This window comes from Ipomoea nil, unplaced genomic scaffold, assembly GCF_001879475.1.
Source record: "Ipomoea nil cultivar Tokyo-kokei standard unplaced genomic scaffold, Asagao_1.1 scaffold2928, whole genome shotgun sequence".
Lineage (NCBI taxonomy): Eukaryota > Viridiplantae > Streptophyta > Magnoliopsida > Solanales > Convolvulaceae > Ipomoea > Ipomoea nil.
The window spans coordinates 1,881,880-1,953,968 of NW_017619356.1; the positions used below are offsets into that span (position 1 = coordinate 1,881,880).

The 72,089-nt window shown below is 39.4% G+C and overlaps 3 protein-coding genes across 7 annotated transcripts; 1 reads left to right on the plus strand and 2 right to left on the minus strand.

Moving 5' to 3' along the window:
* Positions 1–2,710: 2,710 nt before the first annotated feature.
* LOC109162237 (vegetative cell wall protein gp1-like) lies at positions 2,711–3,813 on the plus strand. Of its 2 annotated transcripts, none has more exons than XM_019310959.1 (2): positions 2,711–2,903; positions 2,986–3,813. In XM_019310959.1, the coding sequence occupies exon 2, from the start codon at positions 3,038–3,040 to the stop codon at positions 3,497–3,499; it is 462 nt and encodes a 153-aa protein (XP_019166504.1). In that variant the 5' UTR covers positions 2,711–2,903; positions 2,986–3,037; the 3' UTR covers positions 3,500–3,813. The 2 variants fall into 2 exon arrangements, with proteins under 2 accessions (XP_019166504.1, XP_019166503.1); XM_019310958.1 differs by having other exon boundaries at positions 2,711–2,876.
* A 12,944-nt stretch (positions 3,814–16,757) lies between these two features.
* On the minus strand, positions 16,758–25,984 carry LOC109162300 (yrdC domain-containing protein, mitochondrial-like). 4 transcript variants are annotated; one of them, XM_019311012.1, is made up of 7 exons: positions 25,727–25,981; positions 21,125–21,324; positions 19,921–20,015; positions 19,581–19,806; positions 18,153–18,328; positions 17,775–18,066; positions 16,758–17,036 (listed from the first exon to the last, which is right to left on the minus strand). In XM_019311012.1, exons 3-7 carry the CDS (start codon positions 19,994–19,996, stop codon positions 16,967–16,969), a joined length of 840 nt encoding a protein of 279 aa, XP_019166557.1. In that variant the 5' UTR covers positions 19,997–20,015; positions 21,125–21,324; positions 25,727–25,981; the 3' UTR covers positions 16,758–16,966. The 4 variants fall into 4 exon arrangements, with proteins under 4 accessions (XP_019166557.1, XP_019166559.1, XP_019166561.1 ...); XM_019311015.1 differs by lacking the exon at positions 16,758–17,036 and adding an exon at positions 17,358–17,453 and having other exon boundaries at positions 25,727–25,984; XM_019311014.1 differs by lacking the exon at positions 21,125–21,324.
* Positions 25,985–40,777: 14,793 nt separating this feature from the next.
* On the minus strand, positions 40,778–45,885 carry LOC109162299 (zinc finger CCCH domain-containing protein 24). Its single transcript, XM_019311011.1, has 14 exons — positions 45,284–45,885; positions 44,753–44,842; positions 44,361–44,645; positions 44,189–44,261; positions 43,828–43,960; positions 43,582–43,735; positions 43,337–43,420; positions 43,087–43,209; positions 42,782–42,955; positions 42,540–42,674; positions 42,157–42,252; positions 41,700–42,032; positions 41,466–41,509; positions 40,778–41,316 (listed from the first exon to the last, which is right to left on the minus strand). Exons 1-14 carry the CDS (start codon positions 45,794–45,796, stop codon positions 41,067–41,069), a joined length of 2,487 nt encoding a protein of 828 aa, XP_019166556.1. The 5' UTR covers positions 45,797–45,885; the 3' UTR covers positions 40,778–41,066.
* Between the last annotated feature and the right edge of the window lie 26,204 nt (positions 45,886–72,089).

Genomic DNA, 72,089 nt, shown 5'->3' on the forward strand with positions numbered 1-72,089 from the left:
TATCATCTACGAAGAGTACAAAGTAACGTGAGCCATCCGCAGAAATAACAGGTGCGAGACCCCAAATGTCAGTATAGATAAGGTTTAAAATATTATTGCTAGATTTAGCTACCCTATCTAACGGGAATCGAGAGGATTTCCCGAGTTGACAAGATGAACATAAACTACGAGTTACATTTTTATTTGATTCAACCGGACATTTTTGTAAAACTCGTTTTAGGGCTTGTTCGTGGGGATGACCGAGACGCTGATGCCAGATTGTGGAAGAGGCACGAGCAGAAACAAACGCATGGTGCGGACTTGGAACTGACAACGTGTATAGTCCCCCCGAGCTCGGACCTTTAAGCAGAACTGCCTGTGTGATGGAATCCGTCACAACAAAGAAATCAGGGTGAAATTCGAAGTAACAATTATTATCTTTTGTAAAACGATTTACAGATAATAATGAGACCGACAACTCAGGAACATGTAAGACACGAGACAATTTTAATGGTTTAATGACCGTAGGAATTACTGCACGACCCACACTCGAGATTGTCAAACCTGTGCCATTACCCACTCTCAGAACGTCATCACCGTGATATTCTTCGGCCTGCGATATGACTCCGGGATCCGGCGACGCATGAGTGGATGCGCCCGTATCCGGCAGCCAGGAGGTGACTGCCGACGTCGCGCCTGCACTGCCTCCGTCTCCAGCGACCGCAACATGCGCCGAAGGTGGTGGCTCCGAATAGCGCTTGTAGCAGAAGGCCGCCGAGTGCCCTTGGACTCTGCAAATCTGGCACCGCAAGCCACCATTCCGGCCACGTCCTCCGCGGCCTCCACCTCCGCGATTGCCTCCGCGGTTGCCGCCGCCGCGAGACTGGCCACCACGGCCTCCACTGTTTTGGTGCCGTCCACCGCGACCGGCATAGTACGCCGAGGGAGCTCCATTCGGCGTTGCAGGTTGATAGGCCGGGAAGTCATCCGCATGGATGAACTGCTGCGCCTGCAAGTAATCCGCCAATTGCGGGATCGTCACCGGCGTTCCGGTGACCGCCAGGGAGGCCGCCATAGACCGGAACTCCGGTCGCAGCCCCTGGAAGACATACAAGTTCTGCTCCGTCAACGTTAGCGGTCGCCCGGCAAGTGCGAGATCCTCCACTAAATGCTGAGCACGGCCGAGGTACTCTGGTGTGGAGCTATCTCCCTGCCGGAGTGCTTGAAACTGCCCCATGAGATTGAGACAGCAGACTTGGGAGGAGGAGCCGAGCGCCGTTTCCGCCGCAAGCCACACCGCACGAGATGTTGTCTGGCCGAGAGTGAGGAACATAACCTCTTCAGAAATTGAGGATATGAGCAACGACAAAATAGAGGCGTCCTGCTCAATCCAAGCTTCATGCTCCGGATTCGCGACGACTGACGCCGCATCTGCCGGGCTACCGGCCGGCAGTTCAACGACCGGAGAGGGGCACGGCCGTGTGCCATCAATGAAGCCGAGGAGTCGTTGTCCTCGTAAGAATGGAATTATTTGGGTTCTCCAATACAGGTAGTTCCGATGAGTTAATTTAAGCGACACAAAATGGTGCGCACTAGGGAGGGAGTTTGGGTGGGTGTTTGGGGAGGAGATGGTGGCGGTTGTGAGTGTGCGCTCGGAACTGGACGACATTGTCGATCGGAGAAGAAGAGAGAGAAAAAAAGAGAGATCCCTACTGGCTAACTGATACCGGATGAATTTGGGAAAAGATTATCGATTGAATAACAGAATCATAGTTACATTAATACTCTCACAGAGAGAGAACTATCTTCTAGGCTAGAGACTAGATCATTAACAGATTATTACATAACTAATTATATATATTAAAACATAGTATATAATAATAACACAGTCTAACAATATGTACCCACCCAAATGTACAGAACACTCTTGTTCAACATTCCCAACCAACTAACAGTGTCTACAGTAGGCTTCCATGGAGCAACACGAATGGATGTATTCAAATAAATCCAAATTGGACATACGCCCAGGTATATAAGGAAAATTTTTAATGTTGCCTGGGTTTTCGCCGCTTGCCATCGTTCTGTAGCAGCCACCGATGAACGGTGGCATGCGTTTCTCTCCGAGGTCGTACGGACGCCGAAAGTATGTGCTTCTTCCCCTGTCGTAAACAAATGGAATGCAGATCCAACCATGAGTCCTTCCTTATCTTGTCATCCTAAAATCAAGGAAATAATCCAAATATAATATTTGATTTTAATTGGTAGTTGAATTAAATTACACTAATATCCTTTTTATTTAATTATGTGTAAGAAGTAAATAAAATTGTTAAATTATCTAGACCATTGATTAAGCAAATTTATATGGCTAGGATTAGTTCCTAGGTTCCTATCTAACAAAGGTTCCTACTTGAAGCTTCCCCTATATATATATATATATATATATATATATATATATATATATATATATATATAACTCTTAACCAAATAAGGTAATATTATATTACACAATTCAAATCAAATATATAAGATAATCTTACTTTATTAAAATCTCACATTAACTTCCTGAATGTAATTATTAATTGGATTAATCTAAAATTCTGTGAACGAAACGTCCCTAAATAGTTATATTAGCAGTTAACTCCACTATTGACTTCTAAATGGCACCATTTTCAAATGATTATAAATTCTCCATAATTTTCAAAGATATTTTGGCAGAAATTAAATGCAGTTTCCAGAACAAGAATCCATCAGTACAAGTGTTCACTTAAGCCCAATTATTTAACTTCTTTCATTTCCCCACTCAAACGCGGCTTCCCCTGTCTCTTTCGCCTTTTTCCCCCCTTTTAAGACTGCTCTCTCCCGTCCCCACTCTCCGGCGATTTTCTGTTCAATTCCTGGTGATTTTCTTTCTGCTACTACTCTTCGTTAGTTAATATCGTGTTTGGAACTTGATTATGTATCCTATTGTCTTCGATTTCGTGTGAATTGTATTTTTGCATTTTGCAGAAACTAGGAACAAAGAGAAACGGTTGAAATCGAAACGAACCTTCAATCGGCAATGATGATGACTCGGACGATCTCTGTTGTTCTTTTCTTCGCAATGCTGGCGCTACATCGGTCCCTGGCCGAAGATTCTCCGACGGCTTCACCAGCGCCGGCACCGGTAACCGGAACCGACGATTTCTCCCCGCCGGCTCCTGCGCCTACTCCAGATAGTCCCTCTAGGGCTCCTCCACAGGATGCTAGTTCTCCTCCGCCCTTAGATCTCGGCTCACCATCGCCGTCACCGGCGGATGCAAAGGCATACTCTCCGGCTTCGGATTCTCAAGTTGCGAAAGATGTGAGGCAGGTCAGTACGAGCGAGGAGAAGTCATCAGGCAGGGGAAAGAAGGTGGGAATAGCTGTCGGAGTCGTGGCCGGCGCGTGCGTCGCTGGACTGGGAGCGCTGGTTTACAAGAAGCGTCGGGATAATATCCGGCGATCTCAGTACGGACAAGACGCCCGCGGTTCATTGCTCTAAAATGCGTGCAGCTTTTGATCGTGTAGCCGTTCTGTAAGTCATCTATACACAAATCCTTTGCATTGATAGTTTGGTAGATTTGCCATTTCTATAGATATATGGTTGTGTGATTGTTCAGCGGGAGGAGGTAAAGATTGGTTCGATTCTTATCACTGTTAATTCTTGTTACCATAGTAATAATGTTGCCACGTAGAGGCCTCATGATTTTTCTTTTTTAAATATACATAGTATTTTTTTTCAAAGTTATCGAATTTATACAAGGAACTCTCTCAACAGTTATTAATTCAGTAGCACAATGCACATTTGATTGTGAATGTGAACTCTTTCATAAATGGCCAGATAGTGAATGTAGACTTTCTCATGAATAGCTATTAGTTTGAACTAAGTCATTCATTGTAAAAAAAAATCAAATTTTTTGTCTTTGCTTTTACTTTTCAGCTTAGATTGGCAGGCAAACTAAACAATGAATTAAATGTGATAAAAATTGAATAGTCATGCACTAAAATTAAAAATCTTGATAGTTAATGACCTAATTTGGGAGGGGTATTATAGTCTAGGAACAAGTGGAGAAAACTTTTTTATTTTTTAGAAGAAAAAAAAAAGTATCAAATTAGTCTACCTTTAGATCTCCTAATTGAAAATAACTTTACCTATCCAACATGTCATTGCTGATGAGACGTTGAGTATGTTAAGAGCAACTCTAATTGTGTTTTTTTGGAGGGCTTTTATGGTTTGTTAGAGGAGAGAGAATGCGAGTTGGAGAGGGATAGAATGGAGGAAAGAGAAATTTTTAGTTTTGTCGTATTTAAAAGTTTTTGAAGGATCTATGTGAAGAAAAAGAAAAACACAATAAAAAAAAACGGAGTCATTACCTCGAGGGTGAAGGAAATTCATATTGGATTCCAATTAGAAACAGATTTTGAATTGAGGCAAAAAAAGAAATAACTCCTTTCAGTTTGCCTTGTTATCTAAAAGCATAAAACTACTTTTTGTTTGCCTTGTTATTGTTTACAAAAAGTCAAACTCAGCTTTGCGTGTTGATATTTGTGTTGTGATTAATAATGATTTTGTGTTGATTTACAAATGATTAATGAATAATGTAAAAAAGATTACTAATTATTGGTTCATGAAAAATTACAGCTGAAGAATTTTTTTTTATTCATTATTCATACATCGAAATTATCTCATTAACTAAGTTAAGCGGTGGATTTCGCCGTACTCATTGTCAAAAATACGATATGTAAATGACCACTGATAAATCTTCTCAACGTTACACAATATAGCAATAGGTAGGATGAGTATGACGTTTTGCTCGACATTGAAGCATACAACACGGTCACATCCTTGTAAATGAAAATGAGCATATATTTGCTCCCACTGTTCGTCGTAGGATATTAATGTGTAGTCGAAGTAGAGTTCTAGGTACTTATCTCCAACTATGAATTTCAGTGGCCCATCCACTTTGACGGAGTCGCGGAGGAATTCACTCAATCGTTCACACTAGAATTCAGTAAGAGGATGTTAGCAAGTAATGGCATTGATTGAAAGATGCATTGATGTATATTCTTTTCTTACTGCAAAAAATGTACCGAAATGTTGGTCGTACTGCAGATCGGGCGTTGACATTGATAAACACTAATATATAAACCAATTAGTATTACTGTACGTAGAAAGAAAAATATAATATATAATTTATGCAGTATAAGTGTATTGTTACCTTGATCAAAACAAAGAGTATTTCTCCCCATGCCATATTGATTAAATTCCCTCTTCGGAGTGTAAGAGTCATAGGTATAGAAGTAAGTTTCGAAAATGAAGAAACTTGTATGTCGAAATAACATAATGTCTTCAGGAAATAAATTATTTTCCACGATGAAATTAGTAATTCTCGTGGTAAAGTGCATATCTTCGACGTAAACTTCTATCAATTTGCTATAATGCATGCCACAGAATTGCTTTTTTCATCAAATGTTGCATTAGATGGCGATGCATACAATTGGGAATTCTCTATTAACAAAAATATAGTAAATGTAAGAATGGTGAATGTATTATAACATTTAAATATATAAGATAAAAAAAAATAAATTACCATATGTAGATCAGATGTAACTTGAATAGTGAACCACGTAATAGCGCATGTGAACAAAGAAAATTGAATAAAATATATTGAATTTAAAATTCCGGTTACATATCAAGTATCAATGCGGTGTGGGTACAAGATCTCTGGATGGTCCTCTGATTCTTCAAATGATGCCTTAAACACTCCACCATTGAAGGGTCTCCGGGTTTCAAGTGGCTTGATCTCCAAAGAAGAACTTATATATTTGTTCTTCGTTGAAGGGCCTCCGGGTTCAAATGACTTGATCTTCAATGGAGGTTTAGATCAACAAGCATGATTGGATTGGAGGAGGGGCTTTTACTTTCAGAATCACATTTTTTTTATTGTGATCCCTGAATAAGCTTCAAAGCTTAAGATGTTTTTATTAATTTTTCCTAGGATGTGTGATTACATAGAAATGATAGCTCCTATTTATAGCTGTAGGATAGAAGAGTTTTGATAAGCTCAAACTCTTTTGATATTATCTAATTAAACAAATTAGATAATATTAATATTATCCAAATATATTCAAATAACTAGTATTAAAAATAATCAATATTTATGAAACTTTCAGTGTCAACAAATTCCCCCTCGAGACTTGCTTGTACACCACTTGAGAGCATATATCACTCGAAAGTATGTAGTGCAAGAAAGTCTCGACACTACAGTTAAAGATATAAGGTCGTTTCAACTCGTGCCAAGGATCCTTGAAAGATATGAGACCGTTTAAACTCGTGCGAAGGAGCCTTGAGAATAAGAAGCCATTTAAACTCGTGCCAAGGAGTATCATTTAGCTTTCTCCATTTCAAATTTCACACAGGGTTTGCCCTCATATCGGTTGAAAGTGCCTATGAAGAGATGAGGGGCAGAGTTGTCCCACTGGGCGTGCCAATTTGTGAACAAAGAAAATTGAATAAAATATAGAAATTCAAAATTTTGGTTACATATCAAGTATCAATGCGGTATGGGTACAAGATCTTTGGATGGTCCTCTGATTCTTCAATCGATGCCTTAAACACTCTACCATTGAAGGGCTTCCGGGTTTCAAGTGGCTTGATTTTCAAAGAAGGGCTTGTATATATAGCTTGTTCTTCTTGAAGGGCCTCAGGGTTCAAATGGCTTGATCTTCAATGGAGGTTTGGATCAACAGGCATGATTGGATTGGAGGAGGGGCTTTTACTTTGAAGATCACATTTTTATTGTGATCTCTGAATAAGCTTCATAGCTCCTATTTGTAGCTGTAGGATAGAAAAGTTTTGATAGGTTCAAACTCTTTTGATATTATCTAATTAACAAATTAGATAATATCAATATTATCCAAAATATTTCAAATATATTCAAATATAGTAATATTGATAATAATAATATTTATCAAATTTTCAATGTCAACAAATGAATTTGTGAGCAAAGAAAATTGAATAAAAAATAGAAATTCAAAATTCTGGTTACATGTCAAGTATCAATAAGGTGTGGGTACAAGATCTCTGGATGGTCCTTTGATTCTTCAATCGATGCCTTAAACACTCCACCAATGAAGGGGCTCCGGGTTTCAAGTGGCTTGATCTTCAAAGAAGGTCTTGTATATATAGCTTGTTCTTCTTGAAGGGCCTCTGGGTTCAAATCGCTTGATCTTCAATGGAGGTTTGGATCAACAGGCATGATTGGATTGGAGGATGGACTTTTACTTTGAAGATCACATTTTTATTGTGATCTTTGAATAAGCTTCAGAGTTTTTTCTATGATTTTTCCTAGGATCTGATTACATAGAAATGAGAGCTCTTATTTATAGCTGTAGGATAGAAGAGTTTTGATAGGTTCAAACTCTTTTGATATTATCTAATTAACAAATTAGATATATCAATATTATCCAAAATATTTTAAATATATTCTCTCTTTTTTGAATGCATTTTAAATATATTCAAATATACTAATATTGATAAATAATAATAGTTATCAAATTTTCAATGTCAACAAATGCCCCTTCGAGACTTGCTTGTACACCACTTGAGAGCATATATCACTCGAGAGTATGTAGTGCAAGGAAGTCTCGACACTACATTTAAAGATATAAGGTCGTTTCAACTCGTGCCAAAGAGCCTTGAAGGATATGAGACCGTTTAAACTCGTGCCAAAGAGCCTGAATTTAAGGTCGTTTTAACTCGTGCCAAGGAGTATCATTTAGCCTCTTCCATTTCAAATTTCATATGGGGTTTGCCCCCATACCGGTTGAAAGTGCCTATGAAGATATGAGAGGCATAGTTGTCCCACTGGGCATGCCAATTTGTGAACAAAGAAAATTGAATAAAATATTTTGAATTCAAAATTCCGGTTACATATCAAGTATCAATGTGGTGTGGGTACAAGATCTCTGGATGGTCCTCTGATTCTTCAATTGATGCCTTAAACACTCCACCATTGAAGGGCCTCCGGGTTTCAAGTGACTTGATCTCCAAAGAAGAACTTATATATTTGTTCTTCGTTGAAGGGCCTCCGGGTTCAAATGGCTTGATCTTCAATGGAGGTTTGGATCAACAAGCATGATTGGATTGGAGGAGGGGCTTTTACTTTCAGGATCACATTTTTTATTGTGATCCCTGAATAATCTTCAAAGCTTAGGATGTTTCTATGAATCTTTCCTAGGATGTGTGATTACATAGAAATGAGAGCTCCTATTTATAGCTGTAGGATAGAAGAGTTTTGATAAGCTCAAACTCTTTTGATATTATCTAATTAAACAAATTAGATAATATCAATATTATCCAAATATATTCAAATAACTAGTATTAAAAATAATCAGTATTTATGAAACTTTCAGTGTCAACAACGCATTGACTATTATCAGGGATATGTATTTGATTGTTGCAAGCTAGTAACAAAATGAAAAATGAAAATGATTGTAAGAGAACAAATGCGTAGTTAGATCGACATGAATAAGTTGACAAATACGAAATTACTTACGTGAAAAATAATTAATTTGTCATAGACGTTCAAATATGAGCATAACATATTGTTGTGCATCTTCCTTATTTGAAAAAGGCATTCGATCGGGAACGTGTACACCCAGCATTAGTAGATATCGACCCCATCCTTGAGTTGGATAAGATACGTGAGTATTGTTGTGTTTGGCGTCTACACGTGCAAACACAATTTCTCTTCTCGCAACGCTTATCGGGACATACTCTAGCATGTGACAGTACTGAGGAGTTATTGAATCTAGTATTTCAAAATCATCGAATAGATCCATTTTTTATATGCAAAGAGTTGAGTTAAACTTTTACGGAATGAGAAATATTCGAATAAATTTGTGAGGATGAAATCGAAGGAATGAGCAATGGTTGTGAAAACGGGCAGAGGTATATATAGAATAAATCATGGCCGAAGCATTTCGTTGTACACAGACCAATTGACATTTCCTCCCAATTATCATTTAAAAATTAAATGTAAAATATTAGAGAATTGTGACTGTATTATTTCTTTTTGGTAGACGAATTGTCTTTTCGAAATTTATTCGAAGATTTAATAAATCGTGGTGTCTGTTCTCAAATATTTAACAAATCTATAGTGTATAGTGTATCCAAAGATTTATTGAATCTAGAGATGTGTTCAAAGGTTTGTTGAGAAAAGGTGAGCCATAATACAGTTAGACTAGACTAAAGTTTCCCTACTCGCAGGCTGCAAGATTCCATACTCTGCACACACGGTATTGAACTCAACTTTCAATGTCCAACATAACAAGTACTTTGATAAGTACTTTGATGTCTTGTTATACTTTGAAAATAGCACATGGTATGTTTTAAGTTACCCCATAACAAGTCATTTAAAATGCCTTGTTTTATATATATATATATATATATATATATATATATATATATATATATATATATATATTCTTTTCTTTTTATTTTTCATTCAAATGTTTTAATTTTTTTCAAGTTCCGAATTAACGAAATAACATTACGAAGCATTGATTTTAAAAAATTCTCAATTATTTCATTCAAAATCCGTGTTTTTTATATGAAAGTTAAGAAAGAGAAAGTTGCAGTATAAATTTTTTTTGATATAGAATGTGATAATATTTATGTAAAATCTGTTACAAAATAATGTATACAAACTTAGATCCTATTGGTTATACAAAGTTGGACATTTTGAGAAAGTATGTGTTCGAGCTTGACAGTATTTACATTTCCCCGTCGTCCTAGTAGAAGTTCCAAAGTCCATTTCATTTGGAAAGCGACGTGTTTGTCGTTGTCCTGGATGAGTAGGACACCTCGCAAAAAGTGGTGGAAGACATGTCAAAGGAATTGTCCACTGGATATTTGTGTCTAGTGGAAAGAAATTATATTATCTTCATAGCACCTTTTGTAGTTATCGATAGAGTACACATTAGCCACGAACGAGTCAAAGTGTTCCCTACGATACTTACACACTGCAATGACATGTGGACATGGTAATCCATCGCTCTTCCACTTTCTGCATTTACACGTACGGTTCTGTAAGTGAACTTCGACATTTGGTGTTGAACCTTGGCCAGTGATGTTGTATGCTTTGCATTGATGAACGGAATCTCCTTTTGCTAACGGCAGTACCGGCTTCCCACACAAGGTCTTTTAAACGAGAACTTTTTAACCTGGTCATCATATTACTTCTAATGTGTCTCAAACAGAAGCGACGCTTCACCCGAGAACTTCGTAATTGAGGCAAGCTGTTAAATGCCACATCTATCCCGGCATGTCTATCCGAAATGATGCAAACTGAAAGAATACTGGAAAAGACATGCGTTGCAAGCAGATTGAGAAACCAAGTCCAGTTGTCTCCGTTTTTAGAATCAACAATGGAGTACGTCAACAGGTATATGTCCCTATTAGCGTTCCTTCCGACCGCTAATAGGAGATGACTTTTATACTTGCCGTAAAGGTGTGTACCGTCAACACTAATAAGAGGTAGGCAAAATTGTAAACCTTCGATCACTGATTTAAAAGCCCAGAAAGCATACAAAAAATGTCCAAACGGCGAACTGCTGTCGGATTTGTTGACTTTTATTTCAATAACCGTACCTGGATAATACTATAATTGAAAATATGTACTAAAACGAGCTTTTAGTGTAATAGCGGTGTCCCAGTAATATAATATCGGCGTCCCAGTGTTAAAAAAAAAAATATCAAACATAACAAGGATTTTTGAAATTCTTATTATGAATATAACGTAACAAGGATTTTTGAAATCGTTGTTATGTATATAACATTTTTGAAATTCTTGTTATGATATTTATGAACATTGTTATGAAATGTTACATGGTATGTATGAATTTGTACGAATTTGTACGAATTTGTAACATTTCATAAATCCCAGGCAGACCATAATATCTCACGGCATTTCTCCTCTTTGATCCATACATAACATGTTATTTTGAAATGTTACAAAATCGTACATGGCATAATATCGAACGTGTTATGATATTTACTGAGATCCATGTTATGAAATGCCATGTACGAATTTGTATAAACTTATTAAACATTAAGTTTAACGTAAGATATCATATAAAGTTTTTGAAAATGTATTTTCTAATTCTAAAATTTTTTTATTGCAGTTCGTGTTCACTCCTTACAATTCAGTTATGCACATTTTGCCCAATTATTGCAAGGATGGGCAACAAATCTGGACCTCAAAAGTACCGCTCATCTTTTTCTTTATTGTTGAGCATTACTTTCCTGACCGCTTCTGTAGAAAATTTGGTGGGTTTCAACACGTGATTACGCTAGTGGAATACCATGCTGACTTAGCTTGCACGCTATCGACGGACAGTCATCGAGGAAAGTAGTAGATTGGGCAAACAAACACTTAAATTATTTAGTTGCATGGTATGAGTGGGAACATAATCTCATCGAACTTCAAGTGCCGGCTGGTCAACGAACTGTGAGCGATGCCTACATATCTTGGTACCAACAATATGGCCGTCGCCAAATCGGTAATCCTGCACATATACAACATCAGGGTTATCAAGAGCAGTCCAACTTGTACGCTACATTGGTCAGTATGTGTTTTTTTTTCTAAATTCATAAGTTTATGCTTATTATGTTATGAATTTGATGTGTTTTATATTTTTATGACGTAGATTTATGAGGTGCGGAGGATGGGTATTAGAGGGAGACGCTCCCTTGATAGTGATAATCCCGATGAGGTGCTGCAAAATTTTCGTGAAATGACCGAAAGATGCGAGCAGCTTGTAGCGGCGTTCCAGTACTCATTTTCTAATGTTGTGCTTGCTGAAATTATAAACAATGCCCCTAACCCAGATGAACCGATTCAGGGTCGTCGTCGTGAGAGACGACGGCAAAGGCAAGGGGGCGGGGGGGAGGGGAGGGGCATGGTCGTAGACGAGGGCATGGAATGCAACCGCCTAATACAGGGGCACCTGTTGTTTTAAAAGAAGATGATGCTAGGGATGAGGACGAGGATGAGGGTACGGAGAATGAGGTTAGGAGGGACAATCTATTACCCGTTATGAGTAGTCCCTCTTTTGGCGCATTTGCAGGCCCTTCGAGTAGTTCGCAACGTGACCTTCAAATGACTAATATTGCATATAGTTGCGAAGGTACTACTAGCAGTCAAATTCCATCATTGTATTCCCAATTTGGGGAGTACTCACCATACACACAGTATGAGAATATTACATTCGCTGAACCTTCATTCCAGTATCAGAGTTTTACGACCCTGGCGAGTGCTGTGTACGATCCGACACAACAGGGGTCATCTTATCAACATGTCCATCCTCAAACTCAAAATTATGAACCTCGTCCCACGTGCAACCTAATGCCTTATGACCACCAAATAATGCAACTTCAAAGGGCAGAGCCCTCGAGTCAATGTGGTAACCAAGATCAAGAAAACCAACAAATGCTCTGTCGACCAACAAGAATGAGCCGGCCAACCAGGTGTGGAACTGGTTCACGACATTATACACACAGGTAATAATACATATATGCAATTTAACTTAGTTATATTTGTAGTGAATGTTGACTTTTAACATAAATTCTTTCACTTGCAGGGATCATTAAATATCATGGATGAATAATCATAATTCAAACATGTATTAATGACTGAGTTAGTGAGATCTGTTTGATGTATACAATATCATAAATTATTTTTTCAGCTGTAATTTTTTCAAAATAGTACATTATCATTATTAAATTATTATAATATTATAATATTATAATAATTATATCATTAATAATCAATCAATACAATTACATAATATAATTCATGAACCAATAATTAGTAATTATTGTTACATTATCCTTTAATCAGTTGTAAATCAAAACAAAATCATTAGTAATCACAACACAAATATCAACACGAAAAAATGACTTTGATTTTTTGAAAACAATAACAAGACAAACAAAAAGGAGTTTTATGCTTTTAGATAACAAGACAAACTGAAAGGAGTTATTCCTTCTTTTGTCACAATTCAAAATCTGATCCCAATTGAAATCCATTTTGATTTTTTGTCACCATCGGAGAAAGCACCCAAAAAAGGCATCAGGGGCACCCACTCGGCGCGTGCAATGCATGTGCAATCTGGGTGCATGAATTCATTTTTTTTTCTAACATCATTGCTCTCTACTCCTCTTCTTTGATGACTCTCTTCGTCCATCCAGATCTAGACATTCATGACTATTTTGTCATTTAATAGATAACCACCCGTTATCCATCAATAAAAACATTCACCAGTTGTTATCAATGGTTTTTTTAATCCTAAAATAAAACAAAAAATTGTATTCATAGGATCTATATAAGTATTAGGATGACATGTGTTAGCCTAGTCAACGCCATGTCAATGGTAACCTGCTGAATAATTAATGTTAGGGTCTAATTACACTATTTTGTTGATTTAAAAAACTTCATTAGAGTTTTTTTCATTAAGGAACTTGATAGGGATTGTTCTCAATCATACCGTACCATAACGAATACATGATCGGTACCGGGTCTACCCACCTTGTGGAGTCCTACCCGAGCTTGACCGACCTTTTTTTGCGCACTTGCCTGACTTGTATCCCCGACCATATTGGGTCGGGCCGAGCATTCGACCCGCAGTACTTAGAGATTTACAGATAGTTCTCTCAGCCAAATTCAGTAGCGGTGCGCGCGATGGAGTCAAGAATCTTTAAACACATGGAGTGACCAGTCAGGACTCCGACCTTACCCTGTGCATGTGTTCCACGTGCCGCACATGCCGGGAGATCGGCGCGTGTCCCCTCATGCCTCCTATAAATATCACATTAAATACGAGAGGCTAGGGGGATTGAGGGGGGGATTGAGGGGGGGCTTTTGGCACTTTCCACACACTTACCTTTAGCTTGTAAACCTCTGACCCACTGTCATGTAATTCGAGCGTAAAGACTTAAACCAACAAGCAGACTAGAGCAAGATCTCTGTACAATCCGACCCCCTTACCTTACAAATTTGTAGGAATCTTCGTATTTACAACATTAAAACCTAATTGTACTATTAATTAGATTTAGGGAGGCAATTTGATGCTTTTTCGTTTTTTAGAAGAATGTTTGAACAGTATTTGCAATTTCTATTTTAAAATGATTTTTCCGACCAATCAATCGTTACAAAGTACCTTAATTGAGTAAGAAAAAATTACTTGCATACTTGAGTAAAATAAAATGTTCTCAAGAGTCTAGACATTTGTCTAGTGAAAAAAAAAAAAAAAAAAAAAAAAAAAAAAAAAAAAAAAAAAAAAAAACTTACTTAATACTTGCTCACAACGATAAGATGGGGGTTTAATTCCTGCTGCAAACATTGGAGGTTTAGGTTTTGGTTATTCATTGTGCGCAAAAGTGTACAATTTTGTAATTTATCTTCTCATGGGTCTGGGTAAGTTTTTAGGTTTTAAAAGTAAATTTTTTTTTTTTTAAAAAAAAAGGTAAAGTAAAATGTTTGTCTAGGGTGACATAATTTAGAAGGCCACAAGTGTCTATTAAATACATAGGGTAGTACAATAAATGGATTTGCATGCAACTAAAATTCTATTTTTGATATACATTCACCAGAACTTTCGTTAGGAGCTATTCTCCTTGTCTCTTCCTTTGTGTTTTTGGTAAGGTTGCAAAAAACGTTAAGCGCCGATGGGGCGCTTAGGCACCGATTTTTTAATTTTATTTTTTAATTTTTTTTAATTTATTATTTTTTAAAAAATAAAATTTAAACTAAAAAATTTTAAAATTCAATAGTAAAACATAAGGTTTTTCTAATTTTTTCTTACAAATTATTGACGTAAGTGGTTGTAAAATCGTTTTGAATATTGTTGAAACCATCTAAATACATTAAAAAAATTAAAATAAAGAGCAAAAGAAGCATTTTTTGGAGAAATACGCAATTTGAAAAAAAAAATTGTCCAAAACGAACAACCAAGTCAAAAATTATGTCTTGCCAAAGTTTCTCACTTTTCAACACAAAAAAAAAAAAAAAAAAAAAAAAAAAAAAAAAATCGGCCGGTTCAGCCGGCTAGGCGGTCTAGGCAGCCGCCTAGCCGCCCAGCTGCGGAGGAGGCCGATTCCGGCCGAATCGTCCGTGGCCGGGCAGTGCCTAAGCGCGATTTTTGCAACACTGATTTTTGGGGGCGCCGACAAATACAAATTTGAGTAGCCTTCATTGGTAATTAAAGGTGGACATAGGAGAGGAGAAGAATGTGGACTTATAAATACTACATTTACTCCTTTTTTTTTTAATACGGTTAACTCTATTACAATAGAGTATCATACTTTCTCAACCTACTGAAACATAGAGTCAATAGCACCTCCACTGAGAATCCACAACCTCCCATGTGGAAGTTCAACTTGGTGTCATTGGACCACAAGGTTCTTGGTACTCTTTTTCTTTAAATTTATTTAATTGTTTACTTGTTACGTGGGCTGGTATGTGCGTACCATGTAAGCTGTCTGAACATTTCACAACTTTCTCTTTCTTGTTATATCAACACATGAAACGATGTTGATATAGTAAGTAAGAAGTCTCACTTAAAATTTATTTATAACGACATGATGAACATTTAATTCTTACATGACATTGGAACTTTGGGTTAAACTATTTTGCAAAAAATTGAGATTAAGGATCTGTTTGAACACTTGAAAAATGTTTTTCAAAAAATAATTTACAGAATTTTAGAAAACTATATTTTTTTGTTTGGATGAAAGTTAAGAAACTATATTTTTCTGTTTGGTTCATTTTCTTGAAAATGAAATATTATTTGCTATAATAATAATAATAATAATAATAATAATAATAATAATAATAATAATAATAATAATAATATGTGGTGGTGTGGTGTTAGTGATGGTGGTGTTGGTGACGGTGGTGTTGATGACAGTGGTGGTAGTGGTTGTGATGGTGTTTGTGGTAATGGTGGACTGATGGTGGTGGTGGTGGTGGTAGCAGTAGTGGTGGTGTTGTGGTATTGGTGGCGTGGCAGTGTGGTGGTCGTCATGTGGTAGTGGTGGTGGTCGTCATGTGGTAGTGGTGGTGGTGATGCTGTGATAGTGTTGGTGTGGTGGTAGTGATTGTCGTGGTGGTTTGATGGTCGTAATGGTGATAATAATAATAATAACGTAGAAACTAACGTAGAAATATCTTCCAATTAAAAAATTAGGAATACATTTTTCGCTAAATTGAACATTTTTTCCATTGACCAAAATGAATATTTTCTTTTGACATCATTTTTCTTGAGTATCCAAACATTAAAAAATTGAGAAAAGTCCATTTTCGGGTTTTCAAACCAACCCAAAATTCTAACCAAAAAGATTGAAAGTTGGACGGTAAACTCGGCCAAAAGATGACTACCGAAGAGCCCGGCACGCACAATCCTATCCTATCCGAGTCCAGACAAAGGCCTTAAAAGAGAAATGAAAGGAGATTTTTAGCATTTTTCCTTTTCATTACAGGAAAAGGCAATGATTAGTAATGTGGCAGAAAGATAGTTGTATGCTTGCATGGCCCAGATAGTTTGTCCTCTAGCACTAGCACTAGCACTAGCAGCATTCACGCTTGGTCTGTGGGGTAATGACTACCACAATTGATGGAATGTGTTATCCCATTTTCTCTTAACAAACCACTACAACAATGAAGAAAGTAATAATATCATTCGACAATGCAGTAAAGTTCAGTTCAAATCCTTCACTTCCCTTATATTAGACGTACCAAAAAAGAATGATTTCACAATGATGAGTGTACAAGAAACTAGATGATCAGCAACATTGTCAGATTCACCCATGCTCTCATCCATCATCCTAAATCTCAGGTTTACACATGAATCTTGTATCAGGCACATCAGCGTCCCTTTATGCATCTCAATCAACACACGAATAAACTCACTGCACTCCACTTCCATCGTCTAACAAAGAGTGTTTTTGGAGGATGGCAACAGTCTCTTCCTCGGCACTGACACAACAGCACAAACTCTTCAGCATTATGCACTTTCTTCATAAAACTTAGAGACTTTTTATGTATAGACCGTGTATTCTGTAAGCAACACAGTGAATCTTCTATGCATAGGAAGCCTTCGGCTACCATATTTTCTGGTCTAATCATTTGTTTATTTACAGACACAAACATTGTTTTTAAGGCAGACTTTCAAGGCCAGGTGCCACTGACCACCTAGTCGCCTAGGCGATGAGAATATATATATCAATTCATAATTTAGCATTTTAGCATATATACATATTCTCAAATCCCAACAATACGTAAACTAAATTATGCAATAATTTAGCATTTCTAGCATTGGTCTTTAGATTTAGCCTTCATTTTAGGATCCGTTGATGGATCATAATTGGGGTTATTTTCATTCTCAGCCATAACCTGTCATAAAACAAAGTAAACAACCACTAAGGTGAGGCTGGGAGGGGGGAGTCAGTGTCTCAAGCTCTCAACTACGTAATTGTATTAGTAGGGTTTTTTTTTTCTTTTAAGGTGAGGCGACCGGTCTCCACCGACCAGACGCCGACACAAACCAGTTGGTTTGAAGACTAGTGTAAAGTAAAGAATTTATTTGTAAGTTCGAGGGCAAGTTCATGACGGCACAAGTCTTTTATATTGTTAATTGGTAAGTTAATTACTCTAAACCTATATTCAATCAAACCTGAACTTAATAATAATAATAATCCCAAATTATATGCATACCTCCCAGGTCTTAAGATCTTGTACTTTCCTTGCTTAGTGAGATCCACCACCGTTGATCCTGCTCGCCCAGCTGGAAGTACACCACCATCATAGATGTAGGCACAGTGGCTCCAGAGGTTCTCAAAATCTCTGATGTTGATGCTACTGGGCTGTCCGCTAAGGTTTGCACTGGTAAGTGCAAGTGCACTTCCAGAATGCCGGGCAATAACTCTAATAAATGTATTATCGGGCACTCGAACCCCTATGCTCTCAAGTCCGGGGTTTAAAGACTTCTCAAGGATACTTGACTCACCTGCAAAATATTGAGAAAGTTAAAATTTTGGGTACAAGTACCTTCTGCTAGAATTACCAAACTAAACAACATGACAAGGTACAAACCTCGTCTTAGCACGACAGTTACAGGACCAGGAAGGAGACAATCAAGCAAGCCATGAGGTAAATGATCAGTGATGGCGTATTTTTGTATGTCTTCAACATCACCAACACAAATTGCCAGGGGATTTGTATATTTACGACCTTTGATATCATATATACGGTTAACGGCCTCAGCAGAACTGTAATACCATACAGTACGAAAATGAATCATGAAATATATCATGTATGTATAACAAACTTGATGAAGAAAAGCAATATACAATTTATTCAACACTATTTAGTAAGAAATAAATTAATGTGCACAAGGCCACGAGTTCAAATCCCAGCCTTCTTGGTTTGAGCCGGTCAGCTATGGACAACCTAGATTGGTTAACCTCCTTGTGGTCCTTTGCCAGCTAAGATCACAACGCGGAGTTTACCCATGTACACTCTCGAGTAGTGGTTGCGGGTTTCCCTTGTCACCCCAAAAATAAATTAATGTGCCCTCAATCTGGTTTCTTGCATATAGCATTATTTAATGGCTAAAAGATCAAATTAGCCCTTAAGGTTTGCAAAATCTGTCAATTTGCAAAAAAAAAAAAAAAAAAAAAAAAAAAAAATTCAAAGATCTGATCAAATCACCCAGATTTTAACAGAATTCTTTAACTCTGTTAAACATAGATGACATGTTTGAGCATTTAGACATGTCACTGGGTGAATCCAAATTAATAATTTTGAAAGCAGAAATTAACCCCCAGGAAAAAAACAATCTCGGTAGCTCTCTCCCCTCATTTCTATGTCACCGCCCCAATATAAACAGTAAATTCTTACTGTACATCTATCAAACATTATCCTACACATGTAAGCTATCATTATTGTAATTAAAAAGTGTAATCATTCAATTACTTAATTTCACTTATGCAAAACAAACATGATAGCTTGAAATCACCAAGGACTAAATCGTCAAGGAACTGCTTCTACTTCAAGTGCCAAAGAAATAGTTATAGACTAGACACTGAAGATCCCATTTGGGAACTAGAAATCCCAATCCAAAGAAGTTTCTGAAATCTGAATTCAATACCCAACTTAAGAGAAACAATAGTAAAAGGACTTATTCAACTTTCACTCTTTATAATACTTTATGGGTATACCTATATCATTGAATGCTCTAACCATATTATTGCAGTAACACCCCACTTTCCTTCTTGTACTTAACATTGAACATCAAAAATGAAAAAATGCACATACAAAAAATACAAAAGAGCTGAACCTAACTGACTGAGCATTCCAAAACAGAAAACACAATGCACACATAAACAAATCAATGGAGGTAAAAAGTTCCCAAATAAAGAAGACAACTCCAAAAGCAAATTTTCTATTAACAGGGCTATAACATACAAAAGGAAGTTAAAAAAAACAGGTCAACTTTGGAAGGAGAGGAGTGGCATTTACCAAGCGTCACAAGCAAAGCCATAGAGCGTGTCGGTGGGGACAGCAATAACATTCCCAGACTTGATAGCTTCAATTGCAGCTTCAGCATAATCCTCTGTTGCTGGTTGCACCATTCCCATCCTATTAGTCTCCACTCTCAAATCCATCTTGGTTTTCACACTAACCCCAACCAAGCTCCTCCTCTTGCGCTGCCCCAATTTCACAAACCCAAACTTCCCAATCACCCCTGAAGAGTGAAGACCCACATATACATACAAGAATCTTCAGTACAAACAAATAAGCATATATCCAGGATGCTATATTTTCAAGTTAAAAGTATTATACGAGAGAGTGGTAGAACCTGGGGAAGGGAGGATGAAGGGGCTGAAGAGGGGCAGCCACTGGGCAATTCTTATGTTTTTAGGGGTGATGTACATCAGCAAACTCTGCTTTCTTCTGAGAAGATATTGACATGCACATTCAAAAACAAGTCTATGCCCTATTTTGTTGGAAGATACTAAATAATGATGCTTTATTTACAAGGAATCAAATAATTTACCGTAAATACGTTGAAATTAAAGACAGAAAAAGGGTTTGAGAGGTTCTGCTGCTTTAGGTCACAAACAGAGTTGTCAGAATGGACCTGTGGGGCGATCCAATTCCAACCCACAACCCGCCATAAGGCACGATTTTGCAGGCGGGGCAGGCTGAGAAAACCTCAAATCAACCCAACCCACCTTGGGCTGCAGGTTGGGTGGGCCAGCCCTCCAATAATTTTTAAAAATAATAATAATAAATAAATAAATAAAATAGCCATCTATCATTTATCTTCAAAGACAGATGTGCTCACTAATCATAAGATGTCTGGAAATAAACTGCATATCAGCAACAAAACCATAGACACTGTCAAATAAAGAAACAACTAAACTTTTTGAACTGTTGGTTTCCATTCCCTCTAAGTCTCTAACTGCAGGTGTTCAATCATCAGGCAAAAAATATATGACACTTACACAACAACTAAAAAGGTCCTCTCAAAGCAAACTTTTGGGGATTCAACTCAGAATCCTGTTACTATGAAATCCAGTAAATTAATGGTCATGCATGCCTGCATGGCATAGCTTGTGTTGTAGACTGTAGATGACTCGAACAGTCAAGGGGTCATTTTTAATTACCCCATACTACATTTAAGCAATCCCTTTTAGCTTTCTCACCAATAAGTTATGGACACCACAAACAAATATTTCTTATGCATCTCACAGAAAGTATTTACAACTCAACCAACATAAATAAAGCAAAAGAGTGATATTTTGTTGGGATGGAAGTGCAAGATAGAGATATAGGGAGATGAAAATAGTGTAAGGGCAAGCAAAAGAAGTTCAAGCAAACAACATCACATATAAACAGAGACAAACATACTAAAATTAACACCCATAATTTCAATTGTATAGACATTAGTTAGCATTTGATTAAATAACTATATCCCATGCCCTGAACAGAAATCTAGTTTAAGATTTAGAACAATTTTTATCATTAGAAAAGCTAATTATAGTCATTTACTCATCTACCTTGCAGGCTGCGTCTCTACGACTCTGCGAGGGTGACGAGGCTATGTCGCTGGGCAGCTGGGTGCTGGCAGAGTGGCAGCCTGCGCCACTAGAGTGCTGGACGGACTGATTTTGAAGGCGGGCGCTTGCAGGCGGTTTTCCTGGAAGTCTGGAACTGGGAGGATTTTGGTGGTCGACATACTAGGGAGCTTCGCTGGAAGCTAGGGCAAAATATATAATACAAATTGGTACACATTATAAAATTCACCACTTATAAATGTTTATTTTTAATGTATTAAATTAATTTTTAATGCATTATAAATATATATATACTTTTAGGTATTATATTAAAAATAATATTATATTAAAATAAATCTGCCGTACAATAAAAATAATCATTTAAAAAATAACATAAAATATATTAAAAATAAAATTTCTATTTCTATATAATAAAAATGAACATGTATATTAGTGATCCACCTCACTATATAAATAATGATTCACGGTATAATGATTGAAGTTAAGCCAATACATTAAGGTGAATGAGAGACACCAACCATCTTTGTTTGACAACAACACCCGCTAAGACTATCTCCAATCAACACAGCAAAATGCTAAAATGGTGTGCTTTTTGACGCAAAATCTCTGCAAGGTACACGATATTGCGGCAAAATTTTGTCGTTTCATGAATAGTGCAGCGCCATATACGCTGCACTATTCATGAAACGCCATTTTTGTGCAATAATTTGTTTTCCATTTTGCCCCTCTTTTGTTCTTGGCATAGTTATCATGGCGTCGCCTAGGCGACGCCTTGGCGTCCTGTCGGTGGAGACAGGACGCCTGGAGGCTTCGCCTCGCCTGAAAATGGTGAGGCGAGCTCCGGCGTCGCCTAGGCATCCCAGAAGACGCCAAGGACGCCGATTCGGCGTCCAAACCCATAAACCCTACCCATTTTTAACTTTATTTTTTTTAAAAAAAATGGTATCACTGTGTCGGCGACTCGAACTGATAGAGAAGAAGAAAGCCAACCCAGTGACCCACAGCCACCGTCGTCGCCGTCCCACCGGCGTCGCCCTCCCACTGCAGTGGGTCGTCATCGGTGCTTCTTTCTTCGTCTTTTCTCTTCTTCTTTCTTCTCCCACCGCCGTCGTCGACTACCATTCTTGATTTTTTTTCTTCCTTTTCCTTCTTTCTTTCTTCTTGGCTTCATCGTTTTCAGACTTATTTACTTTATATTTACTTTATTACTCCTAGAAAGTTGTAGCCTTGAGAAAAGGAATAGTTTTCTGCTTCAGTTTGTAAATGAAAGCTACTGCAGCTACAACTTCCTAGAGTATATAATAAATAAGGCTGCCTATTTCCAACAAATATATATATATATATATATATATATATATATATATATATATAATTAATTAATTCTTCCCAATATATATTCTCATAATAATAATAATAATAATAATAATAATATTATTATTACTATTATTATATATTACTCATCGTCTAGGCGGGCGCCTAGTCGCCTAGGCGACAAGGCGGTCGGGGAGCGCCGCGACTTAAAAGGGCGCCGTGATAACTATGGTTCTTGGTCTTTTTTAATAATTCCTTCTGTATCTTTATATATATATATATATATATATATATATATATATATATATATATATATATATATTGTTAAATATTTAAACATAAATTATATATTATTAAAAATAAATTATATCATTTGAAATATCTCATCAAGACATTTAAAATAAGACTAATATTGAATATAATTCAATTAAAAATTAAATTACATAACATAATTAAAGTTGTAATTTATTAACACATCCAATTAAAGTGCAGAATTACAACTATATGTTATATTAAAATAATAAAAGTATAAATATAAACTTTTAATTTATGAGAATATAAATTATTTTAGTGTATGAATAAAATTTGGTGTAAATGGGTTGGAGATGAAAAATATTTGGTGTAAGAATATGTTGAGAATATTTCTTTTAGTGCAGAATTTGGTATTTTTGGTTGGAGATGGCCTATAATAGCCTTCATTCGAGAATACCATAGCCATGACTGTTTCGTAAACAATGTTTAAATTTGAATCTTCAAATGAAAAACTGAAGGGGGTCCAAGACTACCGTCATCTTAGAATTGAAAAAGATAATAATGGTTTCCATTAAAAAAAAAAAAAAATCATAGCAGTTTGACCATAATTGTGCAAGCGGTAACTAGTAAAATGTAAAGCCAAGTTAGGACACAACTCGGCAAATCTAAACCATTTTGACAACTATAGCTAAAAAAAAAAAAAAAAAAAAAGGCGGGGGGCGGGGGAGGGGGGAGGTTGGAATTAGGGATATCATTTGTCAAAATTTGTGACTCTACATACTGTTTTGGTTGCCATAGTTTGTCCCCTAACATTCACGTTTGGTCTATGGGGTATTATTGATTTATTGGTATTAACAATTGGTTTGTGGGGTATTAACAAGGACAATTGATGGAATTTGTGTAATCCCATTTTCTCTTCACAAACTACAATAATTGATGGTTTTGTCGAGTTCGAGTCCATCATAAACTGAGTATGAAAGTCTAGAATGAGGATAGGAAAATATTAGTTTTATTGTTTGGTCAAATATTGGTGTTCTTGTTAGAAGTCAGGATTAGTGACCAACAGGCTAAGATGTATTGTAAGGACCAATGGATGATGTCTTAAAAGGAAATAAGGGTGCTTATTTATAATGTAGAGGACTAGAGACCCTTCATATGCTCGACAAATGTACGACTCTAGGTTGCCTTCATTCTTGGTTATACATGTGTCCCCTCAATACTTGGATGCCAGCGATCTTCACACGGGTAAATAAAACATCCTACCTTCTAGCACATGATATCTTGAGTGGCTTGGGTGGTTGGTTGCTTGTGTTGTCACCCATAAGGTATAGGTCCGAATTCTGCTAGCTACACCTCTTTAATTTAGCATTATACCCCTGCTTAGCAATAAAAATGGACCCCCCTTAGGTCAAGACTTTCCTAATAAAATGGGCCCGGGTCCCATGGCCCCATCAATAACAATGAAGAAAGTAATAATACAAGAAAAATCACTTTCACATTGAATTTTTTTCTGCCATTTTTTTATTAGAAACCTCAACTAATTAAAAATAGTAAGTTTGTCGCAACTAGCAATCTTAAGGGATATTGAATTCTTGATTTGTAACTAATCTTATGTAACTATTTAAGTAATTGACCAATGTTGTCAAAGCGCTACCTAGGCGTCTGGGCATCGTCTTGGACGTCTAGCCCGGGTCTAACCCAGTTTTTTTTTTAAGGTTGTCAAATAAAACTGAACGCTCTCCTATTAGTAGGGACTCAACTTGTTTTCTCCAAATTGGAAAATTGGATGAGGTGAGTTTAATTGGGAAGTGGGTTGGGGCATAGAGTTGGATGATAGTTGTTTGAGGTGTTGCTTGAGGTGTAGCAGCCATGAGAAGTTAGAAGAGAGGAAAACATAGTAAAACAAAAAAAAAAAAAAACAAAAAAAAAATGAATTTGTTTGACCAGTGAATAATAAACATGAGAACAGATAAAAAAAAAGGACAGAAAGAGTATCATTTATCTTCAAAGATAAATGCTACGTTGCTCTAATGCTCTCTAATCACAATGTCTGAAAATTAATTGTATATCAACAACGAAAACATAGACACTGTAAAGAAAAAAAAACAAACAAACAAACAAACAAACAAAAACAAAAAAAAAAAAAAAACAAACAAACAACTAAAATTGTTGAACTATTGGATTGCATTCCCTCTAATTGCCCACCTTCAATCATCACATGAAAAATATCTGACACTTTTACTGCAACTAAAAATGTTCTCTGAAAGCAAACTTTTGTGGATTCAACACTGAATCCTCTTACTATGAAATCCAGATATCCAATAAATTAATGGTCATGCATATATCCCTGCATGGCTTAATTAGCTTGTGTTGTAAACTAGACTATAGACATCACTCGAACAGTCAAGGGTCATTTTTAACTACCCAGCAATCCTTTTTAGCTTTCTCACCAATAAGTTATGGACACAACACAAATGTTTCTTATGCATCTCACAGAACATATCTACAACACAAATGTTTCCTTGTGCATCTAACATATTTCGCTAATGCAACACATTTAGGGGTATGACGTGACAAAGTAGAAGTAGTAGTTTTAGCTCTTTTTAGGCTTAGGTTCTCCTTGTTCTATAGGAAGTGTATGTTCTTCAGAATTAAGCAATTCGAAGTTTAACTCTATTTCGCTATCATTACCAAAAGCACTGCCAATATAGTTGACACTAGGAGATGCCATTATGCTGCACAAAGGTTATCACTAACAAAATTATCACTGTTCACGGAATCACTAACAATTAACAAAATTATCAGTTTATCACTGTTCACAGAATCATGAACAATTAACAAAATTATCGTTGTTCACAGAATCATTAACAATTAACAGGTAACATTTAACATTATGTTCACAGAATCACAATTCAAGTGTTCAACACTTCAACATTATGTTCACAGTTCACAGAATCACAAAGCTTAGTTACTAAAATTGTTTAGTGAGAATGTAAGAGGGAGAAGGAGTGAAGGACGAACCACAGTAGCCAGTAGCGAGAGAGGCCGGAGCTGGCCGCGCGCGGGGAGCAGGTCGCCGTCGGAGACTTGGAGTTCGCAGTCGCAGCAGACCGGGAGAATTGGAGAAGGCCAAACCAAACTGGAGAACTGGAGTTCGCAGTCGCTGGTCGGAGCCTCGGAGGTCGCCGGTCTTCCGTCTTCGCTTCGTGCCTTCGGCCTTCGCGTTCGCACTTCGCTGAGAGTAGTCGAGAAGAGAGCCAGACAGTGAGAGACAGTCAGACGGAGAGATTAGGCGATTAGCTGATTATGTCTTCTTTAGAGTTTTTTGCACTTTTGGTCCCACGACTATAGTGACACTTGCAGAATTGATCCACGACTTTTGAATCTTGCAATTTTAGTCCACGACTATTGATTTTTTTGCAAATATGATCCTTCCGGCCACTTTTCTGTCAAAATTTCACCCAAAAAAAAAATTATTAATTTTTACCTGATGTCTTCGGATGATCCGGCAGACGTGCTGAGGACCATTTTAACCCGGCTAAAAATTGAGAATTTTTTTTCCGGTGAAATTTTGACGGAAAAATGACCGGAAGGACCATTTTTGCAAAAAAATCAATAATCGTGGACTAAAATTGCAAGGTTCAAAAGTCGTGGATCAATTCTGCCAGTGCCACTATAGTCGTGGGACCAAAAGTGCAAAAAACTCGTCTTCTTTAGGGATTGTGTGATTTGTGTCGACTACTCGACTTTACTGTTAAAAAAATAATAATAAATAAATAAATAATAAACCGGCCCGGATAATCCGCGGGTTACCCCGGACTCAAACCGTTTAACTCAGATAAAATTAGGGTAAAACAGGCTGGGTTGAGATTTTCAGAATAGTTATGCTGTGCATCAGAATGCACTATGCATGGTGCATACGGATGCAAAAACGACGTCGTTTTATTAAAAACTGTTGGAAAAAGTACTTGTAATCTGTAATACACTTGACATACAACAATAATACAGAATACAACAGGGAACAAAAACTGGATCATTTGCTATCTTCAGGCGCGTGTAATCACTTTCCTATACGCTTTAAATTTCCCTCAATAAAAGCAACAAGGTTCAAGATTTAATCTTATGGGATACAAGAAGATGAATGAAATTCTCAAGTTGCTTTGTTTGAGAATTTCCTGTAGAGATGTAAGCATGTGAAGTATCTTGGTTTCCTGCAAAATAATTGCTTGTAAAATTCATATGTAAAATTGTCTATCACTTTCAGATGTTTCTCCAATATATTTATAGATGAAAAATATATCTGTTTGGAGAAGTTACATGGAAGTTACTGTGATTTAAAACTCAACTTCCATAAGATAAGATATATCCTGATTGATATATCTATCACTGGAGAAATAATAAAATTATTTTGAGTACTGTATGCAAAATTATATACATATACATATATATATATATATATATATATATATATATATATATATATATATATATATATATATATTACGCATGAAAACATGCAAAGAATAAATATAAATAATATCCATATATGTAGTTCAATAATCTCAAGCATACAGCTACATATATCAAGCATGTTAAGTGTAACTTTGAAGCATATAGCTTCAAAATGCATAAATAGAAGAGCATATTCCAAGCACGTTAAGTACATATTCCAAGCACGTTAAATGTAGTTTTGAAGCATATAGCTTCAAAATTCCCCAAAACCTTACGCATGAAAATATCCAAACATGCATTAATACTCTCAAGCATATTAGCTATAACTCTCAAGCATATTAGCTATATATCACAAGCATATAGCTATATACTCTCAAGCATATTAACTATATACATTTCTCCCAGTATTTTAATTAACTTTCTACCAAACTAAAATAATATTTACAACTCCACAACTCCAAATATTATTTAAGCTTTCATGGTAGTTCATCTGAAACATTAATCTCCATTACTATATAAAATTTCAACATTCCTCCTCCATTTATATAGTAAAGACTAATACTTTACCAAGATAAATCCAAAACTCATGCATAAATGAAAGTGTCTTAGAGATTGAACTTTCACATAGTATTATATGCGTTACATTAATTCGGATTGCAGTGATGGACGAACCTTGAATCACGCAGTCACTTTGAAAAAACATAGATATAACACACACAAGTTTTACAGTCATTACAACTCACTGTAACTTGACACTATTATGGCCATGTTTCCGTATCCATTAATGAACACGTACCAAGTAAAGCTCAAACTTGTTTGAAGCGGCCACACTTCATGCTCACAGAGGCTAATCTTTTATATCATGCACTGCATCTTGCATTTTTTCAAAAGATCAGTTAAGAGTAAAAACTCATCCCTACAACAATGCAGAACCAAGCATCACCTTTTCTTTGGATACAATTTTAATTAAACTTTTGATGGTTGCAAATCACAAAATGAAGTACTCATCTACATTGAACTCAAGGTCTAACGTAATAAGTTAGACGTGAGTTGAGCTTTCCTTCACTTGCAATTTTAATTTAGGCTTTCCGTATCCCTTCCGATGAACCGTGTCCCTTGCAAGGACTCTTGCAAACGGATCCGTTAAAACCGGGACTGTACCAAGTCCAATGCTACAACACTATTACCTAGGATTTTCAACATAGCTAAATCTCAAGCCCATGTGCCTTCACTTGCCATTATAAACACTTGTTTATATGATATGGCCAGTGTAGTAGCATTGTCATAATGTACTAAAATGGTGACATCGGTTTTGGCCAAACCGGAATCTAAATAATTAAATTCCTTAGCCAATAAAATTCTTTTATGTCAAAGCCAACACAAGAAATTCATATGCCGTAGTTGAAAAAGCAACTTTGCTTTTAGAACCCATAAAACAACACCTCTTCCAAGTAGAAATATCCATCTATTAAATGAGGAACAAGTTTCATGATTACACATTCAACTGGCATTAGAATATCTTTTCAGGATGAAAATTTCTATTAAATATACTAAACCATAATTAATGGTTTTACTCAAGTATATCAAAATTCCTTTTAATCTCATCCACTTAGCCAACTGAACATGATGATAGATAGAATTTTAATATCCTATTAATGAACTGGTGAAATAAAATATTTAATTGATTATAACCGGAACCCACTTAATAGGTTCCTAATCAATAAATATTTATATCCTGCAAATTCTACAACCAAGAATTTCAATCATCATGTTGAACTTATTAGCAGTGAGTGTGAGTATTATTATTATTAATTGTATTTAATTTATATAACCTATGCTAGTTTTCTATGGCTAGAATAAGTCTACTGTCTGTATCCTATTAGATAGGAGTAGTTAGAAGTAGACTGAGATATACTCTCGTGTAATTCTATTTGTTGGTTAATTGAATTGAATCTCTGAGTTCTCATCTGGTATCAGCCTAAACACGATCCTCCACCACCCAAACGTTTCCCCCCTCCCTACCCATGTCGTCTAATTCCTCCGACCGTACCCCCTCTGCCGCCGGCGGGCCATCTCCGGCAAGTTTCAACCCCCTCGCCGGAGCTCACCATTTTATTTCTATGAAACTAACCTCTAGGAATTTCCTATTTTGGAGAACTCAGTTATTACCATTCCTTAGAGGTCAAGATTTAATTGGTTTTGTGGATGGAACCAACCCATGCCCGCCCGCCACGCTCACCACCGTGTCTAGCGATTCCGACACTGGCACCACGACCACGACTACCGTTCCCAATCCGGCGTACAAGTCGTGGACGCTACAGGATCAATCGATCCTTTCATTGTTGATATCCTCGATGTCGGACGAGGTTTTACATCTCGCGGTTGGCCGGGATACCGCCGCTGATGTTTGGAGATCAATCTGCACCGCCCTCGGCTCCAACACGCAAGCTCGTTGCCTGAGCTTGCTGGGGCAGTTTCAAGCCCTCCGGCAAGGTAACTCCACCCTGAGCGATTATCTCGGACGAGCCGAGCTCTTGGTGGAAGCGCTCGCGCAAGCCGGACAACCTTTCTCCATGGCCGAACAAAATCTATATGTTGTGCATGGTCTGAGGCTGGAGTATCGTGCGTACGCGGCATCCCTCACCGCCCATGCGCCAGTGTCGCTACTGCATCTTGCTGACCATCTCCAGGCCGCTGATTTCATCTTGGCGGACGATTTTTCGGAGACCGGCAGTGCAGCGTCGGCTGCTTTTTATTCTGGTCGAGGTCGCGGAGGACACCACCAGTCCGGCGGCTTCGCTCCGAGCAGTGCAGAAGGTGGCGGTGGTCGGCAGTCCCAGTGGCGAGGCGGCAGAAATCAGAGGGGCGGCCGGAATCAACGCGGGGTACCACGGTGCCAAATTTGCAGGGCGCAGGGTTATACTGCCGTTTACTGTTATAAACGGTACACGACTCAACCGCCCACGCAGGCCAATGTTGCAGTGTCCGGCGAGTCCCCGGGCACATCCGTCTCGGCCGAAACATGGTATCCTGACACGGGTGCCACGGCTCATGCCACTCTAGATGCCGGCATGATAACAGCCCAGGAGGAGTATAATGGTCCGGATACGCTCCGGGTGAGAAACGGTACAGGTTTAGTTATCTCACATGTTGGCCATGCATCAATCCCCACTGTTTCCAAACAATTATTCCTATCTGATGTATTACATGTCCCAAAATTAACTGTTCCTTTATTGTCCGTTCAAAAATTCGCTAAAGAAAATAGTGTGTTTTTTTTTAATTTCATGACAGCTACTTTATTGTGAAGGATTCCAAAACCAAGGCGGCGCTTCTTAAAGGCCCGACTTCTGGAGGTCTATACAAGCTTCCTGTGTCTCGGAGTCAATTTGCGTTCGTCAGTTCCCGGGCAACACCCACAACCTGGCATGCCAGACTTGATCATCCACATAGTCTAGTGCAAAATAAAATACTACAGCATTGTTCAGTTTCTCATGATAAATGTAGTTTCGGGTCTTGTAAGGCTTGCCATCTCGGCAAGTCCTCTCGTTTTCAATTAGATATATAGGATAAGTGAGTCCAGCAAAAATGTACTAGATTTGGTGTATACAGACATCTGGGGTCCTGCACCAGTTGTCTCGTCTAGTGGTTACCGCTATTTCCTTTTGTTTGTTGACGATCATTCGCGCTATTGCTGGTTTTATCCATTAAGGGTAAAATCAGACATTTATAAAATGTTTGATCTGTTTCGTGTGTTGGTAGACCGGCAGTTTTCGCGCTCTATCAAGTCTATACAGTCGGATCTAGGGGGTGAGTACCGCAAATTGCATACCACATTCCAAACCCTTGGGATTAATCATCGCCAATCATGTGCCTACACGCATGAATAAAACGGAAGGGTTGAGCGCCGTAACCGACACATTGTCGAAACGGGCTTGGCTCTTCTCGCCCAATCAGCTGTCCCACAACACTACCGGGATCATGCTTTTGAAACAACCGCATGCCTAATAAATTATCTACCTTCCTCAGCCTTACAATTCGAGAGTCCATATTACTGACTATACAAAAAGTTACCCCCATATCAATTTCTCCGTGTCTTCGGGTGCTTGTGTTACCCACATCTAAGGCCTTACAACCGTCATAAAATAGAGTTCCGTTCAACACCTTGTGTATTCCTGGGGTATCCTCCCTCCTTCCGAGGATATAGATGCATGGACTTAACTAGTGGGAAGACTTATATCTGTCGTCACGTGCGGTTTGACGAGTCTACTTTTCCCTTTGCCACAGGTTCATCACCACAAGCAGTTGAGTCACAGCCTGTGCTATGGGCAGCTAGTCCCGTAATACCTGTTCACATTGAACAAGCGGTCAGTCTCAACACCCCTATGCCACATGACGTCGATCCCCAGCCAATAGCTCAAGAAATGCCGCCATTGGCCATTGAGCCCGCTGTCCCGGTTTCTCGGGGGCGGGGTCGGCCTCGGGGTCGGGGTCGGGGACGGACACAGCCGCAAGAACGGGAACATGGTGTGCGTCTACGTCGCACGACACACGGGACTAATGAAGAGTTTCACGCTCTGACTGCAATCACTACTGATCCAACTTGTTACTCCCAAGCAGTTGGACATCCACAGTGGAGGGATGCGATGGATCAGGAATTTAATGCCTTACTACATAACAACACCTGGCGCTTAGTCCCACCGGATCCTACTATGAACATAATCGGGTGTAAGTGGGTATTCCACACCAAGTGAACCGCGGATGGCTCTATAGAACGGTACAAGGCTCGCCTTGTGGCAAAAGGGTTTAATCAGGTAGCAGGGGAAGACTTCTTCGACACCTATAGTCCAGTAGTCAAACCCACAACTGTGAGGTTTCTTTTCTTGTTGGCCATCACCAACAAATGGACCCTCCGGCAGCTAGATGTGCACTTAAATGATCATCTAGCCGAAACAGTCTACATGAAGCAACCTCCCGGTTATGAGGACCCGGCTCATCCCGATCACGTTTGTCACTTGCAACGATCTCTCTACGGACTGAAACACGCTCCCCGGGCATGGTTCAAAAGACTGCATGACTTTTTGCTTACCACGGGGTTCAGTGCATCGAAGACGGATGTTTCTCTATTCTACTACAGCATGGATGGGTGTCAGGTTTTCCTCCTTGTGTATGTAGATGACATCATCATGATGGGGAGTAGCGCGACGCTGGTCAACTCTTTGTTATGCCGACTTGCTACTGCGTTCAAGATCAGGGATCTTGGCAAACCCGGGTTTTTCTTAGGCATTGAGACCGTGGATACTCACGGCGGTATGGTTCTATCCCAGCGGCGTTATATGTCTGATCTGTTGAACCGAACTGGTATGGTTGACTGCAAGCAACTCGCAACACCTGCATCCACTACACAGTCTGTTACTCCGTCTGATGAGCCGTTCGATAATCCCACACAATACCGTCGGATTGTAAGGGCTTTACAGTACCTCACCATTACCCGTCCTGACCTTTCATACGCAGTAAATCGGTTGTGCCAGTTTATGCATACCCCAACCGTTGATCACTGGGCCATGGTAAAACTGGTGTTACGGTATATTAAGGGCACTTTGGATTATGGACTCCGACTCAGTTCTTCCCCGACTACTGCCATACATGCCTACTCCGACTCGGATTGGGCTGGCTGCCCTATTGACAGGAAGAGTACTAGCGGATATGCAGTGTTTTTAGGGACTAATCTCATCTCATGGTTATCCAGGAAGCAACGGACTGTGGCTCGCTCTTCGACCGAAGCCGAATAGTCGAATACAAGGCCCTAGCCGATGTCGCTGCTGAAGTAACTTGGGTCGTCTCTCTTCTCCGTGAGCTGGGTCTACACACGGGGCAGCCATCTACTCTTTGGTGTGACAATTTAGGCGCAACATATCTATGTGCTAATCCAGTTTTTCACGCCAGGACAAAGCATGTCGAAATCGACTATCATTTTGTCCGTGATAAGGTGGCCAGCGGGGACTTTGTGGTCAATTTTGTTTCGACTAAAGATCAGCTGGCTGATGTCTTCACCAAGCCGCTACCCGGACCCAGGTTTATAGCTCTGCGAGACAAGCTCAACGTTGTGCCGCTCACACCGTGTGCTTGAGGGGGTGTGTGAGTATTATTATTATTAATTGTATTTAATTTATATAACCTATGTTAGTTTTCTATGGCTAGAATAAGTCTACTGTCTGTATCCTATTAGATAGGAGTAGTTAGAAGTAGACTGAGATATACTCTCGTGTAATTCTATCTGTTGGTTAATTGAATTGAATCTCTGAGTTCTCATCGTGAGGACTTCTTAAAATAAAATTTTAACCTCCTCCATTTGAGACATCATCAACTTTGGAGAATAAACCTCCTCCATTCAGAGAACATCAACTTTGGAGAATAAACCATTTGATTTTAAGCTTTTAACTTTTCATGTTTCTTCTAAACTGAAGAATCATACCAACTTAAATCATAATCCATGATTTAAATTTGAAACTTTCTTTTCACTGCTAACTGACAGTCATACTAGATAAACTAGTAAACTTTTGGCTTTCAAAATTTTAACACATTCTCAATATGAGAAACTTTCTGTTAAAGGCATTCATAAATTTTATGAATTTCATTATGCATACTTCATGCATAAAACTTTCTACATGCCTTCATTAAAAATGTACTAGAATATTTCGAAGGCATTTCTGTCTTTAATAGAAATATTAATAACATAATATTTCAAAAACTTTCACAAGGATAAAAACATCTGTATGCTAAAATACCAATATTTCATGCATGAAAAAAATAAAAATAATTCCATCTTATCATTATGCAACTCTGTATCCATGCAAATGATACCAGAAATATTTACAATACCAAACTAAACCAAATTTGGCAATTTACAGCACACCAAGATCCAACATATTATACATGTATCTTTTATACTATGCATGCAACCGAGACAGAGTCTCAATATAAAAATATTTATAAACATGCATAAACATATCCTTGTATTTAACAGGCTATGCAAAATTCAAAAGAATCTCATGCATATCTTCTAGACATAATCTAGAACTTAACCAGTAAGTAAAATAAAACTTACGTACCTGCCAAGGCCGAGACAAAGATATAAAAGGTACTGTACCGATCTCATCCTGTAAAAAAATATCTTGCCTTGATAATCATCACTTCTGGCCTTTGATACGCTGAAACCACACACCCACTCTAGGGAAGTACACATCTTCTCATTCCAAATAAATCATGGCTAATAAAATGATTTATTTATATAAAATCATTTTCACATCTCACTAATCATCTTGGCATAATTTGATATGCCCATGATTTTGAGTGAAAACAGAAATGAAACTTCATAGCATAATTCAAACCACATGTACAACGTGTACATAGCATGCCATGAACACCATACAAAACCGCACGAAAATCTTCTTGTACAATAAACAAAGACAAACCCAAAAGTGATTTCCGTCATCCTCTCATCAACAAATTCAGAATCTCATTCCGAAAATATTACCGTGATGAGAACTTATTCTTCCATGCCTGACATCTTGCCTTTAAAACTTTCAAGGCAAGACCAATGATCACAGGTTTATAAACTTTAAAGCTTATAGATTGTTGGAAAAAGTGCTTGTAATCTGTAATACACTTGAGATACAACAATAATACAGAATACAACAGGGAACAAAAACTGGATCATTTGCTATCTTCAGGCGTGTAATCACTTTCCTATAAGCTTTAAATCTCCCTCTATAAATGCAACAATGTTCAAGATTTAATCTGATGGGATACAAGAAGATGAATGAAATTCTCAAGTTGCTTTGTTTGAGAATTTCCTGTAGAGATGTAAGCCTGTGAAGTATCTTGGTTTCCTGCAAAATAATTGCTTGTAAAATTCATATGTAAAATTGCCTGTCACTTTCAGATGTTTCTCCAATATATTTATAGATGAAAAATATATCTGTTTAGAGAAGTTACATGGAAGTTGCTGTGATTTAAAACTCAACTTCCATAAGATAAGATATATCCTGATTGATATATCTATCACTGGAGAAATAATAAAATTATTTTGAGTCAGTAACTGTATGCAAAATTATATACATATATATATTTATATATTCCTTACGCATGAAAACATGCAAAGAATAAATATAAATAATATCCATATATGTAGTTCAATAATCTCAAGCATACAGCTACATATACCAAGCATGTTAAGTGTAACTTTGAAGCATATAGCTTCAAAATGCATAAATAGAAGAGCATATTCCAAGCACGTTAAGTGCATATTCCAAGCACGTTAAGTGTAGTTTTGAAGCATATAGCTTCAAAATGACCCAAAACCTTACGCATGAAAATATCCAAACATGCATTAATACTCTCAAGCATATTAGTTATAACTCTCAAGCATATTAGCTATATATCACAAGCATATATCTATATACTCTCAAGCATATTAACTATATACATTTCTCCCAGTATTTTAATTAACTTTCTACCGAACTAAAATAATATTTACAACTCCACAACTTCAAATATTATTTAAGCTTTCATGGTAGTTCATCTGAAACATTAATCTCCATTACTATATAAATTTCCAACAAAAACGCGCATCTCCCCTTTAAAAAAAAAAATCAGGTTCGATTCCTAACAACAACATTATGTTGTTTATTCATTATGGAATTTGAGTTCATAGATTATAGAATTATAGTTCATTGATTCTGATATTATAGTTCATCGATTCTAGAATTTTAGCTCATCGATTCTGAAATTTTAGTTCATAGATTCTGGAATTTTAGTTCATTCATTCTGAAATTTTTAGTTCATAGATTAGATTCTGGAATTATAGTTCATCGATTATGGAATTATAGTTCATCGATTCTGAAATTTTAGTTCATATGTTGTTGCTGGGAATCGAACCTGATTTTTTTTTTTTAAGAGGAGACCCGCATTTTATTAAAACGACGTCGTTTTTGCATGCGTATGCACCATGCATGGTGCATACGGATGCACAGCATAATTTGCCAGATTTCCACCACTCGGCTAGAACCCGGGCTAAGCCCAACCTGGTGTGTTGAGCTTGTTTCGATAGCTCTCAACTAACATAAATAAATAAAAAAAAGTGATACTTTGTTGAGACGAAAGTATCAAGATTAACAAGTAAGATAGACATATGTAGAGATGAAGTCAGTGCTGCAAAAATCGCGCCTAAAAGCTAGGCGTTCGATCTCCTAAGCACCCGCTTAGCACTTTTTTTCAACATTGGATGAAGTAGTGTAAAGACAAGTAAAAGAAGTTCAACAAACAACATCGCATATAAATAGAGACAAACATGCTGAAATTAAGACCCATATCACAAGCACACATGCAATTGTATAGAAATTAGTTGGCCTTTGATTAGATAACTATATTTCATGAATAGAAATTTAGTTTAAGATTTAGATCAATTTTATCATTAGAAAAAATTGTGGTGGACAACCAAACACTCGAAATAATTCTTTGTTGAAACAAGGTGGCGTCACCGGGCGACTAGGTGCTGGCAGAGTGGTAGCATGCGCCGCTGGAATGCTGGACGAACTAATTTTGAAGCCAGGCAATTTTTTTAAAAAAATATTTATTTTTAATGTACTGTATGTTTATTTTTATATTATAAACTAAAAATGAATTTTTACGATATACTAAAAATAACTATTCAAAAATTGATTTGTAATACATAAAAAATAAATTTTCAGTATAATAAAAATAAATTTTCAAGATCAATATAATAAAAATGAACTTGTAGATTAGTAATTTATCATACAATATAGATCATGGTACACACTATAATAATTGAAAATTGGAGGCAAATTATGTTGTGGACTCGTGTCCACAATGCGTTGTGGACGCGAGTCCAAAACGACGTCGTTTTCAGGAAAAATGACGGCATTTCAGTTTTTTTTAAAAATTGATTTTGTCTCGCCGTTAACGGCGTTATTCATTTGTGGAATCATGTGTACAGTTATGGAATTATTAATGTGCAGTTATGGAACTATGAATGTACACTTATGGAATTATGAACACAAAGCTCTGACATTATGAACTTACAATTATGAACATATAGTGATAAAATTATGAACATAGAGATCTAAAATTGTGAACATAGAGCTTTGAAAATTATGAATTTACAGTTATTGAATTATGAATGTACCAGTTACAGAATTATGAATGTACAGTTATGAAATTATGAACACAGAGCTCTAACATTATGAACTTACAATTATGAACATAGTGATAAAATTATGAACATATGCTCCTATAACGAAGCGGTCTGAAATTTAAAAAAAAATGGTGGAAGATAACGGTGCCACTAACGGCACTGTTACTGTATCCACAATGTATGCTGGACACGGGTCCATAACATAACGATTGAAAATTGGATTAGTGGGCTAGGATATGATTGAATATTATGTATTTAGTAAATTATTGTTATTTTTTTTATTACAATATAACATATTCCTAGTATATGTTCAACAAATTATGCCAACTCTAATTGACAACACCCACTAATCACCTTCGTTCGACAATGACATAGTCATGATTATTTCCTAAACAATGTCTAAATCTGGACCTCCAAATCAAATAACGAAGGGGCCAAGGCTATTTACTACTTCTAAGTTTCCAAAATTTCTGTCCAAGAATCACTAGAGAAGGTAAACCGCAAGTCCCCCAAACAACCTCTCAGTCAGTCCTTATCGTTGACTCTACACACAAAGGATCAATCCCTTACCTCCTCACTTCCTAGTATTAGAGTGGAAAGAATGTATATATCGATTCACAGAAACACAATACATTGCAAGGTTTAAGTAGGAAAGATCCTAACAACTCTGAACCAAAACTACAGGAGAGAAAGTATAACAGGTTAGACTAAACCAATACTTATATATGTATTAGGTAATTTTTTATAAATTTTTTACAAGAATATATTAAAAGGCTTTAAAATGTAGGCCTTAAAAAGGCTTCAAGCCAGGTTAAGGCAGGCTTGAGCCTAAAAAAAGTCTACAGACAGGCCCAGACCCATGCCTAGGCTTTAGATTTTCATGTTCATTCCTACGTTTCTAAAGTCTGGCTCGGCCTGGCGTATTTCCACCCCTAACCGTGGAGATGACAGGCTGGATTATCTCAATGCAACTGCCGAGAAGAGCTGTAAGAATAATCTGATCCTGACGCATCCACTTCACATGTTCTGGGTTCAAAATCATTGTTGCAATGTCAAAAAATTGTGTGGGTTCTTTTACAGTACCATCAATATACCCCAATAAACCAAGGTCGTTAAGCGTAGAACAAACATGCGTTGCCAAACCGAAAAAATTGACATCGGTAAGGCAAATTAGGAAGTTGGTTGGGACAGATAATTGAATGATGGTCATGGTAGCTGAAGTAGCCATAGGATCGAATGATGAAGGGAAAAGAAAAATCTCGTATGAGTTAGGCTCTTGATACCATATTAGAGTGGAAAAAATATATATATTGATTCACAGAAACATAGTACAATATAAGGTTTAAATAGAAAAGATCCTAACAAGTTTGAACTAAAATTACAGAAGAGAAAGTATTGCAAACTAAACTAAATCAACTAGAATAAATATAATAAAATATATACAAATATTATGCCTTAATACCTAGAACCTCTACCTTGCCATTGAAGTGGTAACATTAAGTCAAGTGGTCTATTACTTATGCTAGCCCACGGAACATTTTAGAATTGATGAAGATGATCATGGTTGTCATTAAAAATAAATAAATAAATAAAATTCGAACTAGTAATATGTAAAACTAAGGGTGTGTTTGGTTCGCACATAGGAATCGGAATCGGAATGGGTATCAAATACTTGGTAATGGTAATGGGTTTTGGTGGAAGTACTTAACATGTTTGGTAGTAGGGTGGAATGAGAATGGTTACTAATAGTAGTGCTTGAAAATGAACAAGGGAATGAAACCCTTATTTTATTTAGGTATGGGTTTTTCAATTGATGAGATATTCGAAACCCATAGTAGTGTTCTAAAAACCTATCAACCAAATGACAACAATCATTTTCATACCCATTCCTATGGGCAAAACCCACCAACCAAACACACTCTAAGTCATCACTACATTTTTAAAAAGTACATGTCCGTGTGAAATTCTAGCCAATGCCAAACTCAATACATCCACCAGTATTATATGACAAGGCCAAACAACTCGTCAAATCCAAACTATTTTGACAACTCTTAACTAATTAGAAATAGAAAGTCTCTCACAGCTAGTTGCCTAGTTCTAGTTAGAATCCATCATGTGGATATCATGAAAGACCACAAAAGATCCAGTATGATTTTTTTTTTTTTTTTGGGTGTACCAATGGTTTCTAACGTCGGAAATAGTGACTAATTTCCTCGTTGAATTGTAAGCATCTCTTTTATGTAAGACAGTAAGCTTGGAATTGAAAATTGCTCCATACCCAAAGCCAAGGATCAAACCCTTGACCTTTGGTTAAGGGACCTTTGGTTAAGGATGAATGAGTCTCCTTCACTCAACCACACCCTAGGTTAAGATGCAGTATGATGCTTATGCTTCTGCAATATCCAAACACATACTAGGAAAAGCATATATAGTGATGCAATCTTAATGGATCTTGAATTATTGGTTTTAAAATAATCCCCCGTAACTGTTGAAGCAATTAATATTAAAAATTAGAGGAAAATGACCCACTTCCAATACTAGTCAATATATATATATATGAAACAAAGGTGAAAGGGATTCACTTCAATAGCAGATGGCATAAAATGACATATAGATAAGCACTTTCAAGTGTGAAATCAAATTTATTTTAGGAGGTCATGTGAGGACTGGGAGAGGGTGGGTCAATACAGATAGTCAAGAGCTGTCAAAATGGACTGAACCAGTTCATCCCGCCACAAAATAAGGGTGGATTGGATTGGGACATGGGAGTTTAGGGTCCAATATTCGATACCTGTGAATAATAGAAAAAGAAGAGAAAGCAAAAGGAAGGCAAAAGAAGTGCTGGCAAATCAAAGACATGACAAGATGCAAATTGGAGAGCCTAAATCCTTCATTTGAAGCTTTACCAAGTCCTAATAAAGGTGATTTCTTTAATTAAGTTCAAAAAATGATTAGGTTCATGGGATACAGTGATACACAATATTAAAGAGGGCTTTAGAAATAGAAATATAAACCTAGAGTTTCCGACTATTTTATTAAGAATCTTCATCACTGCTTAAGCAAAAGCCAGCAGTCTTAATCCTACTCCTAGACATTCACTGTCATCAAATTCACAGAATCATGAACACAATCAGTAACAAGCCACATTGATAATCATTATCCCAACAAGCCATATTGATAATGCTGCTATAATACAAGTAAGACATGTAACTCTACCTCCTCCTTATTTCCTTTTATTATCTTTCTCTTTTACTTTCCTTTTGGTGAGGGGTTGGGGATGGGGGTTATATCAACTAATCAACTTAGAAACTTCAAGATCCTAAATCTAAAGTTAAAATTTTAACTGAATACAACCAGTAACAAATTCTTCATGTATGATTGGAATTCATTAGTAAATGAACATTATGTGAACCATGTGAAATTTTCTTTAAAGCTTTATATGTTTATCAAGAGATAAAAATATTGAAGTAGGATGTAGAACATCAAAGTACTGATTCATATTTTTTCATAAAATTAACAAATAATAACCTCAAAAGTGCTAGTGGAATCATCTGGAGTTATAGTGAATCAATCCAGTGTCCACTAGAAACATATGATCATTCCCGTATTTGAAAATGGAACCTTCTACCTTCAGGATCCTCAAATAAACTTGCCCAAGTGCCAAACCAGGACCATTTCTCATGACATTTGTCATATTTACCTTTCCAGAAGCATGACCAGTTCACAATGTGGGGTATGAGGGAAAAGATCAACTGCCGTAGCTTTGACAGGTTTAAAAGGCTCTGATTTAGGCATGGACTTGGTCCTGTGTCGAGCAAGACCGGCACTGCTCATATTCTTCCACACTCTGTTGTTTTTATTATTGTCTTTCACAACTTTTTCAGCAGATGGTGTGCAAAGCTCAATAGCATTTGCCACCAAGCTTTCAGGATTACACGAAATGTATCTGATCAAAAGAAGAAAGAAAAAAGGGAAGAGAAATGCCAAAACTCAGTAAATTCAAGAATAGAATAGAAAATAACATTAAAAAGCAATCTCCATACCATGCCCTAGATCAAAGGTAAACAATATAACTGGTCACTTAGAGGAACTTACACAAGCCTCCTTAGCTGTTGATGGGTCCTTAGAACTTTGATAACCTGCTTACACCAAAGGCACAGATTTAGCCGAATTTAAATCCTTCACTTAAGTGTCAAAAAATAAAAACAAACAATCAAATACATTGATGGTGGGACTAACATTTACAAACCAAAGTGTAGTGGCAGCTAAACAAATAATGCTTGAACAATCCAATGCTTATTAATGTAAGCATGTAATCAGATCACTTACAGTAGGATGAAGTCCCATACGAGGAGGATCCACAATTGCAACAACATTGTTAAATTTTTGCACTGGAGTGGTTGTATTCTCCGATTCACCCCTCATATGAAGCTGATCTTCAGTATCTTTGTTGCCATTTTCTAACAATTCAGCCGCACTTTTGCTACTTTCCTGGTCAAAGCCATTTTGATCCTCTGATCCTGGCGTTTTATCTTCTGAGTCAACCTTTTCTTCGAGGGAGGTAATTTTCAGGTCACTCTTCTTTAATGGCTTTGATAATTCATCCTGTATCTGAGGTCCCACTAGGTACTCTTTCAATACAGAACCCAAAACATCCTCTGCCTGAAAGCAGTCACGCATATTGAAGAATTATGATGCAAAATAAATTCCATTCATGAATGCAAAATAAATTCCATTCAGAAAGAGAGATAGAACTACATAGTAAAGAATGTCAAACCATCCAAACCTTTGCGCAAATAAATCTGGAGTTTTTTATGCCATTAATATCTGCATTCCTTTGAGCATCTGAAACTGCAGAAGAATTCATTTCAATGCCTACAACCTGGAAAGTCAAAAGCAAAATAACTTTATAATCCATTTTGAAAAAAAAAATAAAAAATCAGAAGTGAATACATTACAGATCCCTACTAAAACTGAACATAAACTGCTCACACAAACCAGATAAGCAGTAATAATTAGCCCAAATTTATAGCAAACTTCCAATTCCGTGTATTTCTCAATTGATAACAGTACTCCAGTTTATGAGGGGAATTGCATTTAATCCTGTGAAGGAAGTTGTTTACAGTACTAAACCAAAGAACACCAGTCAAAAGGAGTAGTGACCATTACCATACCAACACGGTGAGATAAAGTCAGGCCGATTGTACCAGTTCCACAGCATATGTCAAAAAGTAACGTATCAGGACCCAAACCTGCCCATTCCCCAGCTAGGGAGTACAGCTTCTCTGCTGCAAGGGTGTTGACCTGCAATTTCTTGAAGCATAAGCTAACAACTTATATGTTCCATCTGATTTGGAAAATAAAGAAGGATAATGATAGAAAAATGAAAAAGTTAAAAGTAAAGTTCTCACTTGAAAGAAAGCTGTTGGTGATATACAAAATTGAAGACCATTAATATAATCATGAATTTTTGCTTCAGCAATTGCACCAGCTGCTTCTGTTCTATAATCACTTCCTTCTTCTAGAATGGGAAGAGACCTCAGAGGAGCATCTGATGGAGCTACATTTGATATACCTGTGTGGTCCTGCATGTGAAAAGATAAAATAAAATTCTTTAGGTCCAAATGCACGTAGTGGAGGAAAGGAGCAAGTGAAGTAAAAAATAAATTAAAAACACAAACTTTCTCTCCCTCTGTGGTAACAGTATTCCAAGTACCTGAACTACCAATGATGTTAGAGGTAACACTGGAAGTTCTGCAGAAGCCCCATGAACAAAGGCTTTGGCCATCTTGTGAAGTTCAGTATTAACTAATTGAGATTCAAGCCCAACAGAGCAGATCTAAAAAAAGTCCAGAATGTCATAAATTGAAATAATAACATAGATAAACAGGAAGTATGAATGAAATTTGCAAAGACTTAAACAACAACAACAACAACAACAACAATAATAATAATGAGACACTAACCTGAACCATGAGCATGACGTCTGAAATATGTGACTCGGGATTTTCAACCTCTGCAGTTTTTCCTGGTGTTCGACCTTCCCGAACCTAAAACAGATATTGAAAAAGAAGGTGAGATGAGAACACAACATGCACTTCCCAATTAAAATAACATTATATGAACAATTGATGGAGACAGATAGAACAGCTATAGTCTGATTTTAATTCTAGTATGACAGCAACGTAGAGTTCAGTTGGGGTTGATATACCGTAAGTTGACGCCAAAATCCAGTATTATTCAATCTGTTCCACATAGGTAGGGACGTATGTTGTAGAAATTCTTGAAAGATAGCAGCATATCTACAAGCAACCCTGGAGATATTAGGGCAGTCCACGGGTTCCTCGACAGCAGTCACACCCTCCCTAAAACAAAAACAAAAAAAAAAATGAATTACCATTATGTGGAAGAATAGTATACAAATTACCTCCTGCAAACTCCATTCAAATAAAGCTACCTGAAGTTGCCAAGCAGAAACCCTACACAAGGTTTCCCTTTTAGGGAATAACCCACAGAAAATTCACACTTGTTTCGATATCCATTAATAAGTGGAGATGCAACTACACTCTCCAGTTTGCATGGGAGACCACCTGCAAAGGAGAGCATGTGGATAAGGAGCTACATCAACATTCTGGGATCTCATTCTTCTAGAAATCATACATAAAACACTCCAACAGCTTGATAAAATTGTTCAGAAAATTCCATTAAGCAAACAAGACGATCACTTTCATTTTCTTATAATGGACTAAGAAAAATCAAATGCCTGCTAGAATCTTAGGAAATTATCTTCAATTGAAAAACATAATTACAACGGGCACCTATATCTCTTGAATTGATAATCCATTCCGGAAGTGAAACACCACTTGGACAAGCTTTGCGTGCACTTCGAGTCTATACAAATATAAAACAGTTAAAGACCAAATCAACTAGTAATGATGCTGGAGATTATATTAACAGAAAGAAAAAGGTTTAAATACAAGAGATTCTGACAAGTTTTTTTAGGGTTTGCATCAGAGAGTTCTTCTTGTCCTCCAGTTGGTCAGCATAGGGCACATCAGCAAGAGGAGTCACTGCACTACGAGCACTTCTACCCTTCACTACAGAATCACTGTTCATTGAATTTTCGCCTAACTGAATATTATTTGCTCCACCGGATATGTCCAAGCTGCCCCCAGACAGGACTTGTTTTTCATCTTTATTTTGTTTCTCAAATGACCTTGGAATAACATCTGCAACCTTCAAAGTCTTGTTGCCAACCTCCTTTCCATCTAGCTCCTGCCACATTGTAATTAATGAATAAACTCTGGATAAATCAGTACAATCTCCTCATTGTACTAAAACTTCTGAGCCAGTCCAATCAAACTTCAAAATTCAAGGCATACCTCAGCACTTTTCACTTGCTCTGCATTTTCAAAAGTCACAAATCCCACAACCATACCCCTTTTCTTCTTAGCAGCCTTGAACAGAATCCCCTGAAGATAAAAATTAATCAATATCACTGTATGATATTGCAGCAACATAACATGGCATGAAGAGTCTGTAACAAGTCAAAACATCTAACCCTGCTTCTCTTTTCATGGGTTCTAAGTTCTATCTTCTAACTCCATATTCAGATATATTAGTATTATTATTAGCAAGTTATGTTCCAACAAAGCTACATCCTACAAAACATGATAATTTTCGGGTTCATCCAACAGATGAATATTTTTACCATGTCCTTTTTAGTTTGTTCATCGCTACCTCTTATTGTTCTTGAATTACATGAACGCTCAAGGTAAATAGAAAAAACCAATCATAAGTAGAGAAGTTCATTGGATATAATAATTTATGCAAATAACTAAAATGCAGCATTTCAAAATCAAAGCTCTAACTTTCATGGAGGAAAAGAAAAAAAAAAAACAAAAAAAACTAACGTGTTCATTGAGGAAATTCTGTAATTTATCCGAACTCCACTTGAGAGGAAGATTCACAAAGCACTTTGCCAACTTGGAACCCGACGAAAATCCTTCCTCCTCTGCGAAAGCTTCCGTCATCATGACCTCGTTGCCTTTCTCTTCCTTGACATCAGCTGTGTCCACATCCTCATCAGCCTTCCTAGCCATCTTCTTCGCCCGCTCGGAGGTCGGGTCCCAGGAGTTGTCAGGTCGGGGCCGGAGCTCTGCCTCTCCATGGGCGTACCGGCAAGAGTCTCCGTGGCTGCAGGACCCGTCCGACCTCCGGAAGTAGGAGCACAGAGTCGTCTTCCAGAGGGGGTTCTGCCGCGAATCCGGGTCGGGTTCTTCCTCCCGTTTTCGCTTCTCGGATGGTTTGGTTTCGTCGGGTTCTATTTGGGGCAGAGCTTCGGGTAATGGGACCTGGTCCGATGAATCCTCCGGCGCGATCATTGCAGGGTTTAGGGTTTCTGCTGGAGGCGAAGCGGCAGACATTGGCGAACACTTGAGTTCACAGCGGTCGAGTAACTGCTGAGTGAAGTACCTTTTTCCCAATTTTTTTGCTCACTTTGACGGGCATTATACTCTGGACCCAATTGGGCCAACGGCTAGAACTGCCTCTTCATAGTTATTGGGCCTTGACTATAAGCCCAATCGAGGTATAGAATTATGTTGTGCATCCGTGTGCACCATGCATGATGCACACGGATGCAAAAACGGTGTTTTACTTAAATAAAATAAAATTATTTTCGATTGTCGTTAGTTACGTAAAAATTTGTTCATAATTTTATAATTTCACATTCTGAATTTATAGTTATGAAATTATGGATGTGTAGTTATGCAATTCTAGATTTTTTATTTTTTTTAAAGAAAGGAGGGTGATACCCATGCATTTAAAATAAGAGAAAGGAGGAGTCAAAGTCTAATACAAGAGGCCATGCCTCCAGAAAGGAATGCCAGCTATATCATCGTTTAAAAATTGTAAAATTTCCGCCGGGGCTAAAGGGAGGGAATGGAAGCCACGGGGGCGAAACACTGCCATTTTTGCGAGGGCATCAGCGGTGCGGTTGTTCTCACGCGGGATCCAGGCAATCCTCCAAATTCTTATTGAGCTGAGTTCACGTCTACAAGCCAGTAGCAGGTTATGAGCCATGGATGATTCCAATGAGTTGGAGAAGAAACCTTGGACAATCTCCTTGCAATCACTTTCGAAGCAAACGTGTTGAAGGTTGATAGATTTGGCTAGTTGGATTCCTCTCAATAAGGCCCATGCTTCGGCCATCAAAGGGGAGCAGTTTCCAAGTTTGCAGGTGAAGCCTTTGATCCATTGTCCATCGCTATTTCTTGCAAGGCCCCCACATCCAGCTAAGTTGTTCCTAGGATCCACACTCCCATCCACATTGATTTTAATGCAGTGGTCTTGGGGCTTAGACCAGGAGGTATAGCTCCAAGCTGGTGGAGAGGAACTCATGAGGCCAGAGGAGTTAGCAAAGGCAGATTCAGTTGTCTCATATTGATGTGTAATCCAGCTGCGCTTCATGTTTAAAGATGGCTCATAGTTGTTAAAGATCGCATCATTCCTCCAACGCCAAATCCACCATAAGATGATAGCAAATAATCTGGCCGAACTGGAAGGGGATCTGCCGTGGTTTGTATCGATGATGCCGCGATCGAACCATTCGAAGAATGGAAGGGAGTTCGTTGTAAACATAAAGTTGGGTAAGAACAGATTCCAAATTGCATTGGCCTTGGGACAACTTCTCAACACATGATCAACATCCTCCAGCTCCCAGGGCAGGCCCAGCAGTAGGCGTCCGAGGTAAGGCCACGCTTAGCTCTGTTGACATTGGTCATAATCCTATTGTGTCTGGTAAGCCACATGAAGGTGTTTATCTTTCATGGTACTTTCAATTTCCAGATATTGGACCAACATATCCCCTCCAGTGGAGCTTCATTACCTGATGCTAAGTCGTATGTAGAGGAGACTGTGAATCGGCCAGAAGGTTCGCTGCTCCAGAAGATTTGGTCCGGTAGGTTGTTTTCTATACAGATCATAGTGGCCTCGATCATATTCAGCGCATCTTCTGGAAGGTACTCCGCAAAAGCTCCCCAGTTCCATCCTGACTGGTCTGACCAAAAATCCTGTACCATTGAATGTAAGATGGAGGTAGGGACTTGTCTGATTGCAATTTCATGGAGGGGAAAATTTCCAATCCAGATATCTAGCCAAAAAAGGGTGCTTCTGCCGTCTCGGACCAGTCTTTTGGATCCTGCTAGAAGGATGGGAACACTCTTGAGAATTCCTTTCCATGCATTGGACATATACCTTTTCGGGCGCCAAGTTGTTGGTGAGACATTGGCGGAGTATTTGCTCTTGAATACCTCGGCTCATAGCGAATTATCATCTGTCATGAGTCTCCATCCAAGTTTTGCGAGGAAGGCAGTATTCATATTTTCAGAGCTACGGATACCCAATCCACCATTGGCCTTGCATTGTGTTACTGTGCTCCACTTAATCGGGTGGCATTTTCTTTCGCCCGCGCCAGCCCCCCAGATGAAGGATCGTATGATTCGGTCGATTTCTGAAACCACCCCTTTGGGAATTAGGGTAGTTTGCATAGTGTAATACGGGATTGCAGCAAGGACAGATTGGGCAAGCACAATTCTGCCGGCTAGAGAGAGAGTCTTAGATTTCCAGCCATTGAGTCTGTTTCTGACTTTTTCAATTATCCCTGTGAAGGTGTCATTCTTGAGTCTTCCATGAAGTGAGGGAATGCCCAGGTATCTCCCGAAGTTTTGAACACGAGGGATGCCTGTTTTGTCCATCACAGCTTGTTGGATCTCCGGGGGCGTGTTGCCAGAAAAATGCATTGATGATTTGTTGAAGTTGATGCGTTCACCAGAGGCCTGGCAAAACATGTTTAAACATTGAAGCATGGACTCGGCTTGTTGAACCGAGGCTTCGCCAAATAGGACTACGTCGTCAGCAAACATAAGGTGTGAGATGAGGGGACCATGTCTTGATAGCTTTATTCCTTTCCAATGACCTGCAGAAACAACATTTTGGAAATTATGGATGTGTAGTTATGCATGCAATTCTGAATGTATAGTTATGAAGTTATGGATGTATAGTTATGCAATTTTGAATGTATAGTTATGAAGTTATAGATGTGTAGTTATGCATGCAATTCTGAATGTATAGTTATGAAGTTATGGATGTGTAGTTATGTAATTCCGAATGTATAGTTATGAAGTTATGGATGTGCAGTTATGCAATTCTGAATTTTTTTTTTTTTAAGTCAGACGTCAAAACGACGTTGTTTTTGCAACCATGTGCACACGCTTGCACAACATAACGCTCCAGGTATAATGTCTACAAATTGTTATGCCATGAACCCAAGTCCACCTTGCAAGGTGGATCCAAGTCCAAAATGACGCAGCATTGCGCGTCTGGAATAATGGTGCCTTAGTGTCACCATTTCCTCAGCCAATGATATTATTATTATTATTATTTCTTTTGTGAATATAGAGTACAAAAAGTGTGAATATAAAGTTCAAAAATTGTGTTATATTGTTGATATAGTTGTGAATATATAATCCAAAAATTGTGAATATAGACTCATGTAATTGTGAATATTGAGTTATATAATTTTGTATATTGAGATATAAAATTGTGAATATTCAGTTTTAAAATTGTGAATATAGAGTTTTAAAATTTTGAATATAAAATTCAAAAATTGTGAATATAGATAAACGAATTCTGAAGACAAACGGCAAGTTAACAGTAAGGAAGGAAGCAATTTTTTAAAAAAATTCAGACAACGTCGTTTTGCTTCAAAACGACGCCGTTTTGGACCCGGGTCCACAACATAATTTGTCAGTGTCTACATTGCAATGTGAACCTGATCCAAAATGACATTCAGATTATGTGTCTACAGTTAACCTATTATGTGTTTATAATTAAATTGAAGGCATATAATATGTTAACTACAAGCACATAATATGTAATTTGCATATTATCTGTTTGTAGTTAACAAATTATATTCTTGGTTCACGGTATAACAATTGGCATAGTGGAAGTAATTGGTGACTATGGAGCAAGATTCATCTTGCATTGTAAATCCTAATAAAAAAACAACATTCAGATTATGTTAATGTAATTAGTATATTATGTATCTTCAATTAATAACTTATGTACCTACTACTTTAACATAATATATTATGTACCTGTAATTAATAAATTATATACATATTACAACTATTACTGATATGGCTAGTTCCCCAAATGCGTGAGTTGGATTCTGCTTCCCCGGTTCAACTATCCAATATTCAGATTTGTAGATTAGGTTAGGCAAAATCGGGAGTTGAGTTAATCTCCCCGAATTTCATGAAGTAAAAAGTCCCCCTTATAAGCAAGTCCCCTCAGCTGTCTATTAGCCTTCACGTACTGACTAATGTGTAATGACTAATGCATAAGTTGCTAATTTTACTATGATTTTTAGCAATCGTTATACCGTCCACCGGGCACACATAATAATATGCGTCTCGAGCCTTCTAAAACGACGTCGTTTTGTTAATTTCAAGTATAAAATTCTGTGCATTCTATTATATAATTTAGAACATTCGAAACATGGGAATTTTCAGTTATAAAATTCTGTGTTTTCAGGTATAAAATTCTATGCATTCTATTATATAATTCTGTACATTTGAAACATTGATTTTTTTTTAAGAGTTAAGAGTTTATGTATATTATGTATTATGTTAGATTATGTGTATTATCCTTTCAAAAAAGATTATGTATATTTAGTTATAAAATTATGTGTTTTCAGGTATAAAATTATGTGTATTCTATTATACAATTCTGTATATTCGAAACATGAATTTTTCTAAGGAGTTAACATTAGACACACGAAAAGATACAAAACGACGTCATTTTGGATCAGGGCGCACAATGCATTGTGCACCCTGGTGCACGATATAATTTGCCGATTTGTAGCCATTGTCCCTACTTTTGATGCTTAATTGCTTTTTACTTTGTAAACTGCACATTTTATCTTGGCTTTTTGAGAAATATACATAGGGCTCCTTTTACTTTGGTAACATTTCATCTGCAATATCTGACTTTAAGAAAGTTTACTTTTGTTCAAAGAATGTCTGAATAATTAATCGATAAAGTTACTGAGCTTGAGGAAATAACTTCCGGAGATGACTGTCGATCTTTCCAGAGGTTGTTTCTCCCTTCCTCGTCCACTTTCCCCACCCCCCCACCCCCCCCCCTTTCTTCCTTTTTCTCCCCTTCTTTCTCCCCTCATTTTGTGGCATTGGAGATGCCCTACGTAAAGCGTTTAGGGTAGCTCATACTTTTTTGTACAATTGTTTTAGCGTGAACTTATGATTTATATTGTAAGGTGAATCACTGGCATACAAATTTATTTTAAGTATATTACATATTTAATTTTAATATACTATAAATTTATTATATATTGATACATGTTCAATTTGAAGTAATACTTTAAACATGAATTTGTAATAGATTGAAAATGAGCTTGGAATATACTAAACATGAACTTAATTATTTCACACAACCCAAACAATCATCTAGTGTTCATGCATGACGTGACTAATGTTGAAAAATTGGCAAGTGGGTAGGTATTTTGAGGTATTAATTTAAGTGAGGTTTACTACCAAATTGGATTGCTTCAAAGTGGATTAGAGTTTTCTCATATTAGAAGATGAATTTCGTATATTTTTATATTTAAAATGGATAATGAATGAATAAGAAATTAATTATTAAGTATATCCATAAAATTGAGAAAAGGGAGTTTGAAATATTTTGAATTTTTGTCCCATATATTAAAAAGAGCAAATATCAATTTTGGTCTTATGAGTATTAACAAAATGATAGTTTTGGTTTACTTGTTTAATTTATACTAATTTTTATCATCGACTATTATTTTAGTATCAATTTTCATCCATGATTATTGTTTTAGTGCCAAAATTCATCACACCGATCACTCCCTATGTTTAATATATGTCAAAATATAAAATTATTAAAAGTATTTTTGTTCTTTTGAAATTAAAATTTCAATTTAAACATGTATAAAGAAATTTAAGCCCTAAGATCAATCTCAATTTACCGTTCCGTCCTAACAGTTAAAAGCCATTTACTAAACATTACCGGTATCTAAGAATTAATTTTGAAACCGTGGGTTTGCTGACTGGCACACTTTTATGATATTTCCCAAAAGTATCATCATTTGAGAAACTGTTATCGCATACTTTCTAACACCACTTATATAACTACTAACCAATTCTAGGCCCAAACCCAAACCCGGCCATGTCAAAGCCCAATATATTTCTTGAATCCATATTTATGACATATTCCCCGCCCATAAAATGATGGCAAATTATGATGTGTCGGATAAAAAACGGCGTCGTTTTATTTAAAAGAAAAAAATCATTTTCGATTGTCGTTAGTAACGTAAATATATGTTCATAATTTTATAATTTCACATTCTAAATGTATAATTATGAAGTTATGAATGTATAGTTATGCAATTCTGAATGTATAGTTATAAAGTTATGGATGTATAGTTATACATGCAATTTTGAATGTATAGTTATGAAGTTATAATTTCACATTCTGAATGAATAGTTATGAAGTTATAATTTCACATTCTGAATGTATAGTTATGAAGTTATGCATGCAATTCTGAATGTATAGTTATGAAGTTATGGATGTATAGTTATGCAATTTTGAATGTATAGTTATTAAGTTATGGATGTGTAGTTATGCAATTCTAAATGTATAGTTATGAAGTTATGGATGTGTAGTTATGCAATTATGAAATGTATAGTTATGAAGTTATGGATGTTTAGTTATGCAATTTTGAATGTATAGTTATGAAGTTATGGATGTGTAGTTATGCAATTCTGGATGTATAGTTATGAAGTTAATGTATGTGTAGTTATGCAATTCTGAATGTATAGTTATGAAGTTATGAATGTATAATTCAAATTATGCATAACATAACGCCATTAACGGCAATCAAAATTGATTTTTTTTTTTTTTTTAAGTTGGACGTCAAAACGACGTCGTTTTTGCAACCGCGCACAACATAACGCTCCTAAAATGATTCAAGAGAGAGTATTATTTTGTTAAATACCCTACCTACTTAAAAAGGAATTTATATCATAGAGCATGCCTACATAACAATATGGATCTTGGATCAAAACAATGAAGTACAAAATTCATACTCGTATGATATATAATTTTATAACACAAGACACAAAAATCACAACACAAGACACATACAAATGTTATATATTTACTTATTTTTCAAATCTGATTTAGGTATATAATTTGTATTTATAGGCAAAAAATTTCACAACACAAGACACATAAATTCATAACATAAGACACAATTACTAATTTGTTTTATGCACATAATTCATACTCGTATGATATATAATTTTATATCACAAGACACAAAAATCACAACACAAGACACATACAAATGTTATATATTTACTTATTTTTCAAATCTGATTTAGGTATATAATTTGTATTTATAGGCAAAAAATTTCACAACACAAGACACATAAATTCATAACATAAGACACAATTACTAATTTGTTTTATGCACATAATTCATACTCTTAAGATATAGAATTTCATAACATAAGACATAAAAACTCACAATATAAAACACATACACATGTACCTGCAGGGTCAATAGTACACTGTGAATCCTGGTCCATAATATAAGGATTGACTTAAAAAGCATCGATCAAGGGTATTTTTGTGAAGTTTTTGTTTACTTGGATAAGAGAGGTGATATAGGTTCAAAAAAAAAAACATTTTCAATAATTGATTTTTTTTTTTTTTTGGACAAAATAGGTGATTTGGATGAGAGATGGGAGAGATGAAAAAGGATTTGCAGTGTTTTAATCTTTTTTTTTTTTAATTTTTAATTTTTTTTTTGTAGGATTCATGGAAAGAAAGAAAGAAAAAAAGAAAAAAAAACTGGTGGACATGGCACGCATCAGTAATACATAGCGGACGTATAGAGTGGCCACCGCTCTTTTGTTCATATAATGGGATCATTATGTTGTGTAACCGTGTGCATTATGTATGGTGCACACGGTTGTAAAAACGACGTCATTTTGACGTCTGATTTAAAAAAAATAAAATTTAAAATTGTATAACTACACATCCATAACTTCATATATAATTGGGTGAAGTGTCCAATAGCACCCTAAACCAATTGCTATATGTCATCCCGCATCCTATACTTACATAAGTGATTATTCGAATCACAAACTAAAAAAAATTGTCCACCTAGCCTTTTTAATATGTTTCCCGGTTGCTTTGATGACATGGATTCGGTTAAAGTATGACGTGTAAGCTAATTATAACATTTTCTACGAATTTTGCTTATTTGATGATATTTTTTTTTTAAATTTTAGATTTTTTTTAAATTTACAGATTTTAGATTTTTTTTTTAGCTGTACAGATTTTAGATTTACAGATTTTAAATTATATTTCCACAGTTTCCACATTTCTAGTTTCCACAATGTAGCTGTACAGATTTTAATTTTTTTTTCTTGTCTTCGCCCTTTGAATTATATAATTTTATATGAAATAAGTTTTGAAGAAAAACAAATGTATATGCTAAAACTGTATTAGGAAAACATGTACAGAGTATTTCATAATATATGAACACGTACTAAATGCAACAAAGAAAAAAATCAAAGCATTGTAATTCGAATTTCACACCATCTGTAGAAGCATGAGGAAAAAAAATCAAAGCATTGTAATTCGAATTTGTAGATATTATAAACCGCAGAATCTATATATCCATGCACCCTAACAAGATTTGGATCTAACACTAACTTTACATTGATTTGTATATTGGTGGAAAATAATTAGATTCGCCCTTCGCGATTAAGGATTAGGGAATGGGTTCTCTGGATTTTCGAAAGGTTTGAACGTGATTAGGGATTGAAATTGATTTTTCAAATTTTTCTATATTACATTTCTTCTCCCAATTTTCCTATATTACATTAAATTGATGAATGGATGCCACATATTCTCAAATTGCTGCCACATCTACAAAAATACACACATCTATGCCAAATCACCTCCACATCACCAACTTATTACCTTTAACTTGAAGGCTACCTGTAAAAAAGGCTAGGTGAACAATTATTTTTTGTTTGTGAATCGAATAATCACTTATCTAAGATTAGGGTGCGGGATGACATTTCGTTGTTGGTTCATGGTGCTATTTGACACTTGAGCCTATATAATTATACATTCAGAATTGCATAACTACACATCCATAACTTCATAACTATAAATTCAGAATTGCATAACTACATATCCATAACTTCATAACTATAAATTCAGAATTGCATAACTACACATCCATAATTTCATAACTATACATCCAGAATTGCATAACTACACATCCATAACTATAAATCCAGAATTGCATAACTACACATCCATAACTTCATAACTATACATTCAGAATTGCATAACTATACATCCATAACTTCATATATAATTATACATCCAGAATTGCATAACTACACATCCATAACTTCATAACTATAAATCTAGAATTGCATAACTACAAATACATAACTTCATAACTATACATTCAGAAATGCATACATAACTATACATCCATAACTTTATAACTGTACATTCAGAATTGCATAACTACACATCAATAACTTCATATATAACTATACATTCAGAATGTGAAATTATAACTTTATAACTATAAATCCAGAATTGCATAACTACACATCCATAATTTCATAACTATAAATTCAGAATATAAAAAAATAAAATTATGAACATATGTTTACGTAACTAACGATAATAAAAAATGATTTTTTTTATGTAAGTAAAACAACGTTGTTTTTGCATCCGTGTGTACTATGCATAGTTGGCACACGGATACACAACATAATTTAATTTGCTCATATAGTGGGACTCATAAAAAACTCATTTGGGCTTGAGCGAATGATGATATCTGCTCTAATATTACACTGAATTTTTTACTCAATTTTTGAAAAAAAAAATTGATGTGTGTTGCGTTTATTAAGAGCATCAATTACTGTGATTTTTTGGGGGATTATGGCAGAGAAAAAATCAAGTGAAGAATGCCAAAGCTGATGTGAAGGCCAAAATTTAGATAGTTTTTTCTCTTTGCAAAATCCTTGAAAAAAAAAAAGGAAAAAGAAACAGCGCTTCATGCATGTTTGTGGCGCAATTTGCGCCCCAACGGGCTCGTGTTTCCCACGCACCCGTTGGGACGCGTCAGAGTAGCCGGCCGCTCTGACTTTCAACAATTTATTTTTAAATCAGTTTTTTTTCTTCCCTCATATTCTCTTTCCTAATCACACTAACAAAAAACTCTTCAAAAAAAAAAATAAATAAATTCTACCACTATGGATACTCTAATGTTGCTCAACATGCGCGTGCAATTCAATTCTCAATTTTCTTTTTTACATTTTCTCTTTTATAATTGGCTTGACCAAAAAAAAAAAAAAAAAGAAGAGAAAATGGTCAAATAGGCCCTCAAACTTTAGCTTAAAAGTCAATTAGGCCCCTAAACTTTTTAAATGTGCAATTACACCCCTCAACAATTCATTTAAGTGCAATGAAGTCCAAAAATAAATTAATGACCTGCTATTACAAGTCATTAGGGTTCAGGCCACCTTTCGGCGAAATTTCTGGCAAAAAAAAAAAAGTGACCGGCGAAATTTTCGACAAATCTAGGTCGGTTGCTAGTCACCTTTTTTTGCCAGAAAATTCGCCGGAATGTGGTCTGAACCCTATTGACCTGTGATAGCAGCTTATTAACTTGTTTTTGGGCTTCATTGCACCTAAATGAATTGTTGATGGGTGTAATTGCACCTTTAAAAAGTTTAGGGACCTAATTGACTTTTAAATTAAAGTTTGAGGGTCTATTTGACCATTTTCTAAAATAAAAAAATCAGTTTTAGGATTACTGCGCTGAATGCTCTAATAGACTTGAAGTCCAATTGTTGAAATACACACTACACATGTAGCCTAGCTAGATAGCGGCAAATTATATCTGATAATGTAAATACCACGTGTGCGGTAACTATCAATAAGATCCAGATCAATTAAAGCAAGTAAAAGTCTCTTATTAATCTGGTAAAAGGCCCTAAGTACAATCTACTTGGTCACACCGAGTACCGACTGGATGCGGTCGGGATTCTATGAATACAACCTATCGATCGTCCAAAAGTCCTCTCACTGTTGCTTTGGCGGGTATTTATAGCCGCGGAGCCTGGGACAAGAATCCGGCTGGTCGGCATGCTTCCCACGTAGCAACCACGTGTCATCCTCCCGGGTGCCCTGTCTGTCGCCGTCTAGTGCCGCCATGTGTCTTTAGTCAGCACACTCGCCAAAGGGCTACCGCTCGGGCAATACCGGTGGGGTACCGACCGGGTTCTTCTTATAGAAATCCGACCTGTAACCTGCAAAACAAGTAAGAAAGAGAACGAAGGCATGTCGGTCGGGGTATTCCCTACCAAGAGCCCCCCAGCCCGTGTCTTTTTGGCCGCTCGAGAAAAATGGGGCGGGATGGAGAAGTCCAAGCGCCCGCCGCCAAACCGACCGGACAGCTGTCATTCCCTCTCGCCACGTGTTGAGCACTGCACGCCTCAGGAAGCGCAACGGTCACCTCGAGTTCAGGAACAGTCGCGTCAGGCGTGATGATTGGTTTCCCGCCCAAACCTTCTCCTATAAATAGGCCTTTGAGAACTTCATTTGAACTTTCTCCAATCTATTGAAGCGGTCGGTACCCTCAGAGAGTCCCGAGCAGCAGTTCAGCAGAGCGATCGAGCAAGCCAATTTCAAGCCTTCTCAACTTCAAGTGTCTTCAACCGGTAAGTTCTCTAGTTCCCTTCTTTTATATTTTTTCCTTATGCCGTAGCGATAGAGACGTAGGATCTAGGTTACCTCGACCTAACACCCCCGAGCCCCTTACTAATCCCGACCACCCCTAGGTAGTCAAGATGTCAAGCTCAAACAGTCAAAATGCGTCGGTCGGGGATTACGATCAGGAGGTCGAGCAGTTCAGCGAGGAGGAGATAGACATCATGTCTTACTCTCCTGAGGTCGATCAACGACCTGGCAAAGCCCCCGAACGAGCCCCCACTTCGCAGGAGCCTACTAGGTCGAGCGGATCATCGGGATCCGGCTCAAGTGGCTCCGGGAGCTCGGATAGCGAGGAGACCTCCACGAGTGGACGAGGTCTCCCGACCAGAGGTGGTAGGGAAACACCTGTCCGGGTGATAGGGGATCACCCGGAGACAGCCGCTCGAACAAACGAGGAGCCGGTCGAGGAATACATGACCGAGCCCGCGGACCGAGCAGACGACGGCTTCCAGTTCCTCAACAGCGAAAGCGTCGCGGAGCAAATGAGCGACCTCACAAAGGGAGAAGCCGCGCGGATTGCAGAGAGACTGAGCGGCCGGGTAGAATTCGACACTAGCCGGCGGCTCGGGAATGTCATCGAGCGCCATCGGGGCAAATGGATCGGCATGCACTATGATTCCCTGATGGCCCCGATCGAATTTCCTTTCCCGGCCATCCTGACCGCATTCTTGGGCTACTACCGGGTCGTGCCAGCCCAGATATGCCCGAACTCCCACCGGATAATAGCGTGCTTCACTCAAATCTGTGCTCGACACCGTGTGGCCTGCTCGATGGAACTCTTCAACTTCATCTATCAGGTGAAGGTGCTGTCGGGTAACTATGGAGGCGGGTTCTTGATGGTGCAATCCCGGGAGGGTAGGTGTACAATATCAGGCCTGCCCGGGAACAACAAGGGATGGAAGAATAGGGTCTTCTCGGTCAAGTATGACCCGTGGATCCTCCCGGTCGACAGAGTATGGAGTTCTCGCTTTAGGAAGCAAGTTGTGCCAGACGAGACTCCACTCCTCCGGGAAGCAGTGTCGAGGACTTCGAGCGAGGTTCACGAGTATAAAATCTTCCGAACCGCGGAGAGCCTCGAAGCCGCTCGGTTACCCGATCCGGTCTATGAGCTGAAGGAGAAATACAAGCCGGTCCCGATGGGTGTAGTGGCGGGTGCTCCTGCTCGGGGAAAGCGGAAGACAAAAGGTCTAACCCTAACTGACTCTTCCCGATCTGACTTCCCGAGCAACGGGCGTATTCCCGACTTAACTATCTTCTCTTTTTTTGCAGATATGGCGCCTAAACGCTTCGTTCGTCCCAACTTTCCTCCCCGAACAAAGATTGCATTGGGGAAGAAAAAGGCTGCCGCGGGCCCATCCGGGGAAGACTCTGTCCCGGTCGCGCGACCAATCAACCCGGTCACGCTGGTTACCGATGAGGGGGGTGTGCTGGACACCTCAGATACTTTGGTCACTCGGGTGACCAGCAAGACGAAGGGGTCGACCACGAGCAAGACGGTCGAGACAACGGCCAAGGAGACGGCCGGGAACAAGAGGCAGCGGGTGGAGAAAAGCCCGACCCCGACGATCAGGTCCGGCATGGCTGATGCCTCCATTCTATCTCAACTCGGCAACATGACGCCGATTGAGACTGATCTCACAAAGCTGAGCTCGACCCAACTGGCCGAACGGCTGGGTCGAGACCTGTCTGAGGTATGATTCGTTCACTTTCTTCTTTCGCTTTATAACTTCCAAGTATCGCTGATCGGGCTAACTTTGTTAACTTTACAGGCATCGCGGATCGGGGCGATCCTCCACGGCCAAGCGCTATTGGCCACCGAGGCGGACCGGTACAAGAAACTGGCCGATCGGAGGCTCAAGGAGTTGGGCGAGCAGTCCACGGAGCTGAAAGAAGCCAAGGAGGCCCTTGCCAAAGCCAAGACCGAGCGAACAGCTCTTCTGAAGAGGCTGATGGATCAGAAGGAGCAAATGAAGGGCCTGGAAGCCCGATGTAACACCCCAGATTTTTAAGACTTTTTAAAGCTTATAATAAAGGTAGAATCTTATTAAATCCCAGAATATAATACAAGTGTTCGGGGTGCTATGCCACACCTGGGCTAGAGAACCCAGATGCACAGGCTAACTAACTAATATCCTCAAAAGCATAAATGTATAAACATGGCACGCAGGCCGAAAGGGAAACTATCTATTTCTACACTCCGAGTTCTAGCGCACTCTAGTGACTTAATCTTCTGTGCCTGAAAGCCAAATATATCTGTTCAGCGAGAGATGCTGGTAACCCACTCCAACGCGTTGAAATACAATACATATAGAGATATATATAGATATACGAAAACCATTTTGAGCATGAAGATATATCCTACGAACTCTAGCTTTAAAACCGGGGATGACTCAACAGATAAAGCTAGACACAAGCAGCATTTATAACGAGCATATGCAGTTCACAACAGATAAGGCAGAGCATAAACAATAATCACAACCCAATATAAACAATCCCCAACATAGATCCCATAGTCACATCCCCAAGATACTCATAATCATAACTCATCCATATCTCAACACATAACACACTTTGTTGGCGCCACAGGACCAATCGCATGCCCATACATGAGGGTCAACGCATATAGCTCTGACACGGCCCCGCAGCATCTTGCCCCGTATCGCAACACGGAGGGGTCGATCGCAACCGACCGATGAACCGCAGCTCATCATAGTGTTTGATCGCAACCAAACAGTGGACCGCAGCCCAAGAGAGTGTCATCTGACCGCAGCCAGGAAAAAGGACGAACCGCAGCTCGTATAGAAACGTTTGATCGCAACCAAACGGTGGACCGCAGCCCAAGAGTATCAATCTGACCGCAGCCAGCTTCTGAACCGCAGCTCAGGATAACCAATCCGATCGCAACCGAATTTGGGTAACACACACACATAACACATAGCAAGCACAAGCAACCCACATTGCACATTGGGAAGGGGGGATAAACGTATAGCAAACCTGTGCGTGATCCATCACATCCTAAGAATAGTCCTAAGGGGTTCATACTCCTTCCACTTAGGTCGACGGGATACCAATTCAACTAGCATGCAACATAATAGACTCATAAACCTACGAACGGTACCCGAAACATCAAACTAGACATAGGCACGATAAACGGAGTCCGTTGGGACACCACGGGGAACGGGGAAACATCAAACGGGGAGGCCGGAGTCCCGAGGTGGGATAAATTCCAGCGGGTAGCCGGTGGGTGGGGGCCACCCGCCGGATTCGCTGTTCCGGGCAGCGGGTCGCCGGCGGGCAGCTGCCCGCCCGCCGGCTGCCCGCTGCCGGTGAGGCTGCCTCGGCCGTGGGTAGGTGGCGGGTCCCCTACCCCCCACTGACTCTTAACACACAAATTCGCCCCGGGAACCGTTGTGGAACCCGAAGCCATGCTTAGACACTTTACAACGCAATTAACAACAACACGTAGGCAATTAACGGATCAAATACGTGAAACGAACGGCACATAACCTATCATGCTTTTCTAAACATAATCAACACCCAAACATGCGATTTCCCCACCCGATAATCCAAGAATAATATCATACGATACAACCTAGGGTTCTAATCACTTTTATATTAACAAGAATACGATTCGCCTTCTAATTGCAAGATTCGGTAAGAATAACACATAAGCATCAAGAACTTCCCACAATTATCAAGAACAACACATAGTCATCAAGAATTGCATATAATCATCAAGAACACCATAATTATCAAGAATCTCCCAATATCAAGATTATCAAGATCCCTCATGGGATCATCACATCAAGCATCAATAATAATCAACAGATCTCGCCATTCACAATAATATGGGGGAAACCCTAAGGGGGAATCATAACTATGAAAATAGGTTTTGTTGAGACATGGGTTACCTCTTAGCCTTAATTAATTCCTTGGCTATGAAAGATCTTTCGTTAAGCTTTCTTGCTTTCTTGATTTCTCCTAGGGGAATTCTTGGAACTCTTTGGATGGTGAGAGATTATTGTGGTAGGAATTCTAGGTGCCTCATAAGTTCCCTATTTGTATATTTAAGACTCCTAATTAGGGCCTGAATGGTATGTGTTTACTAATTCTATTCCTTATAGGACTAGGGACTTGTTTTTAGGGATAAGGGTCCATGGTCCACATTGGACCATATTAATTAAAGCGGATCCTAATCATAATCTGAATAGTAAAAGGCCTACTTCCTTTATTCCTAATAGATAACTAGGTCTAGGATTCCTAATTAGGATCTGAATAGTAAAATGTTTACTTTCTTTATTCCTAATAGGCTTAAGCCTCTAATTTAGGCAAGGGTCCATGGTTCATGGTGGACCCTATTAATTAATTAAAGGGAAACATAACATAATTAAATCATATTTAATTATTATTAGCGGGATTAATTAAATAATTAATCAAGGGTTGAAGGCCGTAACACGGGGTGTTACACTCTCCCCCCCTTACGAGAAGCTTCGTCCCCGAAGCTTAGAAATCATTGTAGGGTTAACGAGTCAAGAGTAGAACGGTGGTCCTATAGAGAAGGTATTCTACAGGGAAACTGTATAATTGTATGTCTATGTGTGTTGGGTTTTTGGGAACGATTAGGTTTACAAGACTAAGGGAGTGGGTTTCAACTTGAGGACAAATTGAATTCAATAATTAGGATCAAGGTTTTCAAGGTCGCAACTTAGGTTGTGAGGTTGTCGACTTGTGCGGAGTCGTTAAAACATGGAATCAGGAATGGGGTTTGAAGGGTAGAAAGGGTTTTGAAATAAGGAGGGGGCCGATTTTCCGAGGAAGGGAAAGGAATTCGGCTAGGATGGGTTAAGGGTTCCTGATCTCAAGTGAATAATCTGGTTTGATGCTTTGATCATGATGCGCCGACGAGCCGTTGATCCTCCTTCCTTGGTGTTGGCGCTTGCTTGACTTTAAGATCCTTGTTAGACCTTGCTTCCCAGGCTAAGGTTTCATCCTTCTCTTCTATCTTGAGGGAGTTTCCCGTGGTGATTTAACACTTACCTCTTTAATGCGTCCAAGGTCTTGGCCAAGTTGGGTCGACCAAGCCAATCTTTTAGGGCGCACTTCCCAAATTCTTCCCAAAGTCTCTTGGGAGTTGATAGACTTTGGGTTGAATTTCTCTCCTTATTGAATTTCATCTCCTCTTTAGTGGATGAAATTCTTAGTAAGACTTCATGTCTTACCCGAGGTCCGGCTTGTTGTGCCCCTTTTGTGTTACTTTTTAATGATGAAGGTGTCCTTGCATGCTCTTTTCCTTCTTGAAGCGCAGTTGGTTACCAAATCTCGTTGTGGGATGACTTGGTGACTTTACGAGTTATCTCATTTCCTTGTGGGTCCTTAATGACTCTTGAAGTCTTGGCACAAATGTGTTCTTTACCCTTTTTCTTAGCACCATGGACTACGTAGTCCTTGATTCCATACAACTTGTAAGGAGTCCTCTGATTTGCTTGAACGATATCCATGGTTTGGAGGAGTCCCGGTCCTCTCCTTAGAATTTTGGCTTTTAAGGTCTTCGTGGGTTCTTAGCACGAGTTTCCCACTCGCCTCATTGGTTTGCGCAATCCTTTACGCCAAACATCCCTAGTCGGTTGTATCGTAGAATCCAACTTCAATTACTCGTGCAATGCAATTGATTGCGATTTTCCGATGGTGCCTCGTGCGTCAAGGTCTTTTACGTAGGACACTATGTTTGGGTGGCCCATGGTTCCTTACCCAAGACTTATATTCATCAAGCGAGGCACACAAGTGCGCCACAAATCAATAAAATGAGGGGTTAAGAAATCAGCACATTGTACCAGTGGGCGCGAGGTGGGCGGTCATCCGCCTGCCAAGCTCCTGTCAGGGACCCATCAAGGTCTCGTTAAGGACCCGTTGGGGACCCGCGGGAAAATGACTAGGAAGAGTCAATTCCCTCGGGAAAGACCCCAAAAAGGCACCGGTTCATGTCCTGACGAGTCCCATGCCCTTGTGCACTAAAAGGAGCTTGAATACATAGGATGACCCATCGTTCAACGTTTATTGATCCTTAAGCACGAGTTCTAGACGAGTCAGGAATCTTGTATGTTCGTTCCGCTTAGTAGGTCGGGTCCGGTTTCCAATCAGCAACCTCGTCATCTTCACCGGGTAGTTTGGTTATAAACCAACTTCGTCTTTTCCTTGCTTGATTAAGGGTAAGCCCTCTTGGTTCTTCTTGGAGTTCGGCTTGTCATCCGCTCTTTGTTCAATCCTTTGGTGACCGAGTGCTCGGTGATGCATTTCCCTTCCTTGGGATGCATTTGATTGACTGCCCTTGACGTCGCATGGTGAATTGGTGACTTTGCGTACCTCACGTACTTCTCACGGTGCCTTAAAACCATCAAGGTCCTTGTTCCAAGGTAAGATCCTTATTGCTGGGAGGTTCTAGTTGTATGATACTTTCCATGCGTTCGTTGCCTCTTCTTGTCATATCGAGCCCCTTTCGGTGATTCGTGCCAACGATTAGGAAAGGGTGTCGTTGACGTACTACCTTACTTCCTTGCATTCTAATTGGCGTTCCCAGTCTCCGGGCTGGGATAGTTGCGCCCATTCGTGACTAGTTCCGAAAGGGTTCGCTCAGGCTGGAGGGAGCGGTTTCCCACTTCTGTTACTTCTTCTTTCGGGTTTGTTCCTGGATTCCGCGTTCGGAGTAGTTGGATTCGGTAGAGATTAGCTGCACTGGAGTAAGCCTCGTTGAGAGTCCGAGGTCTGCTTACCACTAGTGCTTTTCGGGCTTCAAAGTTGAGGCCCGATACGAATCTCTCTACTCCGGTTACCTTGGTGGGACTAGTTCTAGTGTGAAGCGTGTTAGTTCAAGGAATCGTTTGTTGGTATTCCATGACGGTAGTTGTCCCTTGTTTTAGATGGAGAAACTCTTCGTACATGGATGTTTTTACGTGTGTTGGACAAAACCGCTTCTCGAAGTCGCGCCTTGAGGTGTTCCCAGTTGAACCCCGGTTCTTGTTGGTAAGTGGGATCCTCGTGGATCTACCAGAGATCGGCCTCGTGTCCGGAGTAGAACGAGGCTACCTCCACGCGGCGTTCCTCTGGGCGTCCTACTAACTCGAGGATTTTGTCGAGGGTTCGGTTCCATTCTCTTAGGATTACGGGATCCTCTTCTCCTGAGGATGTGGGTGGTCGATGGTTAGAGACTTGTCGGGCGAAGTCTGAGTTCGCGTTTGATGGAGGTGGCGGGGGTGGAATCGTCCTCGTAGTCGTGCCTTTAGGTACTCCTAGTTGAACCCCCGGTTGTTACCCATAAGTGGGTTCTTCTTGGATTTGTCAAAGATCGGCATCGTGTCTTTGAACGAGGCCATCTTTACGTGACGTTCCTCTGGGCATCCCATTAACCCGAGGATTTTGTTGAAGGTTCGGATTTGTTCTGCGAGGAGTGTGGGGTCGTTGACTGTCTTTTCGTTGGCGCCATGTTGCTGGTTTTCAGGGCCAATGTTTATTGTAATGATGAGCTAGTGTGCTGCACCCTTACCTTGGTGCGGTAAGCGTAGGGGAAGTTCTTTTAAGTTCGAGAGGGGTGAAGTGAGGGTAGGTTATGTGTAGGTTTCACAATCTCACCGCGCGTCCTAGAATTCCTGAATCCTATGTTCCTAAGTACTTAGAGTCCAAGCCTAGTGTCCTAAGGTCTGGTCTTAATAGTCTTATCCTAGGGTCAAACTTAGGCTCTGATACCAACTGTAACACCCCAGATTTTTAAGACTTTTTAAAGCTTATAATAAAGGTAGAATCTTATTAAATCCCAGAATATAATACAAGTGTTCGGGGTGCTATGCCACACCTGGGCTAGAGAACCCAGATGCACAGGCTAACTAACTAATATCCTCAAAAGCATAAATGTATAAACATGGCACGCAGGCCGAAAGGGAAACTATCTATTTCTACACTCCGAGTTCTAGCGCACTCCAGTGACTTAATCTTCTGTGCCTGAAAGCCAAATATATCTGTTCAGCGAGAGATGCTGGTAACCCACTCCAACGCGTTGAAATACAATACATATAGAGATATATATAGATATACGAAAACCATTTTGAGCATGAAGATATATCCTACGAACTCTAGCTTTAAAACCGGGGATGACTCAACAGATAAAGCTAGACACAAACAGCAGTTATAACGAGCATATGCAGTTCACAACAGATAAGGCAGATAAGGCAAAGCATAAACAATAATCACAACCCAATATAAACAATCCCCAACATAGATCCCATAGTCACATCCCCAAGATACTCATAATCATAACTCATCCATATCTCAACACATAACACGCTTTGTTGGCGCCACAGGACCAATCGCATGCCCATACATGAGGGTCAACGCATATAGCTCTGACACGGCCCCGCAGCACCTTGCCCCGTATCGCAACACGGAGGGGTCGGTCGCAACCGACCGATGAACCGCAGCTCATCATAGTGTTTGATCGCAACCAAACAGTGGACCGCAGCCCAAGAGAGTGTCATCTGACCGCAGCCAGGAAAAAGGACGAACCGCAGCTCGTATAGAAACGTTTGATCGCAACCAAACGGTGGACCGCAGCCCAAGAGTATCAATCTGACCGCAGCCAGCTTCTGAACCGCAGCTCAGGATAACCAATCCGATCGCAACCGAATTTGGGTAACACACACACATAACACATAGCAAGCACAAGCAACCCACATTGCACATTGGGAAGGGGGGATAAACGTATAGCAAACCTGTGCGTGATCCATCACATCCTAAGAATAGTCCTAAGGGGTTCATACTCCTTCCACTTAGGTCGACGGGATACCAATCCAACTAGCATGCAACATAATAGACTCATAAACCTACGAACGGTACCCGAAACATCAAACTAGACATAGGCACGATAAACGGAGTCCGTTGGGACACCACGGGGAACGGGGAAACATCAAACGGGGAGGCCGGAGTCCCGAGGTGGGATAAATTCCAGCGGGTAGCCGGTGGGTGGGGGCCACCCGCCGGATTCGCTGTTCCGGGCAGCGGGTCGCCGGCGGGCAGCTGCCCGCCCGCCGGCTGCCCGCTGCCGGTGAGGCTGCCTCGGCCGTGGGTAGGTGGCGGGTCCCCTACCCCCCACTGACTCTTAACACACAAATTCGCCCCGGGAACCGTTGTGGAACCCGAAGCCATGCTTAGACACTTTACAACGCAATTAACAACAACACGTAGGCAATTAACGGATCAAATACGTGAAACGAACGACACATAACCTATCATACTTTTCTAAACATAATCAACACCCAAACATGCGATTTCCCCACCCGATAATCCAAGAATAATATCATACGATACAACCTAGGGTTCTAATCACTTTTATATTAACAAGAATACGATTCGCCTTCTAATTGCAAGATTCGGTAAGAATAACACATAAGCATCAAGAACTTCCCACAATTATCAAGAACAACACATAATCATCAAGAATTGCATATAATCATCAAGAACACCATAATTATCAAGAATCTCCCAATATCAAGATTATCAAGATCCCTCATGGGATCATCACATCAAGCATCAATAATAATCAACAGATCTCGCCATTCACAATAATATGGGGGAAACCCTAAGGGGGAATCATAACTATGAAAATAGGTTTTGTTGAGACATGGGTTACCTCTTAGCCTTAATTAATTCCTTGGCTATGAAAGATCTTTCGTTAAGCTTTCTTGCTTTCTTGATTTCTCCTAGGGGAATTCTTGGAACTCTTTGGATGGTGAGAGATTATTGTGGTAGGAATTCTAGGTGCCTCATAAGTTCCCTATTTATATATTTAAGACTCCTAATTAGGGCCTGAATGGTATGTGTTTACTAATTCTATTCCTTATAGGACTAGGGACTTGTTTTTAGGGATAAGGGTCCATGGTCCACATTGGACCATATTAATTAAAGCGGATCCTAATCATAATCTGAATAGTAAAAGGCCTACTTCCTTTATTCCTAATAGATAACTAGGTCTAGGATTCCTAATTAGGATCTGAATAGTAAAAGGTTTACTTTCTTTATTCCTAATAGGCTTAAGCCTCTAATTTAGGCAAGGGTCCATGGTTCATGGTGGACCCTATTAATTAATTAAAGGGAAACATAACATAATTAAATCATATTTAATTATTATTAGTGGGATTAATTAAATAATTAATCCAGGGTTGAAGGCCGTAACACGGGGTGTTACACCCGATCAAGCGACCCGGACGCGGCCATCAACTTCTTCTTCCGCGAGGTTGCTCCTGGCATGGAGTTTGTCCGGAAGATGAGGACGAACGTGGTCGCAGATGAGCTCTTTTTGACGTTCGGTCATTGGGCCTACAACAGCGGCCAAAAGGACATGCGGGACCGGACGAAGAAGAACATGAGGGAGGCGTTAGAAGGCGAAGATCTCGACCTGGTGTTGACCACCCTCCCGACTGCCGTTCCCGACCCGGGTCAAGACCCTTATGATCCAGAGCTCGAGATTATAGAGCCAAGTGGAGCTGCCATCGGAGGAGAGCCGTCTGGAAAAGACGCCGCCGCCCCGAGCGAGACTGAAGCTGCTAAGAAGTGAAGCTTGTAGCCTTCTTCTCCTTTTTCTTTTGTAATGACATTAATCGGGAGCCCGGTCCCGTGTTTGTACCGGGCACGCTTTATTTTCAATAACAATTTTTTGCTTAAGTTCCTTTGCTCGTTTCTTTTATGCTCAATGTTGCTTTACGTTTTTAAACGCTTTGTATGTATGCGAATCATAGAACACGATCATATGGCCTAACGGCCTAATCGCATATAACCACGACCGCGTTATCACCGACCGGCCCATTAGTTAGGGATGGTCCCGGACACTTGGCCTTGTCGAAATTTTGAAAATATGGCCTTTTCTGCTCGGGGTATTCCCGATCATCAGACCTTTAATTACTTCCTTAATCCCAGCCCCCACACTTTTGTACGATCGTGGTACGAGTGGGTGCGAAAGTGGACAGAAGTTGGACGGATCGGGGAATTATGCTGTGAGCTCTGGCTTTCCCGATCGGTGGCGTGACCCGGATGTCCGCCGAAGAGGAGCGCAATCAGTCGGTCGATATTATCGCCCGACCTGTTCATGAATGGCTTTTAGAGCCTATAGCTAGTAGGTTATTAGAACCTGATTATACACCCCTATCAGTGAGACTGAGGGAGAGGCGTTGTGGAGCGTAGAGCCCCAAAGCTGTTGCCTCGTGGTCGCGGTCGGGTAGCGTTCGAACGGGACCGGTTGACAAATACTTAGACAAGTATGGAAAAAAAACCGATCAGGCCGCCGTATGCAAATGGTCAAGCCATCACTGATAGTATATACATTCATTTATCTACAACAATATTTACAGAGATAACGGGCGAGGCTAACACGCAGGTTGAGCCCCTACTCCGTCAAAATACACTGAACTTGGCTAATGCTTAAACATAACGAGGTGCTCGGAATTCCAAGTACCCTCGATTGCCCGACCGGTTGTTGTCTCCAGTCGGTATGTTCCCGGCCGAACTATTGCGCTGACGATGTACGGACCTTCCCAATTCTGTGCGAGCTTTCCTCCCTCAAGCGGTTGACTGGCCTCTCATCGTCGAAGAACATAATCTCCCACCTGGAAGTAGCGAGGGTTAACAGGAACATCCTTGGAGCTCTTCACTCGCTTCTGATACTCGGCCATGCGCCGAGCGGCTAGCTCCCTTTTTTCCTCGACTCCATCGAGATCCACGACCATCGAGTTTTCATTCTTCTCAGAGTTGAATGTACGCTCTCGGGCGGTCGGGATCCAAGCTTCGATTGGCAGTCGGGCTTCTGCTCCATAGACAAGGGCGAACGGTGTTTCCTGGGTAGCTTCTCTCGGGGTCGTCCGGTAGGTCCATAATACATATGGCAACTCATCAGCCCAACTACGACCTGCCGAGTGTAGCTTCTTCTTCAGACCTTCCAAAATTGTCCGGTTAGCGTTCTCCACTTGTCCGTTTCCCTGCGGGTAAGCCACCGACGATCGAACATGGGTTGTCCCGATCGTGGCCAAGAAATTCTGAAAGTATTGGCTTACAAATTGGCAGACGTTGTCACTGATGAGATGCACGGGCACACCAAAACGGGAAACTACGTTACGCCATATAAACCGAGCACACTGCTGGGATGTGATCGTTGCTAATGGCTCAGCCTCGATCCACTTGGAAAAGTAATCGATGGCGACTATCACAAACTTTCTCCGTCCGGCCAATTGGGGAAAAGGTCCCAAGATGTCTACCCCCCACCTAGCAAAAGGGATTGCGGTCGTGACAGGTTGGTAGAACGTGGCCGGTCATCCGGGCATCCGTGCAAATAGCTGGCACGTCTCGCAATCCCGGGCGAGCTTCTCACAATCAAGCTGGATGGACGGCCAATAATACCCGATCACCATAATCCGACGAGCTAATGATCGGCCTCCTTGATGTGATGAACAGATGCCGGAGTGCAGCTCTTTCATAACGAGGTCGGCCTCAAATGCGGTCAAGCAACGCATAAGAGGGCCTCCATACGATCGTCTATAAATACGTCCCTCCAAGACTTGGAACCTCGGGGCTCTAAGCTTGGCCTTTCGAGCACGCTGGGGGTCGTCCGGTAGCCGACCGTGCTCGAGAAACTCCTTGAGGTCGGTGATCCAATCGTCTTGTGCCGGTTGGATAGGATTAACCGGCAATCGGTGTATGCTGTGCCTCGGGATCACCAAAATCCGAGCTTTCTTCGACATATGTTCCGGGGCATCCTGAGCCAACTTGGACAAGATATCAGCATCTGCGTTGTCCAATCGGGGAATATGGTGGACGGTATACCCACGGAACAAAGCAAGCTTCTCCATGGCCAGGTCTCGATATTGATGTAGACGTTCGCCATTTACTTCATAATCTCCGAGAACCTGCCCGACCACGAGCGCGGAGTCTGTTTGTGCCCTCAAATATTCAGCCCCCAGGTCCCGAGCACACTGTAAGCCATTGACAAAGGCTTCGTACTCGGCCTCATTGTTGGTCGGGTGAAACTGATACATTAGGGCGAAATAGACCTTGAATCCCTCCGGGCTCGTGACTACTACTCCTCCTCCCGCACCCTTTTTACTGCTTGACCCATCGATAGCCAGCGTCCACCACTCGGCCTTGGGATCCGCAACCGCGGCCGGTCGGTTATCCCGGGCGGTGCACTCGACTAAAAGATCTGCCAATGCTTGGCCCTTGATTGCTGGTCTCGGACGATACTCTATAGCATATTGGGCCAACATCAACGCCTACTTGACTAGGCGGCCAGATGACGAAGCGGTGCGGAGGACTGGACCGATTGGCTGATCGGTCAAAACACGAATCAGTCGACCCTGAAAGTATGGGGCCAACTTCTTCGCAGCAATATAGAGAGCATAGACGACTTTCTCCAGCCGGGAGTATCGGAGCTCGGGACCATGTAGCGCATGGCTTACATAGTACACCGGTCGCTGAACCCCTTCCGGATCGGTTCGGCACAAAACTGCGCTTACTGCTTGATCAGAGACGGCGAGGTATACGTCTAACTCTTCTCCGAGCTCGGGCTTTGAGAGCACGATCGGTGACATCAAGTACTCTTTCAGCTCGTCAAAAGCCGCTCGGCACTCTTCGTCCCAGAAGAATCCATTCACTTTGCGCAATACCTTGAAGAAAGGTAAGGCACGCTTGGCTAACTTGGAGAGGAACCGGCTGAGCGCCGCCAACCGACCGGTTAATTGCTGGATTTCCCGAACGGTAGAAGGTGGCTGCATGTCCAGTATAGCCTTGACCTTGGCCGGGTTGGGCTCGATTCCTCTCTTGGTCATCATATAGCCAAGAAACTTCCCGGTCTGAACCGCAAATGTACACTTTGTTGGGTTCAACCGCAGCTGGTACTTCCTCATGATCTGGAAGCACTCCCGAAGGTCCCGAGTGTGGTCGGATCGGTCCCGACTCTTGACCAGCATGTCATCAATGTAGGCTTCCATCGTTCGGCCTAGAAGGTCGGCAATAAGCATATTGACCATTCTCTGGTAGGTCGCTCCTGCATTACGGAGGCCGAACGGCATCACTCGGTAGCAATACAGCTCGTCCGGGGTAACGAAGGCTGTTTTGCTATCGTCTTCATGGTGCATCATTATCTGATGATAACCTTTGAATGCGTCCATGAAGCTCATCAGCTCTGCTCCTGCTGTTTCATCGACCATCTGATGGATGCTCGGTAGCGGGTACGGGTCGAGAGGGCAGTCCTTGTTCAAATTAGTGAAATCAATGCACATCCTCCACGCCGGTGGTTTGGGAACTAGAACAATGTTAGCCACCCACTCGGGGTAGATGACTGGTCGGATGTGCTCGATCGCCGCCATCTTCTTGACCTCCTCGCGAACAAACTCGCGGCGATTGGATGAAAGATGCCTGGTCTTTTGCACGACCGGCTTCGCTGCGGGGTCGACGACTAACCTATGGCAAATAACCGTCCGGTCGATCCTGGGCATATCTTCGGGCCCCATGCAAATATATCAGCAAACTCCCGGAGGATTGCCAACACTTCCGCTCTGAGCTCAGGGGTGAGAGCACGACCAATCTTTATCTTCCTGTCCGGTCGGTCCTCGGACAGGGGAACTTCCTCAATCTCCTCGGAGGGCTCGGGTTGCTCCTTCCGCTCGGCTGAGGCCTCCTTCACTATTGTATTCACCTGGGAGGACGTGCCAGTATCACGTCTATTGACCGCTCGGGTGTAACATTTCCGGGCGGATTGGACATCACCACGGA

Bases quoted from the DNA above. Each gene is read 5' to 3' on its own strand.
- LOC109162299 (XM_019311011.1), bottom strand. From the start codon at position 45,796: ATGTCTGCCGCTTCGCCTCCAGCAGAAACCCTAAACCCTGCAATGATC. The intron at 43,736-43,827 runs GTAGCTTTATTT...TTTTTGTTTTAG, and splicing joins TTTCTGCTTGGCAACTTCAG to GGAGGGTGTGACTGCTGTCG. The intron at 41,317-41,465 runs GTAAGTTCCTCT...TCTTTTGATCAG, and splicing joins CAACAGCTAAGGAGGCTTGT to ATACATTTCGTGTAATCCTG.
- LOC109162237 (XM_019310959.1), top strand. From the start codon at position 3,038: ATGATGATGACTCGGACGATCTCTGTTGTTCTTTTCTTCGCAATGCTG.
- LOC109162300 (XM_019311014.1), bottom strand. From the start codon at position 19,996: ATGTACATCACCCCTAAAAACATAAGAATTGCCCAGTGGCTGCCCCTC. The intron at 19,807-19,920 runs GTTCTACCACTC...TTCACTCTTCAG, and splicing joins CTTCATCCTCCCTTCCCCAG to GGGTGATTGGGAAGTTTGGG. The intron at 17,037-17,774 runs GTATGCATATAA...CTGTTGTGTCAG, and splicing joins AAGATCTTAAGACCTGGGAG to TGCCGAGGAAGAGACTGTTG.